Source organism: Lygodium microphyllum, chromosome 5 (assembly GCF_053477565.2).
Source record: "Lygodium microphyllum isolate KBCC chromosome 5, Lygodium_microphyllum_v1.1.10, whole genome shotgun sequence".
Lineage (NCBI taxonomy): Eukaryota > Viridiplantae > Streptophyta > Polypodiopsida > Schizaeales > Lygodiaceae > Lygodium > Lygodium microphyllum.
The window spans coordinates 132,448,468-132,520,556 of NC_141139.1; the positions used below are offsets into that span (position 1 = coordinate 132,448,468).

The 72,089-nt window shown below is 41.9% G+C and overlaps 2 protein-coding genes and 1 pseudogene across 2 annotated transcripts; all 3 read right to left on the reverse strand.

The window, feature by feature from the left end:
• Nucleotides 1–6,779: 6,779 nt before the first annotated feature.
• On the reverse strand, nt 6,780–11,056 carry LOC148036418 (acid beta-fructofuranosidase 3, vacuolar pseudogene; annotated as a pseudogene).
• A 12,707-nt stretch (nt 11,057–23,763) lies between these two features.
• LOC148036419 (uncharacterized) lies at nt 23,764–25,672 on the reverse strand. Its single transcript, XM_087679146.1, has one exon. It carries the CDS (start codon nt 25,183–25,185, stop codon nt 23,890–23,892), a length of 1,296 nt encoding a protein of 431 aa, XP_087535272.1. The 5' UTR covers nt 25,186–25,672; the 3' UTR covers nt 23,764–23,889.
• Nucleotides 25,673–39,753: 14,081 nt separating this feature from the next.
• LOC148036420 (large ribosomal subunit protein eL14-like) lies at nt 39,754–41,162 on the reverse strand. Its single transcript, XM_087678400.1, has 5 exons — nt 41,015–41,162; nt 40,478–40,579; nt 40,258–40,387; nt 40,073–40,185; nt 39,754–39,969 (listed from the first exon to the last, which is right to left on the reverse strand). The coding sequence occupies exons 1-5, from the start codon at nt 41,015–41,017 to the stop codon at nt 39,916–39,918; spliced, it is 402 nt and encodes a 133-aa protein (XP_087534526.1). The 5' UTR covers nt 41,018–41,162; the 3' UTR covers nt 39,754–39,915.
• Between the last annotated feature and the right edge of the window lie 30,927 nt (nt 41,163–72,089).

Genomic DNA, 72,089 nt, shown 5'->3' on the forward strand with positions numbered 1-72,089 from the left:
GAAATTACTAACAACAAAAATTGCCACCAATTACAAATGTCACCATAACACTATATTAGGGAATTTGGGAATTTCCATGCACTTTGGGAATCCCCAATACCTTTATTATTTGACCACCTTGTTGTCCTACTTAAAGATGGATTCTACCCTAAATACTATATAAGCTACCTTTGCAAATTCCACTTTCAAATATGGATCGAGATTTAGTCATGTGGTTAAATATTTATCACTTATTTAAAAACGGGACTTTGGAAATTCCCAAATTCTCTAATACAGTGTTCCATGCCCAATATAGGAGAAAGAAGATTGAAACATAGCAAATTGATTGTTATATCACACTCAAAGAGGCACCAAGAAAGGAGCAGGACCAAGAAACAAGGACTAAAGAATGCAAACGAGTAGGACCTAGAGCAAGAACAATGGAAACTTGGTTGGGAACAACATCTCAAATACCAATGGGAGGTAGCCTAGAATGCAAACGAGTAGGACCTGGAGCAAGAACAATGGAAACTTGGTTGGGAACAACATCTCAAATACCAATGGGAGGTAGCCTAGAAGGATGAGGTGGAAGCGATGGAATAGATGATAATTCAAATGTCAATGTTGTATCCACAAAGAAATCTGATTCCATAGAGATGGCTCATGGATATCTTAGGAGACCAACTCCGATGCCAAAGTCTCTATAAATCGCACCACTTCCCACACCTCCATCTGTAGCAAGTGATCTCTATCAACATGAATGAGTTCTGTCAAACAATCTGTATGATGTGTGTGTTTAAGAAGCTTATATTGTTGTTGCTCCAAAGCATTAATATGCAAGAGATGTTGGGTGGTGATTATCTCTACTCTAGTCAGTTTGCCACTCTTGTCTCGCCTACTTCACTATTGCTTGATGTCCGATTGATCATCATTGGCAGACTTCTCTTAAGCATCATGTTATGTATCTTCCTGCTGCTTAGCCTTCTTCTTTCCTTTGCTAGACCCCTTATTAGATGATTTATCTTGCTGAGACAAATAGCCTTTTGACCCCTTTGGAACTAGGACTAGGTTAGAAGAAGTAGAGGATGAAAGGGCCAAGGGAGCATTTTACATTTTAGTGTCAAGTGTATCCTTCACGAGCTTCAAGATATGCTCTAGCAAATACTTCGCCTCCATGTCAAAGTTTGTGTGCTAGTAGAGGGCATCTTGCTCCAGTACATGCATCCACTCATGCACATGTTCATTCCAGCACTTTGCATTTAGATTTAGCATCCACACAAAATCTTCAATGGTTAGGGCTGATGTAGATGGATGGGGCTATATCCAAAGGGTTCCAAAATGGGGTGTCAAACTTGATAAGGAATGTCCATTCGAACCCTCTAGAATGAAATCCACTTAGATCATGGTAAGAGCAAAACCACGGTAACAAAGCATACTAATTCAGACTTGGTGGAGATAGGAGCAAAACCAAGCATAAGAGTTGGATCCGAAGCCAAAGGAACTATCAAACTCAGCAAAAGAAGTCCTTGACCTTGTGACTGAGCACCAACAACTAGTTTCTCATCCTTGGCAAGGAAGAGGCAATTGAGCACATGACTCCTGCATGGCAACACGAAACTGTCAAACAAAGTTTTGCCTACTCATCCATGATCTCCTGCAAGCAACAACTAGTTGAACTCCTCTAACTACTCTAGGTGCATAACAGTAGAACTTTCATCGTCCTCTTGGCTCACTAGTTGAGCTCGTAACATGGTTGTCTCAAGCTATCCAAAATGTGATTGGTCCCGTATTTGATCTACAAAATCCAATTGTGCAACTTGGAAAGCTAGGAGAGACATTTCCCATGCCATGAAGATCCCCTTGCTAATAGTGCATTTGCTCTTGCATATTAATGGTGTCTCTTTGAGTAATCTGTTCTGCCATGTTTCCTTCAACTCCTATTGCATAGCCGATCATTGCTTGAGACCTTTTGCAATATGTTCCAAGCAATAGAGGTTGTATTCGACGTTGAAGTCCTTGGAAAATGTGTCATAAAGACCAAAGAAAGGAGTCAATTGAGTGAGAATCATTGCAATAGCCATGGTTTTACCTAAAGAGGTACTCACCTACACTTCTGTGACTAGGATGGAAAGATGTCCGGAGACCACTTAGTACCCCAACTAGTGCTCTTCAAGAGCACTAGCTAGGTCTTCATATCCAATTTTTTCCACACAATCAAATTTTTCACGATCACTAGCTCATCTAGGGGAATCCAAGTTGATGGGCTAGAGGTTCGAAGGAGTAAGATCACAAGCAACAAGTTATTCTTTAACTTCGCCCCATAGTTGTTTTACCAAAAATAAGAACTATACCCACTGTAGAAGGAATGGCCTCTATTACAATAGTAGACGCTTCTATGATTACAACATCACCCATAGCTATACTTGTTGTCATTAGAGTTGTTGCTACCCCTTTTTATGCCACGTGCTCCTTTGTAATAGCATCTACATCCTGACTACCAATAAACAAAAGAAGTGACATGCTCCAAGGCATGCAATATTGAAAGGACAAGATCGATATGTGCAAACATTAATGATGGAATGCCTAGTTAGATGGGTCTACACATCTACACTGAGCACATCGATAGTCATTATGATCCTCACATGGCTACATACTTATCGCATATTAATTTTGATTAGTTACACCTACCTACAACTAGCATAATTATAGCGTCAATTAATTCGTATAGTCAGTTATGCGCTGTTTGACTTAGTAAGCCGCTTTCCTTTATATTGTATCTTACATATACTTTGTTTACATTGCATTGTGAGAGGAAGAAGGAAAAAAGACCAATAAGAAAATGTTTTGGCCTCCATCTCTCCTCTTACATTCTTGAGTGAGATTCCTCTTATATGTGTTGTGTCTGTTCAATGTAGTTGCTCAAGCAAGTTCCCCTACCATCTGATTTGTGACATGGTATCAACGTGGCACCACTCAAAGAGGCGGGTTTTGAAGGTTGAAGTGAAGGAGAAGGAGCAAAGATTTAAGCAAGCAACAGTAAAAAGCTCTCCTATTCTTTCTCTCTTTCCTTTAAATGGTGCCTAAGGAGGCACCAAGAGCAAGACAAATCAAAAATCTTATATTATTATGAGATTTTGTGTGTAAACATAATGGTGTATATTCTATAAATAACCCCTTTAAGGCCTTGTCACTATGTTTTTTGCCAACTTGGGTCGTTTTGGGTCCCATTTTAGCTCCATAGAGTTGCAAATAGTAGTTTTCTAAGGTAGACATGCTATATATTTCAAATTGAAAAGTTTTGAGGTGTTTGTCAAGAAGCAAACGCAAAGTCTATCTGCAAAGAAGTTGTACCCAAAATCTCTTGGTAGTAGTAAGTATTTTATTACATTCATTAATGATTACTCTAGAAAACTCTAAGTATATTTCATGAAAGAAAAGAGTGAAGTGGCCCTTCAAAACTTTCAAGACTATTGTTGAAATTAAAAAAATCTATTAAGTGCTTGAGGTCAGATGGAGGGAGAACACCTCTCTAATGAGTTTATTGAATTTTTTAGATTGTTGAGATGGTAAGCTCAGCATGTGCGGACATTACTGATGGACTATTTAGCTAGATGGATCCACACATCTACAGTTAGCACGTCAATAGTCATTATAATCCTCACATGGCCATTGCCTTATCACTTATTATATTTAGTTTGTTGCACCTACCTACAACTAGCATAGTTATAGCATCAATCAATTAGTATTGTCAATTATGCATTGTTTGATTTAATAGGTCACTTTGCTTTATTTTGTATCTTATCTATACTTTCTATACATTGTATTGTGTATGGAAGAATAATAAAAAACCAACAAGAAAATGTTTTAGCCTCCATCTCTCTTATTGTGTTCTTGAGTGAGCTTTCCTCTTGTTTGGATGGTATGTGTTTGGTGCAGCAACTCAAGAAAGTCCCCCTACCATGTGATTCTTGATATGATATCAGAGCAGCGCCACTAAGAGATGTTGATTTTGATGGTTGAAGTGAAGGAGAAGAAGCAAGGATTCGAGCAAGCAAGCAGTAGGTAAGAAGCCCTCCCATTCTTCCACTCTCTCTTGTGGATAGTGCCTGTGGAGGCACTGAAAGCAATGGAAAGTGAAAATCTCAAATTGTTGTGAGATTCAATGTGCGAGCAAAGCATTGCATATTTTGTAAATTTTTCCTTAAGGGTTTTTTCAATGCTTTTTTGGCCATATGAGGTCGTTTTAGGCCCTGTTTTAGAGCCACAAGGTTGCAAAAAACAATAGTTTCAAGGTATACTACGATTTCGGATGTACCAACTGAAAGTGGATGCACATGTTACAAATTTCAAATTTGTAAGTTATGAGGTATTTGCCAAGAAGAAAATACAAGATTTATATACAAACAGGTTGCAGATTACATGTATTGTTGAGCTATCAGTGAAAAAGGTTGCTTGGTGTATTGCTATGCACTTGTTGTGAAAGGTTGCATAAGACTTGCTTGTTATTTTGTATCATTCTTGGGATAATGGCAGAGAACAATGGAAACCCCATCATTAAGAAGCTATGTAGATCACATGTATTATTGATCAGTCATTAAAAAGGACTGCTTAATGTAATGTTATGCACTTGTTGTGAAAGGTTATAGAAGACTTGTTGTTTTGTATCATTCTTGGGATAATGACAGAGAACAGGGAAACCCCATCATTAAGAAGCTGGACAAGAACAACTACCCATCATAGAAGTTTTATGTGACGAACTTCCTTATTGGAAAAGGCCTTTACGAGTTCATCTCATGTGAACAAAATGATTCACATCTGAGTAACCATGCAACTGTAGATGAGTTAAAGGCATGGAAAGAATGGAATGCAAAGGATAAAAAGGTGATTTATTAGTATCTGTAGTCATTGATAATACTATGTTGAGGCATATCAGAAATGCAAAAACTTCACATATAGCTTGGGAAATTTTTGAGAACATGTTTTCATTAAATACAAAGGCACAAAAGATTCAACTCAAGCAAGAGTTGAATACTTTGAAGTAAGAAAAAATGTCTATCAGTGAGTATATTTTGAAGGTGAGGAGCATTGCAAATGCTTTAGCAGCAATTGATGTAATGCCTAATAATAATGATTTAGTTTTATCTACTTTCGGTGGCCTTAATAATGAGAAGGCCTAGAAATCATTTGTCACTTTTATATTTATATAACAGCCATTTCTAGATTTTGATGAGTTAGTCTCTCTCATGATCACTGAAGAGATCAAGATACAGGGTGAATCATCTAAAAGTAGTGAACATGTCCAAGATTTTTACTCAAGTTCAGGAAGGGAACATGGCTGATTCTCTTCAAGACATTGTGGTATGGGACATGCTAATGATGATCAACAAAACACGTTAAATCAACAATTCGATGAAATACAAGTTTCAGGATGCCTTTGAAACTTTAGAGACAGTGAATCTCTAGAGAAAAAGGTGGATGGTACAACAAAGATTCTGAAAATTCTCATATTGTTTGTCATTATTATGGAAAAATAGATCATATTACAACCCATTGCTATGCTAAGAAGGATGATATTCACAATGCTAAATTTCAGTAAGTAAACCATGCATCGTCTTTATGACAGAATGAAGATAAAATTGAGCATTTTTTTGTTATATAGCATATGATGAATGGTATTACAAGAAAGGGGACGCATGATGATGTATGGTATGTTGATTCAGGTATATCTAATCATATGATCAATCATGCTGAATGGTTTGGAGGGATACAAGATTTACAAAATCTACCCAATTTCACACATTGGAAAGTTCCCTTGTCCTTACATGATGGCCAAACAAAGAGTCTGTCATATGTATTTCATGTGCCATCAATCACAAAGAATTTAGTGCCTATTAACCAAATGATAGAGCAAGGGTTGCAAGTTTGCTTTAATTCAAAAGGTTGTTTTGTAGAAGACTTTAATGATAGGTGTAGATTGGTCGCAAAAGGAAGTAGAATTGGTCGCATGTTCACCTTAGATGCTAGAATTTCTACTATGAATGCTACTATTTATGCTTAAAAACAAAGGAGTAGTTGTAGACATTAAAATATGGTACAAATATATTGGACATGTAAATGTACAAAGGTTGAAATTAATACAGTCCAATTGATTAGTTATAGGATTACCTGCTTTTAGAGTTGAAAATTTTCATAAAGTGTATGCTGTCAGCGTGGTAATCATGCAAGGCAGCCTTTTTGCATGACAGACATGTGAGAAGGAGCATACTTGATGTTGTGCATACACATGTTTGGAGGCCTATACAGAACATATCTCTTGGTGGCAGCAAGTATTTTGTTACATTTATTGATTATTATTCAAGGAAGTTATGGGTATATTTCATGAAGGAAAATAGTGATGTATTTGAGCACATCAAAACTTTCAAGGCTGCTGTTGAAACAAAAACATGTTTGGCACTCGCTACGCACGCATATAGCATCCGATATGTGCATCAGTGGTATCAGAGCGAAGCTAAGATCAAGGGCTTCCAATCGCTTACCATCTCGCGCGAAGGCAGAGCTCCTAGAATGATCGAGCTCTACAGTCAGTATCGTGGCAATCCGTCAATACCAGCGTGTTCTTGGCAGTGAAGAACCCCTTGCTACACTATTGGATCACAAAGGACCAGCCTCTATAGGTGAAGGACCACTTGGGAAGTTCCTTTGCAAAACATTTTTTTCTCAGAGAGAAGTATATAAGTCACTTTTATCAAGTTTTATTAGAAAGCTTAATAAGCTTTCTAAAAAGCTTAAATTCCACAAATTCAGACATCCGCTGCAGCATGACGTACTGCCTGTTGTCGATGTCGTTTAGAAGTTGTCGCCATCCTGATTAAAAAAAACGATTAATTAAAGCTTTAACTACCTAAAGCTTAAAGCTTCAACCTTATAAATTTTCAAATCTCCCATAGCGGCAATTCCCACTGGATCAAACACGAATTCGTCTTCAATCTTCTGGCAAGCCCCTGTTCACACCTGTGGACTAAGAGAATTCAATTTCAATAAACATATTGCTACCCGCAGTCTGCATGCACAAATTATCTTCTTGGAAGACGACCGTGATATCAAATTCCGCATCCGCAAAGAAGAAATACTACAAAAAGCCATTTTTTTTTAAAAAAAATAAGCATTGTAAACCCGACTTTGAGCTATGCTCATCCCGCTAACAAGATTTCGAGTGTGTGAGGTCTTTTGGAATTTTGCAGTATGTCCGATCAAACCATGGAAGACTTTATGGCTGAAGGTGATTTACCGGGACCAACGATGGAGCAAAAACTGGATTTGATTATGATGCAGCTTCAAGAGGAACGAAGAGCATGTCAAACTTTGCAAGCTCAATTGGCCAATCTGCAACGATCTACCACCGACTAAGATGGACCGTAATCTGAAGATCTTATACGACGTACGATCGATGCAATACTTGAAGCGCAATCTATTCGGAAAGAAACAAAGATAAGTAAAAGAAATTTCAAATTTCGTACTTTCAATGGGTCACGCGATGGAAAGACTATACTTGCTTTTATCAGCCAATTTGATGATTATTTCCATGAAGAATAGTATGCTGAGAAAGACAAAATTAATTGTGCCACTAATCATCTAGTGGACAGAGCATCCTTATGGTGGACTATTGTCCGCAAAAGCATTGATTGTCCTACTACTTGGGAGACTTTCCAAAAGAATTTTTTGCAGAATTTCCTTCCACCCCAATTCCATGAAAAAGCAATCAAACAATGGGATCTTCTGCAACAAAGGGATCGTGAGCCTATTTCACAATATACCGAGTGTTTTTGGAATGCTTTATTACAACTTCGAATGCTCGAAGATGTACCTGAGGCAACCCATAAACGCAAGTTTATGTCTGGCTTACTTGGACATTTTTATGCGGAGGTGAACATGTTCAAGCCAATGACTCTTGAAGATGCAATTTCATTGGCCCATGACACTAAAGACAAAATTCAAGGATGAGAGAAGTGATCACAACAATTTCAAACTAATGGTAACTTTGGTTCAAAAAAATTCAATTCAAATTTTCAAAGATTCAATCAAAATTGTTTCCTTCCATCTTCATTCCGTAAATCTTGGACACAACCCCCTACTTTACCATCAAACACAAATCCAAACCCTAAGTCAGCCAAATCCCAACATTCCTAAACTTCTCGCTATTACCAATAATGTGTCTAAAGCCAAACCCATAGTCTATTACAAATGTCATCAACCTGGACATCTAGCCGTGAATTGTCAAACCAAAAAGCCAACTGTTCACATCAACTATTTGGGAGTGATTGAAGATGAAGAACATGAAGAAATGCCAGATTTCACGGAAGACGATGATGATATCGATACTACTTCAGATACTTTACCAGGTATGCCAAATCCCCATTCTTTATTAACGATGAAATGTCTTGTGCATGGTAAAGAAAAGACTGCTTTACATGATGATGGGAGCACACACGACTTTATTTCTGCCAAATTGGTCAAAGAATTGAATTTACATATTGTTTCTACACATTATCATATCAAGGCTGCATTCTTAGGTACTAGATACAATGGGACACAAGAAGTGCATGACTTAGAAATTAAAATTGGTGATTATGTTGAACGTAGAAATTTCTTAGTTGTGCCTTTGCAATCTAGTGACATTATCTGAGAAATGCCTTGGCGTCATTAATACAATCCCGATATAGATTATTCCATTCATTCAATGAAGATTCATTCTAATGGAAAATAAATCACATTGCATGGTATGCACACTTTCGATAATTTTTCATTGTTTAGTCATACCCTGTCAGGCTAAACGTTGTCGAAGGGTTTTCGAAAGTAAAGTCGTGACCACAAAGGACCTTGACTAATTTCAGGATAGAAGATCAATCATACAAATAAGCAAGATGAGAGGATTTGTGAGCAGCAATAGATCTGCCAAGCTCCCAACGAGACCTCATCTATGCAGCAATGATAGGACTGAAAGCAAGTTTTCAGCTGAGCATAGAATTCATCCTTCAACATAGGAACCTTCAATATAAATCTGGTTATCAACTATAGACAGAAATTTCAGTGTTGTCCTTTCAGCAGCATCAACCAAAGGATGGATCTATGGATCCACAATCTGGTTATCAACTACAGACAGAAATTTCAGCGTTGTCCATTCAGCAGCATCAACCAAAGGATGGATCTATGGATCCTCAGACTTAACAATAAACCCACAGGGAACTTGATTCCCAATGTTGAGGTGAACAATATCACCCACTACCACATCAAAGATAGACACTACTTTCGTTCTTCCGCCTCTGATAATTTGAATCTGAACATCTCACTTAAAGCCCTGAACTGGAGAGACTCTGAACGAAAGTAGTGTCTCCAGTTCAGGGCCAAAATAGCTGCCTTCCATTTCCCCGAATTTTTGCATTAAGTCTCTCAAACATGGGTGCGTTCTTTAGCATGTCAGGAATTATCATAAATCGAACTTTGCTTCCCCGATAGAGCTTCCCGCTCTTGAGCTTGATGGAGATGATATGGCCTTCGGAATAACCTCAGAGAGTAGTTTCTTCTCTTTTTGAGTCATTGCATAAAGTTCTTTTCCAATCTCAGATTGCCTACGCCCCACCGTTGTGATCAGAAGTCCAACTTGAGCTCTTAATCAGAATCCTTTTTGGAGAGGAAGTGCATGACGTAGGGAACCACACGAATGATTGCGATCCAAGTCCCGATAATGGTGAGATGCTTGTTGAGCTGCTTGTAAGCCTTTGCCTTGTCAGGCCTGCGAGGAAGAGCACCGAGGAACATCTTTGTCAAGCCTAATTCTCTTCTTCTTCCTCCCAAATTCAATCACACCCCCTTTGTGTCTTCTCAATCTTCCCCTCCTTTCCTTTTTAAATCTCCTTTTCTTTTCGATCTTCCCCTTCCCTCCTTGTGTTGCTCAGTTTCTGGAATACTGGCTGCCGCAGGGTGGAGAAGACATTGCAACGTTCATCGAGCAGTATCTCATAAAGCTTTTTCCAAAAGTCAAGGGACCTCGTCTCCCTCTGCTATCGTCGTTTGAGCTCACGAGCTTTTTTTTATCACCTTCGGCTCCCCTATCAAAATTGGATTGTTCTTAGTCCTCCGAGAAAGGATTTGAATGTAACTCCTAATCTCATCATCTCTGCCAATTACAGGATCTAGCTTCCCTTATCTGGCCATCTCTGTTAAGTCCTTCCCATATGCTTGTGGTACATCTCCTTGAGCTATTCGTTGAGCCAGCCCTTCAGAGATTGCTGTCTTTCCTACTCCAGGCTCCCCCTTTCGATCCCCTGATCTCTAGCACGTTGTCCCCAAGACCTGTTGAAGCTAGCTTCCTCCTCCACCATCCGAAGTCGCTTTTTCTTTCCCCCCCAAAAAGCCTCTTTTCAAAATAGCCATCCGTGGCTTTGTTTTTTTTTCTTTCCCCAGGCTAAATTTGCCATAGTCATAGCGCAACCCAAGTCCAAGGTCTTGAGTTAAATCATCAGGAGTAAACGTGTGATTATCGTGATTGTAAGTCCCAATCACATAGAAATCCAACTTGGTATTATCCATGCTGGCCTTAAGGACATGTTTCACAGTGTCCCCATAAATGGAGGTATCAACACCTGCAGAATCACCTGAAACTAGGATAGGATAAAATCCAGGCATTCCCACTGCCAGTGCCTTCTACTTGATGCAGATAATGCTCTTGCAATGACCAATTTATGAAGTCAGAGTTGTGATAGATGATGGCAATGCCAATCTGGTCAACTTTAGATCCAATACCCAACCTCCATAACCCATCAACTCCGACCCAAGCAGTTGTAGTGTCACCGAAATTTATTGGAAGGATGCCTGTGGGAGGCACAAGAACAGGATTCCCAGCATATTTGGTCCAGTTTTGGAGAAGGAAATCTGAAGAATCCTCAGGAAGTGCTACAACCTGCACTTGTACGGATTCATTAGTAGATCCTGTATAGATGATCACTAGAGTACCATCTTCCAGGAAAGTTGCAGAGCGTGTCCAAACACCCCGAATGTCGTACCACTGGTTAGGCTCCATGGCATAATCAAGGTATAGCCAGTGGATGAGATCAACCGAGATTGCATGCCCCAAACTACTGTCATATCCCCCATGTCAACATAGTCAAGGATAAGGGAACTCCAAGAATACTCATTGCATTGTGGCAGGCAGTCAAACGTGTGCTGAACATCAAGCAAGCTCCCACATTTGGCATACATATCCACCAGTGTACTTTGATCTGCATCTCTTTGAAATAGTTTAGTACTTCCTCACAAAGCCCATAATCGGCATATCCTGAAATAAGTGTAGCCCATGAGACTGCATCTCGAGTTACCAATCTATCAAAAACTCCCTGTTCTTCTACAAGCATGTCACATTTAATGTACATGTCAACCAGAACATTACGGATAAGTTCCTCTTGCACCAAACCCCTCTTCACTATATTACCCGCGTAGAATAAAAGAGCAAACATAACGACTAAGTATGTACAAAGTATCAAATCCCACACACACAACTTTTTGGTGGATTCCACACCTCGGATGCGCAGCAGTACGACAACGTGCATTACGAAAAGGTAGCAAATCCTACTTAATATGGGTGAATGAAATTGAAGCTAAAGAAAATCAGATGTATCCTAGGCATGCACGATTTCTTTCACAATTTCAAGATTGTTTTGCTGTCTGCTGACTTACCACCTGGCTTACCACCTATACGTCCCAAAGATCACAAAATAGACCTAATTCCTAAATCACAACCACCATGTAAAGCACCATATAGACATAACCAAATTGAACAGAAAGAAATTCAAGCCCAAATTGAAGAATTGTTAACCCGAGGACTCATTAGACCTAGTAGTTCTCCATTTGGTGCACCTATCCTATTAGTGAAGAAGAAAAACAATACCTATAGAATGAGCATTGATTATCGTGCCATAAATAAGATCACTGTTAAGAATAGATATCCGATTCCTAGGGTAGATGATCTTAAGGACAAACTACAAGTATCTGCAATATTTAGCAAGATAGATCTTAAATCTGGATACCATCAAGTACGATTGGACACATCTGATATTTTCAAAACTACATTTAGAACACAATTTGGACACTATGAATTCCTTGTTATGCTTTTTTGTTTAACTAATGCACCAGCCACATTCAGTCATATGATGAATCGCATATTTTTTATGCATCAGTATTGTGTCATTATTTTCTTTGATGACATATTGGTTTGCAGTAAGAATAAGAACGAGCATTATGACCATTTATCTTTGGTTTTCAAATTATTGAAAGAGAATCAATTATATACTAATCTTGAAAAGAGTAAATTTTTCCAAACACAAATTGAATACCTAGGACATATTGTTTCATTTGAAGTTATTAAAGTTGACCCTAAAAAGATAGAAGCAATTTTGAAGTGGCCAACACTTAAAAATGTGCACAAATTACGTTCTTTCTTAGGTTTTGCTAGCTTTTATAGAAAATTTATGAGAAATTATTCATTGCTTCCATTACCTTTGACAAAATTATTAAAGAAAGGCATTGTGTATCATTGGTCTAACAATCAACAAAAGTCCTTTGATTTACTGAAACATACTTTAACTCATGCTCTTGTATTGCAATTACGTGACTTCAATAGACCATTTTTCCTAGTAGTCATTGATGCTAGTGGATCTGGAATAGGAGCATTCCTTATGCAAGATTCTCATCCCATAGCCTACTCTAGCTGCAAACTTAAACCCTCTGAACTTAAGTATTCTACCTATGATAAGGAATTGCTAGCTGTGGTACAAGCTTTACGTCAATGGAAACAGTATTTAATGGGATCTGAATTCATGATCAAAACTGACCAACAAAGCATTAAACATCTCCTTAGTCAACCACAAATATCTGACCGACACATTAAATGGGCCGCTTTTATTCAAAGTTTTCATCCACTCATACAATATGAATACAAAAAAGAGAATGTTGTTGCCGATGCTTTAAGTAGAAGACCAACTATCCATATCTCTGTGATATCTTTTGACTCTCTTCTCCCTATGAAAGATACATATGACCAAGACCCTAGTTTTCAAGCTGATTGGAATAAATTAGTTGCAAATAACTGGATTCCCATTGATTCATTGTCTTATACTGATGGATTTATGTTCTATGAAAAAAGATTATGTGTAACTATTCCATTTTGATCATTTGTTTTGCATGAAATTCATTGTCCCCCATACTAAGGCCATAGATGAATTACTACTTTGTGTACACTAATTGAAGATTTTTATTGGCCACACATGGAATTTGATATATCTAACTTTGTACCTGAATGTTTAATTTGCTAAAGAGTTAAATGACACCATGGTAAACAATATGGTTTATTAATGCCTTTACCAATTCCAGAACGACCATGGGAACATGTCTCAATGGATTTTATCACTGGTTTGCCTAACGCTAAAGCTAATCATAACATGATTTGGACTATTGTCGATAGGTTTAGCAAACAAGCATATTTCATTCCATGCAAGAAAACGTTAACTGCATCTCAAGCTGCTCAATTGTTCTTGAAAACTGTTTTCACTAATCATGGTTTGCCAAAAGTTATTATTTTTTACCGTGATTCTAGATTCTGCAATAATTTTTAGACTACTTTGTTTGCTAATTTAGGAACAAAGATTGATTTTTCATCTGCATTTCATCTTGAAACAAATGGGCAAACAGAAGCTATTAATAGTACCATTTTAGATATTTTGCATACACAATTTCAAAACCCCAAATATGGGATACACATTTATATTTACTTCAGTTTACATATAATAACACACCACATACAGTTACATAGAAAGCACCATTTGAAATTATTGATGGATATAGATTACCTACACATGTTACATCTTTGTCAAACAAAGTTCAAGCTACTGATGATATTGCTAACATGCATGCTACTATTTTTTATGGAGTTAAAGATATGATTGCGAAAGCCCAGCAATCATATACAAAACAAGCCAACAAGAAAAGAAAAGCTATGAATTTCAAAGTTGATGATTATGTTTGGTTACATATTAAAAAGCAAAGATTACAAAGTGTTGACAAACACCCTATTATAAAGTTAGCTCCTAGATTTTATGGACCTTTCAAGATCATTCACAAAATCAATGGCAATGCATTTAAACTAGAATTACCACAACACTTTTCATATTAGTTTGTTACAACCTTTTAGAGGCCAATTACCTGTACATCCTATTTATGAAAACCCTCCTTTGCTAGAAGAAGAAACTGAAATCCTTGAATCTAAAACTATTCTAGATACTGACTTTATGACCACTAGAACTGGCCGTAGATATTCTAGATATTTGGTTAAGTTTAAAAATCATCCTGTTGAAGAGGTCCAATGGATGCACGCTCGAGACCTAAGTGCTTGCCCCTCACTGTTGACTCCACATTGAGCTAATAGCAATTGAGAACAATTGCTATCCCACCTCGAGGGTATGATGCCAGGAGGCATATTCCACGGTGGATTTTGTGAGGTTTTGTGGTGGATTCCATAAAATTATATTTGTTGCCGGGGCTCATATACAAGGTGGATTCCTTGTGCGAAAAGTCGATGGGGACACTTGTCCTTTTCGAGCATCTTGTTAATTTAATGTACAAGTGGGTGATTCCATAGCGGGTGATTCTGTAAAATACATATTTAAATTAATGGACGTTTATGATTTTAGAGTGCGCACTCGTAATAAATTAAGATTAGGATTGACTTCTAACTAATTTATTTATTTTGTAACTGAAGACTACTAGGTATTCACTTTTGTCGGTTTAATTTTATTATTTTTTAACAATTGTGAATGCTTCAGTTGATGTGTAGAGCAAGCAGCGGTCACTGGGTGATAGCGTGTATTCAAGTTATTTAGAAGAAATTATCATTTTTTATGGGCGCGTATCGTAGGCGTGCTGCCAATATTTATTTTGACACGCTTATTTATTGAAGTGCTTGATATTTATTTATTATTTTGTATGCGCATGGACGCACAATTTAAATATTTATTATTGGACATTGTATTTGGACATATCCCAACTCTTTGGGTGCCCAATAGCTTTAATTCTTTAGTGGGACAAAAGCAAACACAAAAGCTAAAGCGTGCTAATTGTAAATTGGGCTATTTTTTGAGCTTGGAGATGAATAATATATCAAATACATGCTTTGTGGAGCGCTCACACAAGGCATGGGAGGAGATCGTACCCAATTAGTCTTTTGCTTCATATTGTGCAAGTCTTCTCTCTTGTTTTTTGTGCAAAAGTAGAGTTCTTTTATTCTTGGGGACCTTCTGACACTCGCTACGCACGCATACAACATCCGATCTGTGCACCAGATCCAAATGCTGAAAAATGTATTTTTATTATATACTCTCTAGGGCAAAAAGAGTATCGTTGTTATAACCATGTTATAAGTGATTTTCAAGTAAGCAGGGATGTTATTTTTTATGAGATGAGCAGTTAGTATATATCTAGTGCATTGATGTATTGGATGATGATCATGATCATGATAGTTATGTGCAAAAAGAAAAGTAAGAATCATGAGCCTTAGTAGACCAAAAACACCATCTGATACTACATCTACAATAAGTCCTTGGTATGGGAGATGGAGTAGCCCCACATCTTTAGGTGCATCTACAAGTGTTGCAAGTAAAGACAAAGGAAAGAATAAAGTGTCGGATGGTAATGATACATCTACTAGTCATTTGGGATTTAATGGAGATTCCAATGGTTCAAAGAGTTTGGATGATGAGCTTAGTATTCCTTGAAGGACACCAGGTGTATAGAGAGCACATGGTAATGTAAAGGCTCCACTAAGTAATCCAATGGTACACAGGCTTAGAAGGGTAAGATACCATGTTAAAAGATTTGGTTTTGAAGGTTATACAGCTCACCATTATGCTTATATGGTAAAGGTGGTTGAGGATGTTGAGCCCACTTGTTTTGAGGATGTTATTAGTTATACTCATTGGAATGCAATAATGGATGAGGAGCTAACTGCATTAGAAGCCATTAAGACTCAGGATCTAGTACCATTGCCTAAAGGCAAGCTGGATGTAAGTGGACTTACAAAATCAAGCTTAATGTGGATGGTCCTGTTAGCATGTATAAGGATAGGCTAGTTGCAAAAGACTATGCTCAAATATATGGCATCAATTATGAAGAGACATTCAGTCCAAACTAGGGTAAAGGCGCCTCCGCCTAGCCGCCCGTGTATTACTACACTGACACTACCCGCCATTGCACACTACAGGTGGCGGACGCTCGTCACTGTCACTTTATTATTTATTCTTTTAGTGACACATTGAATAAAGGAAGGCCCGATCACACATTGTGACTGTTGGAGTTTTCATTTGGTCTCTCTCTCTTTCTTGCTCTTGCTCTCCTACAATAGCTCTTCGGTCTCAGTGGTAGAGAGAGTCTTATACATCTAAACCTTGGACATCCAAAAGACAGCACCTCTAGCATAGGTGAATACATAGCCAGAAGGGGACTTCCTACTATATGCATGTCCTACATTAATCAAAGTTTGTGTACCCCACAACTCCTGTATCCTAGTTTCCATAGCAAATACACATATCTGATGTGCTCTTCAGGTATCTCATGATACCCCTCTCGACATCCCAATGCTTCTTGGCAAGTATAGCCATATAGCGTGCCACAACACCAACTACAAAGGCAATATCTAGATGAGTGGCTATCATGGCATACATCCAATTGCCCACGGCTGATGCATAAGGGATCTTAACCATCTCAACCCTCTGCTTATCTGTCTGTGGACAATCGACCTATGAGACCTTCACATAAGAAGGTATGGACAGCCAATACGTTTCACATCCTACATGTGAAAACTCTCAAGGACTTTATGAATGTACTTCCTCTGTGAGAGGTAGAGTAGTCCCTGATGCCTGTCACGCTTAATGTGCATACCAAGAATGTGAGAGGCTTGTCCCAAATCCTTCATCTCAAAGCTCTTTTTTAGTTGAGATTTAAGAGCATCCAGCTCATCATGAGCTTTACCTGCTATAAACATATCATCCACATAAAGTACCAAAATAAGCAATGAGCTATTACGGGCTTTCTTTGTTTAAAGACATGAATTCATAGCACTCCTCACTGGAGCAGATTCACCTTTAAGTGGGCAGTTGTTGGGAGTAAAGGTGCCCCGCCTAGCCGCCCGTGTATTACTACACTGACAGTAACTGCCATTGCACACTGCACGTGGCAAGCACCCATTACCATCACTTTATTCTTTATTCTTTTAGTGACAATTTGAATAAAGGAAGGCCCGATCACACCTTGTGACTGTTGGAGTTCCCACTTGGTCTCTCTCTCTTTCTTGCTCTTGCTCTCCCACCATAGCTCTTCCAAGAAAGCTTCGATTCTTCTCACCTTTCAAGAATACCTTCTTACATGGTGAAATTGCAAGAAGATGTGTATATGGAGCAACTAGTAGATTATGAGGATTTAGAACATACCACATATGTATGTGGTTGAAGAAGGCACTCTATGGGTTTAGGCAAGCACCTAAAGCGTGGCCTGACAGTATCAAAGAGTATCTTATCAACATTGGCTTTTATGTTTCTGATCTGTTGACCACTCACTTTATGTGAGAAAGGGAGATACATGCTTGGTCATCATAGTAATCTATGTATATGACTTGATCATTAGAGGTGACAATGACAGTGGAATTGCTGAAGTTAAGGATTTTTTAAAGAAAGTTTGAGATGAAGAATTTTGGTGAGCTAAGGTGCTTTCTTGGTATTGAGATGATTAGATGTAACGATGGTATATGGCTGTCCAACATGCAATATGGTTTGGATATGTTGTCCAAGTATGGTATGACAGCATGTAAGCCTGTTTTAGTGCCTTTAGAGCAAAATGTGAAGTTGAGGGCTAATATTGGGGATGAGACAAAAGACCCTATTATGTTTAGGAGGTTAGTAGGGATTCTGCTTTACATGACTATCACAAGGCCAAGACTATAGTCATGCTATTGGCATTGTCAATCAGTTTATGCAAATGCCTAAAAAGCCTTGCTTGGATATAGTTAGACGCATCTTGAGGTATGTGAAGTCCACTTTGCATTATGGAATTTTTTATGAGGCAAGTGAGGATATACAAGTGTTTGGATACACATATGCAGATTGGGCTAATAGCATGTCTGATAGAAGATCTACCAAAGGATTCATGTTTTTCCTTGGTAGTGCAACAGTTACATGGAATAGCAAAAAGCAAGCTACAATTGCTTTATCAAGTACAGAGGCTGAGTATAGAGGTGTTGCTAACTATGGCAGCATGTGAGGTGGCATGGCTACAAAAGTTATTGGGTGATTTGGATGTGCAGGGTGATGGTCTAGTTGTCATTCACTATGACAACATGAGCAGCATACAACTATCTAGGGACCCAATATTCCATGCAAGAAAACACATTGAGGTGCATTAGCACTTTTGAGAGAGAAGGTACTTGCAGGAGAGATTGACTTTGTATATGTCAGCACATAAGATCATATAGTTGACATTTTCACAAAAGGCATTGGGTGTAGAGAAGCTTTGAAAGTTTCAAAGCTTACTTGGAGTTGCATCCAATTTAGGATAGTCCTTTATGACATTATATTTTTCCTTACAATACCTACAAAACATTTGATCTATTTTTTCTTCTCATTCTTATCAGTCTTCTTTGTCTAAGTAGTATTTATAGATTTATGCTAACTAGCAAAAAAGGGAAGCTTTTCGTTTACGTTTTTGACTAGCCACAAAAGCTTGGTTTGCAATATGCATAATGGACTTGTTTTGTCTAGATTGTTCTTCTTCTAGCAAAATAGAAACCTATTTACCTAGAGGAAATCAAAAATTATGCACAAAGGGGCAAAAAACTATGTGTAGTACTAGTGAAAGTGTGAACAAGGCCAAAATGAACCCCAACCAAAAATCTAATAACATTGCACTTGTATATTTGTTGACATGTGAATGTTCATCAAATGTTGTCCCAATCTAAGGAAATCAGCGGAGAGAGTTGACAAATCTATGCAAGAGGTCAAAGCCTACTTTGATATCAATTGTTGGATTGAGGGTTGCAAAAATGCAAATACACAGCTAAGAGAAGAAGAAGCTAGAGAGAGCACAACTCAAAGTATATTAAGAGGTATTAATAGAGAAGATTTCCAAGACTAAATACTCCCTAAATATACACTGATGGTCCTAAGTGTGTTCAAACACATCACTACCCAAATATAGTAATATATGTTGTGCATCAATGGAGAAGTGGTTAGAATAGACTATGATTACGCTTGGCTTGAGTCCTTAGAGATACTTGGTTTGTGAAAAAATAGAAAAAAGAAAACGAAATGGTGAGAAGCCAAAATAACTAGCAAATTAGTTGCACTACCATAGGCTACTTAACTTCCATGGGCTTAATGTTTTTTGTCAATTGGTTCCACTACCACTAAGTGGCTCCCAAATTGTCCTGGTTTTAAGATGTAGAATCGATGCTATCATTTAGCAAACTTATTATGGATTGTACCATCCCTTCAAAAATGGTATCATAGTCCATGATGAAGAAAAAAATAGTTTCCTAAGGAAATTAAGATAGTTAATGATAATAACTTCATAAAATGAACAATTTTTTTTCTTAACTAATGTGAACAAACAAGGGAAAGAAGAGGCATAATACAAATAGGCAAGACTCAATTAAGTGAACTTAGCAACCTTGTACAAACTAGGAATCAAATCCAAGTTAACATATCAAACCATTCCTTCATAAGAGCTCAGTAGGATATTATTTGCCCCTGGGAAGACCAAATTGGTCTCACCTATAGTGAATAACCTTCCTAATGGCTTGAAACTACTCCCAAACATGCACCTATATAGCCATCACAACCACCTCTTATTAGTCTATCTCAATCTCCCCTAATAGGTCCCTCATATACATTTCCAAATCACCAAAGTTCCTATAACCAAGGGCTAGGAAAGAGAGCCCTTGGACTTGGGAACATCTAACTCTAAAATGGAACCTATGGCATTCACCTTAACCTCCCAAAAATGAAGCTCAAGATAGTGCTTCCACTAAACATTGCTAGACAAGTCATAGAAATAGGTACAACATTGAGAAAGAAGTGGCTTGATTAGAAAAGACAAGACCCAAGGTCACTACTCCATGAGCAAGAAGGATATTGGACCAATAAAGTTTTTGAAGTACCCAAGGTATGTATAGAGGAGGATAGCCTAGTGGTAGAGGAACATTCTAAATCCCACAAAGAGAGAGAGAGAGAGAGAGAGAGAGAGAGAGAGAGAGCTTACTTCGACCCCAATGCCATAGATAGCAGCACCATGACTCGCCTCATGATGTGCGCTACTCTCTTGCCATCCTTCTGTATTGCACTGCTTGAGAATATGAACGATAGTAAATTCACACAATGCAACCACCCTTTCCTTTCCACCACCACTCTCAAAACCCGCCTCAATCTCAAGGGCTACTTGCTGAGTCACAGATTTCTGAACAAAGCCCCCCACCCTCCACAATCCCCTACCCGCCATTTGGATGACGAGGATTAAACTCTCGTCATGCCCTTGTATCACATGCATCTATGTATAGCCTCTTCAAAAAAAAAAACCAAAAAAAAAAGGGAGCTTCCAAGCTCATCGATACTTTACTCTGCTACAACTCAATGAGTCTTGTGCACATCTATCTTCTTTTGTTTGATTCAACCATAGATTAGAATCTCAATTGGGCTAGGCTAATGAAATCAATGTGATAAGGATGCTTTCATGGTCTCAAAGGTAGTGAGAGAGAGTAGTGAGCATTCAAGAGAGAATGACAATATTCTCACATCTAGATCTAGCAATTATGGGTTTGTAACCTATAATTCCATACCTCAATGTTAGTTTTATGCAGCCTGCAATGACCTTATCCCCTATCCACTTGTTAAGGTAGTACCTCTATCTCATCTGCTAGTTGAGGGAATGCCCCTATCTCACTTAGATGTGAACTAGTGTTTTAACCCCACTTCCATTATATTGGCATCACACTCCAGCTTATCTCTTACCCCCTCAAACTCTACAACCAAGTCATCAAAGATAGATGCTACTAATTTTCATGGTTAGTCATAGTAGTAAGCACAGCACACCCTCCCACGGCTCCTCCTTCATAGGATGGATGCACCCAACGGGAACGGGGTAGTCCAACCACAAGGTGCACTCAATACACTCCCATGCAATGAAATCATGGATGCTACTAATTTTCATAGTTAGTCATAGTAGTAAGCACAGCACACCCTCCCATTGCTCCTCCTTCATAGGATGGATGCACCCAACGGGAACGGGGTAGTCCAACCACAAGGGGCACTCAATACACTCCCATGCAATGAAATCATTGTCTTTCCAAAATTCGGGTTACATGCTTTTCAACAACCCAATCTAATATGGGATCATGCATATCAAGATATCCCTCTAACACCTTGGTGCACAACCACCTATATACCCTAATTGTTTAAAATCATATGCGCCATGATATTCTAGAAAAGCAATTTAAATCGAGCAAAGTTCAACTAACTTATAAAGGATCCTCATGAGGACTTTTGGCTACTTTTGAGCCTCCTTGAGTGCATTCATGTCCTTCTATAAGGTGTAGAAGCATTGATCCAAGTGGCATATCCTCATTTTTTCCAAAAATTTGTGAAGGCATGTACCTCATCTCATCAAAAACATCTCACATCTCATCAAAAATACCTTATTTCATCTACTCAAACCTTAGGATAGGAAAACCCTCTATGTATGCAAAGTCAACAATCATAAGCATTTTGCAAGCATGGTTGCTAAAGAAGGTTTCAACCTACTTGAAGGCCTTCTCATATATAGCATTATACCCAACATCACAAATCTTGGTCATGTCAAGATTAGCCATTGTTGCTTTGACAACCTCCGCAAACTATTCATTCTAGTGTTTAGGAAAGCAAGACACATATATCCGAGTACAACATTCAAGATTCTAGATATCCTCACCAAAGAGGGCAAGAACTAATATATTGTCATCACACACTAAATATCTAAAAATAGAATATCTTGTGTGAATGATGTAGAAGTAATGTGTGTATATGAGATCCTTGAAAATAAAGTAGAAATGAGGAGGTGGCCATTGTTGTGCATTGTAAACACTTAAATTATTTTGTTATAACTGAGCTATCAATAGATCTACCTCTCTCCGTATCTCCACTTGTAGGAACTGGCATTGAACAAGGGCATGGTAGCTTCCCATGTGAGACCATGTTGTAGACACACATATCATCAATGAGACACATTCTATCTATGTGCATGCACATCCTACAATACATTCAAGCTCTCATGCTTACATTGTCCAATTAGAATTGGCCTTCTAGAGGGGGTTGCAAGCAACCCCTCTCTAAAAGGTTGACCTAGTTTGTGCTAATGTAGTCCAAAGTGACACAGGAACAAGGTTTTGTTTATTGAGAATTGTTTGCATATCAAGATTGGAATGTGGATCACTTCAAAGAAATGATACATGCATGCTTGCTTTTCTAATCTTTACCTAAAAAGACTCTCACAAAGACCAAGCCTTATGGAGGGAAATGGGCCTAGTGAAATTCACTCATGATAGAAGGCTTGCATCATAATAGAGAATTTAACTCCTCTAGCTCTTTTGGGGCCTAAAATAGTTTGTTATCTAACAACAAAAGAAATTTATAAAGCATATGACGTTCTTACACCGAAGGATATGGTGACAACTTTTCATATGTTCAAAGTATGTCCTAGCTAGAATATAAACATGTATACATTTTCTATGATGCAAAGAATGAACGAACCTTTCAATTAATCCCATGGGAAATGGTAATTCCAAATAGTAAAGATGGTGATCTCCACTTAGAGAGCCTAGCTGAGAAAGCAAGGACTCTAAGCTTCTCTCCTTCTTAAAAGGCTAATTATAAATCAAGATCAGCCTCGGATGATCATTATCTGACATCGATATCTGCGGCACATATGAGGGACAGAGTATGGCTCGGCATGCATCCCTTGGGAAGATGTTCTATGCAATGTTCAGCCGCTGCAAAATTCTAACGTCAGCTACCAAGTCTGCCCATGTGTTGATTAAGGCATGGAGATCAGCACTAAGACCTTAAGTTGGGGAGTGATAAGGCTAGGATTGAGATCCCTCACTTCTTCAAAGCATTTGGTCCATATGCCCCTTTGCATTTGAGGAGCCTTTTGTTCCCATTCTGGAGAAAGCTATACTATCTAAAGCACTACACCTCTTAGATGCTAGCACTGTTAGCATCCCCAGGTGCTCATTCATCTTATATATCCCTATGACTGAAGACCAGGTACATCTCTAGATCTGAAGAACAGCCAGTTCTGATAGACCTTTGCACTAGTGCCTTTTCTATATATCAGTCATTACACTTGAATAGTTTTCCCATGTGAGAGAGAGACCCTGTGTGTGTGTGTGTGTGTGTGTCACAGCTTATTGCTAAGTATCACCTTGTAATGAGCGGGGATCACGGGAACATGGCATGGGAACATACCAGTCACACTGACGGTATATAAGGTGTCTCTTTCATTACACACCTAAAAGAAATTCTCTCAAACACCTGATTGCAAGACGATTCAATAACCAAACCCTTGTCAAGCTATAACAAATAAACCCTTCAGTTTTGAGCAACAAAAGTAATTAATTTGATAGATAATGTTAAGATATAAGAGAATTGAATATGGATTTAAATATTGAGATTTCATTATTAAGAATATTGTTGGGATACACATTTTAAGTCATTTGCTTTTGGGTATATATTGCATGTATGTTATGTATAGTGTTTGTGGGGTACTGTTCTAGTCTTCTGTTTATGATTATTATAGTTTTTGGGCAACAGTCTTGACAGCATCTGCAAGAGCAACAAGGACCTGCACAAGGGTCGCAGTGCTCTCCTTGAATGGATACTTGTCACAAGCAGCAGCCTCTCCTTTGTTGTTGCTGTGATTCATGTGAAGAGAAGGGCCACCAGGAGCACCTCTGCTCCCTCCATTGATCTGCATCTCTTGATCTCCCATTACTGCTGGCTCATAAGTATCCTCCTTCACCCCATGATTAGTTGGTAACACAAGGCTTATCCCTTCATTGGCATTGTCATGACTAGCAATAAGCAAAGACAGATTAGGCTCAATCGGCTTTGTCAGGCCCTTCTGACCCTGGTGGGCTCTCCTCCTTTGCTCTTCTTTCTCATTCTGGACTGTGTGGAGGCTGTAAAAGATTATCTCATCCATTTGTGGTGGCAACCTGGCCTCCTTCCTTTCTTTGTTGGTCATGTCCTTGAAGTAGTTCCTGTGGTCAGATCTTGCAGAAGCTCCATTGATGTTGCATTGCCAATCCCTCACTGCCTTGTAGTCCTTCATCATGTTCTCCCATTTGTCCTGGCATTGACTGCCACTCCTCTCAATGTCCTTTGACTCCAGATACCGCGACACAAGCTTCCATTTCTCTGCTCCTGGCAGCTTCAGGCCCCTTGTCTTGAATGAGAGAGACCGCTGCCGCTCTGACCTCTTTGCATCAATGAGCGTAAGCATCTCAGGCACTGTCCAAGGGGCACTTCTGCTCCTTTTCCTGCTTCCAGTGCTGCAATTGTTGTTATTGTTGTTGTTGTTGAGGTTGTTGTTGCCACTCCCATTGCCATTGTAGCTGTTGTCATTGCTTGCATTGTTGTTGTTGTTGCCATTGCTCGCATGGTTATTGTTGACATTGCAAGCATTGTTGCTGCTGCTGTTAGTAATGCTGGCATGGCTCTTGGCCATGTTTGACTCCTCATTCATGTATGAAACTCCCCTGTTTCCATTGATTGCAATCGAATTACTGCTGTCATCCATCATTGTGGGCGGTGCGATGCCAGCCATGGATGACAAGGGGCTGACCACATGATGATGATGATTGTGATGGTAGCGACCAGGAGCAAGGCCAATGGAGATGGCAGAATTGATGCTGGCATTCTGTGAGACATCCTCTGTTGCCAAGATATGGATCCCATTGCCCCCAAAGTGATTGGCGGTGAAAGAGCCACCTTGCACGAGCAGATTTGCAGCTAATGGTGGTGGAGCAGGAGCTTCAGCAATGGCCCCCAAATGAACAGGCAAGAGGTTCTGCTCCTCCATGACCATTATGGGGGCTCCTTTTTCACATCAAACTGCATGTAACCAATTCAGAAGTCCCAAATTTCTGCAATGCTCATAGTCATGATTAGGGGTAGTGATGGGGGGGTGTGGCAAAACATTGAATATAATTATGAATCGGCCAATTCCCAGGTCCAAAACCGGAGGTTATGGATCGAGATGCTGATCGAGGGATGCAATTGATCAAGAAAGGGAGGCCAGGAGTGGCACTGATTGGACAAGAAGGGGGCAATATGATGGAAAAGCATGGTGAGGGATGGGATCCTTCCTTCTTCTCTGTTCTTCCTCCTATAATTGCAGACCTACTCCTGGCTGCCCCTTTCTTCGAAGGAATGAAACGGGAGACACAATGGGTTCTTTTTCCCGAGAGCACTGATTAGGCAGTTATTAAACCCGTTATCGATGGTTACAGAATCGCACAAAAAATTTGAATCACCCTTAGTCACCACAACTGTTTAATGGGTTGTCTTATAACCCTCGACTCATCTAATAAGAATCTCTCTCTCACAACCAATCAATCTGCAACATAATGGGCTTAGATGAGATTCAAGTTCAAAGTGAACTCCTCTCAATCATAAACAAGTTATGGCGCATAATTCTACACCACATAGGTGGTACCTTGTGAAGAATAGTTAAATTGAACTAGCCAAACCCCCCATATACTTCTCTTATCCATGTCATGCAAACATAACCCCATTTTCGCCTTACTAAACTTCTCGTCTTCATTTGTCTCACAAATGCTATCACTTACAACTGTCATCGACTCAAAAGTTGTTTGCATGCCCTCTCTTGCAGCAACCAATGAGACCATGTTTGTGTATTTTATGATGCCCAATGCCAATCAACATCCATTCATAATACACCATCCACTTATGCACATGCACACACATGCATTGTCTTGTTTAGTTGGATTTTTAGTATTCCACACACTAGAGAACCCTATTGATACTCCTTATTTTCTTTATGCAAAAAGATATTCGATTACTTCCATAAATATTTGCTTTGCATCATCCCCATAAGTAATCAATGTTGTAAGGAGCCTAATAAAAGGCTTGAAGGACTTAAGCCTCAAGCCAACAAAATTAAAAAAAGAGCTTGAGCCTCTCATATCACTTAAGAGCTTAACTGAGCTACAATGGGTTGAGGATTGACAACATGGACAACAATTAGACCATGTGTAAATCTTCGTGAAAGCTATCATTCCTTTCGCAACATGTACAAGTCTTGTCTTCGACAAGAAACTCGTTCCTACATGGCATTCTTTCAAAAATGATGTTAGATGTAGCTTTATAAGAAATAAAGTTTAAAATATCATGTGTTTCTTTTCTTCCCAACCTTGTCAGCATGGAAAATGAGGTACTCCTATACTAGTGCAAGAATACATGAAAACCCTCACTTCGTTGGAATAGTAGTATAAGTAACATTATAATTGACATGTTCATGATGGGGAAAAAGGAATAGAATGTATTTTTAGAGTTTGCATCCAACAATTCCTTGGCAAGAGCCAAAGACAACCTTAAAGTAAAGTTTTCAAGAGTATGTCCTTCTTTTAAGTGATTTACATACGATACACTTAGTTGGTGATAGTTTTGATGGTTCTAGGATAGGAGTTGTGCCCCTTTCCTTTTCCTCTTTGAATTAGACATCAACAATTGAATTGGCATCCTTTGTTATTTGCACGTGTCCCATTAAATCAAATCAAGCATCTCCATGTTTCACCATGAAGGTGCAAAATGATCTCAATCACCACCGATTTGAGACATATATATCTACTACTACTAATAGCATGGTGGGTGTATCCTTGAAGAATCTCAACCTAGCGAAAAAGATCTTGCAACATTTCATAGTTGGTGTATATACCCTCAAGTGTATGATTTGCAACCACACCCAAACTTTACAAAGTCTGCTCAAATTTACTAGAAATTTGACAAATACTTGATGAAAAAAGAGAAATATTGACCCTTAGCCCCATTTATTAGACCATGTTTACAGCTGTTTATTTGCTTTACTAATCATGCACTAAATGAAAGAGGACCTTTGACTTTAATAACATCAAAGAACATTAGTTTCCATACCTCCACCATCAATCAAAATTTCTTGAATTTTACCCTTTAAAGTGCTTGGATAGGAGGGATCTCTCCCAATAGAAATTTCCTCACTTCATAAGCTAATAAACAGAGCCTTTAGAAAATTAAATCTATTATTCCAAGGTTTCTTCACCCAATCAATTTGGGCTCTCTTCATCTCTATCAAAGCATGTACTGCACATCTACTAGTTTTGGTGAGTTTATGGTGAAAAGATGCAAAGCAATTTAAAAGCTTGTCTTCTCTCCATATACTAAAGAGAGTTGTACAGCTTTGGCAAACTAGCTCTCTTCATAAGGTTCGAGATATTGTTTCACTTTTCTATCCTCAAAAGAATAGGAGTGTAAGGGAGAAGACTATCCTTAGGAGGACTGGAGTGTGAGCGAGAAGGCTCGCTCATTCAACAATTTCCTTATGTCATCAACCTCAATTTAGCATCAAGTTTCAAAGGTTCTTTTGATGCATAGATTTTAGATAGTTTGCAATGGCCAAAAAGAATATTGTGCAAGGACATCCTTGTACAAAAATTCAAGTCATTGTTGCTAGAAAGCACTACATTTCCTTTCTCAACAATGGATGTCTTTGAATACTAGTCTCCTCTTGGCATGAATCACCAAAAAGGCAATATGGAATTGAAGGAAAACACCAAATTAACCCCTTCCTTCACTAAGCCACAACAACATTGTATGGGAACACTAAATTTTGGGTAAGAGGGACCCCTTCCTCATATCCACATGAGTGCGCTAGGAGACTAGGTCCTCTCTCCATTCTCTCGTAGGAGGGTTGCAAAGATTTAGGAAGCCACGCCGCTTCATACCAGTGTGTTGGGGGTAAAGGCGCCTCTGCCTAGGCACCCGTCACTGTCACTTTATTGTTTATTCTTTTACTAGTAGTTTGAATAAAGGAAGGCCCGGTCACACATTGTGACTGTTGGAATTTCCATTTGATCTCTCTCTCTTTCTTACTCTTGGTCTCCCGCCATAGCTCTTCCAAACAGCTTCGATCATTCTCTCCTTTCAACTGGTATCAGAGCATGGTTGCTCGAGCATTCCGACTTGGTTCGTGACCCCTTCAACTCCCTATCGATTACCTACACTCATTGGGTCTCCTTCCCGACAGCCATAGCTGACTCTCCTGAGCTCCGGTCACTCCTTGGCTTCGGCCCATTTGGGCACCCTCAAGGCATTATTTCAAAGGTATTGGAGCTCTCTTTTGTTACTTTATTTCAGTTCACAGGTTTTGTGTAGCAGGGCAGCCATGTCCTCTTGCTTCTCGTGATACCTATTCTCTACCGATGACTTTGCCCTTCAAGAGGCAGCTCCTGGGGGTCCTTGACTAATCCCCCAACCTTGCCTTGACCTTGCCCAGCCCTTCCACAGGCCCCAAATCAGTTTGGGCTAGCTTGAGGACCTGCAAAAAATTCATTTTTTTACTTCAGCTCTCCCTTGGCACTCATTGGCAGCTTGAAAACACTTCATTGCACTTGGGAACACCCCCTTGATGCTCAACATTGGTGGTTATCATTGGCATTGATTTGTGGACTAATTTACCTCAATCCAGGACTGTTTTCCATAGTCCACAAGCAGCCACAAACAATGTTACATCAGCACTTTATATTTATGCTTGGTTGGTCCCGAATAGGCCCCGAATGCTAAGGGAATGTATACCTATGATGTGAGATGCTTTTGGGGCTAAATTTACTTAGTCATTGACTGTTTTATACAATCCATAGGAAGCCCAAAATAGGGCAGCCTTCTGTCATTACACTTTATGCTCATGCTACATAGTCATTTGATACCCAATTATACCCGGTTTGTGCCTATACAAATGGACAAGTATACCTATGGTTTATCTATGGTTTTGAACTTGGATTGAGTCATTTTTTGCTCAGTTTTGGACATTTATTTACTGCTGGAATATTTAGGGATGAAGCTATTTCGCTTATATTTGGATATGCCTATTGCGTTCAGGCTATGTCTTGGATGTATACATTGATGTAGTGACTCTCGTGGATCGACATAGAGCTTGGATTTGCTCTCAAATGATTGGTTGAGCTTGAGCTTGCTTCACATAGCATTTGGATCTTCATCTTTGATGTACTTAGCTTATGTCTGACCAGTCTTGACATACTTGGCCTATGCCACTACTACATGCTAATTACATTGTTTGGAGTTGGATGCTACTGAATCTTGCTTTGGCTTGATATTTGAATGCCCGGAGCTTTACTTTGGCTATTTCTCGGCTTGCTAGAGTTACAGTTTGGATGTGCTTGATGTCTATGGATGCTATGTATGGATGCTACACAGCCTATATGCTCATGAGGTCTTATTGATGCTTGATCTTGGATCTTCTGGCACTGGTGCTATCATATGTTCTTGTTGAGCTTCTTTGCTTGATATTTACGGCTTTTGTGCCAGTAGGAGTGTCTTGATATGCTTGACAGACATTGAGCAAGCGGTTTATGCTACTTGAGCATTCGGATACTTGAGACTAGGATCTTCACTTGGATGTTGCATGGTTGGTATGCGGTGCTCCTCACAGATGTTCTTGGGCTGATTTGGGCTTTACACTCCCTGAGCATACATCTCTTTATGTCAAGTATTGCCAGTGTTATGTACACTTTGCCCTATTACACAGGGGGTGTGCCGGCTTACTGACGAATTCTTTTGATATACTTGGGTGTTTGCTCAATGTACGTATGGCTATCACATGTTGATTTATGGCCCGCTTGATGTTGGTTATGCTTTGACAGTCAGTCGTTGACTTAGTGCATTCATTTTGCCTACAGTTTGCTCTCATTGTACCTCGCTATATTTTATTACAGTAAGCAGTTATGCATGGACTGACGTGGAATTTTCATACTGAATCATTCTGATTTTATGTACTTTTGATGGTGGGTAGCATCATTAGCTATCAGTTCGTGGTCATTTTGCCTTGGTTTTGGTGGTATTGTGGCTATTTACAACAAAAAACAAAAAGCAGTTTTGAGCTGTCTGCACCATTTTGCACTGCAATATGGCATCTTCTTCCGCTAACTGTGTTATTGTCAACATCATTAAGCTTGATGGTACGAACTATGCCTATCGAAAGAGCCAAGTTTGGCAAGTATTAGTGTAGAAATCTCAGATCGAGCCACTAAGGATGCATAGCGAGCAACCTGAAACTATGACTGATGATGAATGGAATGAGCTTGATGAGTTATACGAGTCCACCCTCATCTTGTCTCTCATTGAACAAGTGCATTATAATGTGGTTAAGGAAGCACAGAGTGCTTGGCAACTTTGGGATAAAATTAAGAACCTCTATGATAAGAAAAGTCCAGCAAGTCAGATGTATTGGCTAAAGCAACTTATGGACCTACGCATGAAGGAGAATATGACAATGTCTCTGCTCATTTGAGCCAGTTTCATGCTATTCTCGTGAACTTGACTTTGCAGGGCATTAATGACCTTTAATGATGAGTTACTCCATTGTTTTTGCTTAGGACTCTGAGTGAGTCATGGGATGTATCCCGCACTGCCTTATGTGCTCCTCCTACTATTTTGAACTTGCCTGATGTAGAGTGCTCTTCTACAAGAAGAGATCAACCATAAGAACTTGGATGCCTCTCGTGTGTCACATACTTTGACTATTAGAGGCAAAGATGGTAATGAAAAGAATGATTGTGGGAATGGCAATGGCAGAGACTCGCAGAAGTCTAGGTCTAAGTCACGTGGTAAGTCACGCAACAAGTCTTGTAGGAGAAATGCTAATGTGGTATGTCATCGTTGCAACAAGAAGGGTCATATATACCCACAGTGTCATGAGTTGCGTAATGAGAAGCACAAAGAGAAGGAAAAAGCCAAAGTACAATAAAAGTCCTCTAATCACAGCATTATGCCTATGAAATCCAGTATGAAAATCGAGGAGATAAATGTCATGCAGACTGATGACTCCGATGGGGAGTACATACTTACAGCTAGTTCTTGTGATGCTACGTCGTTGACTGAGGTTCACTCTGTATGCGCACTGCTAGATTTTGGATTCTAGTGCTTCATTTCATATTACACCATGCCATGAGTGGTTCCATTCCTACCACACTGTCTCTGGTTCAGTTTGCTTGGGTGATGACAGGTCACTTGCTATTATTGGCATTGAGGATGTATGGCTGCAGTTCTCTACTGGCATTACTTTTCTATTACAAAATGTACGTCATATACCTATGCTTACACACAGTCTTATGTTTGCAAGATGACAGCTTGATAATATTGGATTTCATGTTTTATTTGGAGCTTTTGCTTGGAAGATCATACGTGGCAAACTTGTGCTTGCTAGATGTGCCAAGGTTGGCAACCTCTATTATCTTGTAGTTGATGGGATCTCTATTGACCATGTTTTGTCAATCAATTCCATTCCACATGTATCTCTTTGGCATGCCCATTTGGGCCATATGTGTATTTGCTATGGCAACCAAGATACAGAAGTTGGATACATGACTCCGATTATGCAGGACATGCACATAGTAGAAAGTCCACTTCTAGCTATGTATTCACCTATGCTGGAGGTATTATCTCTTAAATGTCCAGGGTTCAAAAGTATACATCTCTCTCTACCACTAAGGCCAAGTATGTTGCAACCACTAAGGCTTGTAAGGAGGCCATATGGTTGGGCCGTTTGGTTCATGACATTGGGGTTGACTCTATACTTATACTGCATTTGGATTCTATGAGTGCTATTCAGCTTGCCAAGAATCCGATCTTCCATGCGAAGACGAAACACATTGAGGTGATATATCATTTCATACATGGGGTCGTGGAGAACAAGTCGGTTGAACTTGTCAAGATCTCCACTAACAAAAATCTTGTCAATCTACTCACGAAAAGCCTAACTACTAAGCGCTTTGCCTTCCTCAAGAGATTGATGGGCATTGGATGAGATGACGTTTTTCCTCATCCTATTGTACATGTGTACATTTTACTGTCTTTTCTTTTTCTTTTTCACTCCTCACTAGAGCAAATTCGCCTTTAAGTGGGAGGTTGTTGGGGGTAAAGGCCTCTGCCTAGCCGCCTGTGTATTACTACACTGACAGTACCTGCCACTGCACACTGCAAGTAGCGGACGCCCACATCACCGTTACTTTATTCTTTATTCTTTTAATGATAGTATGAATAAAGGAAGGCCTGGTCACACATTGTGACTATTGGAGTTCCCATTTGGTCTCTCTCTTTCTTGCACTTGCTCTCCCGCCATAGCTCTTCCAAGTAAGCTTCGATTCTTCTCTTCTTTCACAGTGTTTACAAAAAATCAAGGTTAAATGTAAAATAAATTACAAATTTATAAAAATCACCTTTTAAAAAAAAGAGAAGGTTTAGTGAATTTCATAAAAAAGAAAAAAATTTACATATAAAATAATATTTAAAATAATAAGTGAAAAAAATATTGAATATAAATTTTAACTTAATACTATATCCACAAAACTTATTTAAATGATATATATTATAAATATAATTTAAAATTATTAAAAACTCTGGACTCATGAGTTACGAGGCATAACTCATGAGTCATGACTTGGGAGTCAAGAGTCAATACTCAAGACTCAGATCACATGTGAGAAAATTTAGTGTGGCTCCGTATAATTTAATTTATTTAATGTTATTAAATGAGCCATGCCTTGAAAATTGACACAGAATGCACAAATTTTAACTATTAAATTAGTAACTTGGCGCTGAGCAACCTGGCGACACGCTTCTCCATCTTTGACTCCAATGACTCTCCATCCATCTAGTCCTCCATCTTCTTCTTCATCGTGACTCCCCCTCCTCCTTCAACTCAAAGGCAAACATCACTCTTAACTATACCAAGCATTACATCAATGAAAGTAGAAAACTCTAATCACTCGAATGTTGAAAGCAATGGTAGTACCTCGAAGGTAGATGCATGTATGTGGGTGAGGAAGAGGCAATTCACATTAAAAAGGCAAGGCATACATGAAACAAATCTTGGGCAACTCTCTAAGTGGGCATGTTTTGATAAATCATTAGAAAGAGTGTTTTGTAACACATGCAAAAATCATGTATAAAAAGTATGGCACTATTGGATCAGTTACCATTCAACTTAGTGCGATAAAGTAACATGCAAAATCCAAGGCACATAAGTTTGCAGCTTATGTGCAAGGACACAATCAAAAGGCATTCAAAAATGGGTTACAAAGACGACAAGATAATATAGTTGATTCTATGCTATGTCTATTTAGAGTAGCTTATTTCATTGCAAAGCATAATGTATTTTTTGAAATTTGCTCGACAATTGGAACTATTGCATTGTTGTGTTGAAAATGTTCCAAAATACATATATGACAAGGCCGCAAAGATATTTGTAACTTTTATTGTTGATGCTATGAAAAACGATAATACTACGATAAAGCAATCTTCTTTCTTTGGGCTATATGTAGATGAGTCTACAAGTATCTCAACTACTTCACGTATAATTGTGTATGTCAACTACATGTGGAGACATGAGTCCCCCTGTTTTTTTTCTGTGGTTTGCTATTAGTATACAACATGTCAACAAAAAGATTGTATGCATTGCTTTCAAAACTTTTTGTAAAACATGGAGTTGATGTGTCAAAGATTGTTAGTTTTGGATCAAATGGTACATCAATAATGGTGGGAAAAGAAAATGGCCTTGCTTCTATGTTAATGAAAGATAGTCCATTTCTTACTGCAATCCATTGTGTTACACGAGTGTAACAATGTGCAAGTGATGCGATGAGGAAAAGTGATTATGCAAACATAGTAGATATAATTCTTAATGAAATTGGTACCTTCATAAAACGAAGTCTTTCGACTTTAAAATTGTTTAAAAAATCGATGTGTCAAAGATTGTTAGTTTTGGATCAAATGGTACATCAATAATGGTGGGAAAAGAAAATGGCCTTGCTTCTATGTTAATGAAAGATAGTCCATTTCTTACTGCAATCCATTGTCTTAGACGAGTGTAACAATGTGCAAGTGATGCGATGAGGAAAAGTGATTGTGCAAACATGGTAGAAATAATTCTTAATGAAATTGGTACTTTCATAAAACGAAGTCCTTCAACTTTAAAATTGTTTAAAAAAATTACAACAGTTTAATTGTTCTACATTTCATGTAAAGAACGTTCATAAGATCAAATGGCTTGGCCTACACAAAGTTCTTGGAGTTAGTTGCGAGGTTTTAGAGCCACACTAGAAATTTCAATGTTCAAAATCCCTCTCTTTATGATCAAGTATCATGCTTTGAGTTTGTTTACATACATTTTCTTGTTGATTTTTTTAGAACATGGATCACATTTGAGGTACACATTTCAAAGTAATTTTGTGCATGCCACAAACCATTCCTAATATAATTAATTCTACCATTGGGGCCATTGAGTCAAAGTTTATTATTGGCTCATTTGTGCATGTTAATGCTTGGAATCATGATAGCAAAGGATATCCTATTATTCCTAATTCTAGCTGTAAGACCAATCATTTGGCATCGTTGAGGTCCTCTTCAAACCGTAATTGTTTTAGTGGTGTGAAGCTACAAAGAAATGCAATAGAGATTGGTTTGCATATTGCTATTACTTTTCAAAAGGAGTATTGCTCTTGATTGTTGGATGCTTTGAGAGATTTAAAAACTCCATCTTGAAAAGCATAAACAAATTATGTCTCTTTTCCTTCCCAATGGACAATTTTTTATGATGTATGGGATTGTATTAGTGAATACCTTGATTGACTTTTATGCATCTCCTATAACAATTGATAGTTATGTATTCGAAGGAGTGATTGATGGTATGAGCTTGAGGAGAGAATTTCAAATTTTCAAAGTTCAAGTTTTCTTGGATTGAAAAACCCTACCTTCAAAAGATACCTGGACTCAAATTTGCTTCAATCTAGAGCTATGCAAAAAGCATCAAAAACTTAGCCAAATTCCATTATTGTAGTATTCAAGAATTGACATTTGTAAAAGAGATTTTCCCATTCAAACCCTAATCAGGACATGAAATAGAAATCAACTAGTCAACTAGATACAACACATGGAAGCTTTACTAATGATTTGTATTAGGGACTATACTCTCCTCAAAAATGGACTTTACCAAATTGACTTAGATTATAAAAAATTTGCAAAACATCAAGGCACATTCATGGAGCCTCTCGACATTTATGTAACATTTTTAATGCTCTATATCTTGATTTTTACATTTGTTATTTTAAAATATACTAATGATACAACAATTGCTCAAGTTTAAGCATTCAAATTATGTACTCTTGCAAGAATGGATTTGCTCACCGATTGGCTTCTTCATCTCCTGCTTAAGAAGTTGAGTCTTACCATTCTCTATATACATGTTTGAGATATTTAACAAGGAAGTTTTGAAGCTCATATAGCCTTCACTCTTTTAATGCAAGTAATGCTTTTTTGCTCGAAGATGACTCCTCACATGCAAGTTTATGGACATTTACATATCTTACTTTGTTTGAGAAAATTTGCATGGGAACTGTGACTCATTCAATGTCTAAAGACAATAGTTAAACTCCCAACATGCACTCGATATGACTTCGAGATAACTTCTTTTGTAGCGTGAACAAAGCTATCTTGTATGATTTATTCTTTCTCTATTATCTTGGAACCCTGTTTGTCATTGAGATTGCCAACTATAATATCAAACCTCCTCCTTTTGTGATAAGCTCTATCTTGCAAATCAAATTTCTTAGAATGCAAGATAATTTGGTACAAGGTGGTTGATAGTTAGATAATTAAATAGAATATAGAATACCTTAAACTTTCAAGCAAAAATTTTGTGAATTATACATATTAAGAATAAGAATTATCTACATTTCCACATCTAAAGTTTTGTGTTGCCTATAAAAAATGTTTCTAGTTAACACTTCATACATTTTTTTGTTAGCTTCTAAAGGCCAATCTTAATCCTAATAGAAAGAGTAGACTATCCACACTTAATTTAACTGTAATTGGAAGGCTCACAATGTTCCAAATGTTCCCACGTTTATCAATCTAAAATAGCTTTCATTACATAAAACACATCCATTATAATGTGGCAGCACTGAAACTAACATTCAGACATCTCCATCTATTTTTAGGAGAGTTTGCAAAGTATAGGGATGCCAGTTTTCCTAACCTAACTGCACTTATTCAATCAAAATTACAGAATTGTTCATGTAAGTAATGTCCTCAGGTTTCGTTAAGTTAATATTTTATTAGTTACATTGTGTTCCAAGATGCTACTACCACCTTAACCTTATCCAAAAGTCAGAATTAAGACGCACTATTGATTCCTTCCATCTCTATACCTACACTTAAGCCCCAAAGACAGAATGAAGTTTCACTCTAATAAGCATCAGTACTATGGCTGTGAAATTTGAAGGAGTAATATTAATGGTTATTGATCTAATATAAGTTCAAATAAACATTATTCTTCAATTTTGTTTACTGACAATCCTTGCAAAATGTATGGGTAGCTTGGATTACAAAGACAATACTTTCGGGATACATGATGGGCAAACGCTTTTGAGGTTCAAGATGGTGGATGATACAATAGGCTCTTTAGTAGGTTATATGTCAGTGGATGCCCACCACACCTTGGATAGCGAAACTGAGTAAAAAATGTCTGCAATTTAACACGGAAAAAAACCCTAACCAGAACCTGTCATGCAGAATGAGACCTGCCTGCCAAGAAAAACCCTAACCAGAAGTACACAATAGAGATGATATGCAGTTTTGACACAGTAAAAAAACCCTAACCAGAAAAACCCTTACCAGAAGTACACGATAGAGATGTTATGCAGAATGACAACTGCCTGCCAAGAACAAATATAAGGCCTGACATCCTAACAGAAGTTTGAAGCCAACGAATACCTCACATTCACATTAGTTCACCATAAAGAGCTGGCATCCTAACAGCACTGAAGCTCATAAAAACCTTACGTTTACATAATAAAGAGCTGCAAGGTCATTCAGCTCACATTAACATTGGTTTGGCACAAAGGGCTGGCATCCTAACAGAACTGAAACTAACAAATTCCATGTGTTCACATCATAAAGAGCTCAGCATGGTCATTAAGCTCACCTAGGATTGATGAACAGCAGAATCATATTACCTACTTGACAAAGGTTCTTGAGCCAATAACACAACTCCCCGCTTAACTCATGTCAATTACCATACAAGTGCACATTGTTTGCTAATCATACAAATGCAGGACCTAGCTAGTAAATGCACAATGAGAAGGTTCGTTTTTGTTCAAGCATAAGTACACTAGATTTATGCCCTGACATCCTCTCAAACAGCTTTCTAGAGCTCTAGTTTAGGCCAAGAACATCTAACAGTTCTTGTTAACGCTATACCCAGACCAGTAAGGAGACGGACTCCATGAGAGTAGGCTTTATCCCTATTCTAGCATCAAAATCAGATATTAGGGCAAGCAAGAGAGATTCAGTAAACCACAAGTTCCAACAAGACAAATATTTAAGCCATTGATTGTGGAGGATAGACAGTAGAAGCATATCTCAGTAGATCTACAACATACAAGAGCACAGGTGTACGTTGTACGTTGTAGGAAAGCACAGGTGTACGTTGTAGAAAAGCCATTGATTGTGGAGGATAGATAGTAGAAAAGAACATGGACAAACACCTGTGCTTTTCTACAACGTACAAGAGCACTCAAAGTTCTGGCACTGCAAATTTAATTAATTAAGGATTATTAAGAATTATTCACCTGAGTAAAAACTTCAACAAAAGTTCATGCCTTTCTAGTGCAAGCATGTGATAAAGCACAAGAGCTGTGCATTAGTAAGGACAGGTAGACAAAATTAAGAACCTTCACAAAAATTTCAGAAAAAAAATGGTAAGACAAACCAGTAAGAGCTTCATTGATACAGCCATTTACTAAATGCACAATGTACGTCAGCTATCATCAAAAAGCTTCAGTTCATAAAGCTACATATGCGCATCGGCAGCAAAGCAAAACACTAAATTACATTTGAAGCTCCATCTTGGTGACATAACAAAAAGACAGCTGTGATCATTCTGAGACCGAGTCAATAACACAGCTTGGGATAGTGATAGGGCTTGAATTGCCAAAGCAATGGCCACTGCCCAAAACAACAGCACAAAAATCACCTGAGTGTCTTAACACTTGAAAAGTTTTTAATTTATCATACTCTTGCAAAGTTAGCTAGTAAGTGCAGACATACAAGACCAAATATCCTGAATTCCCAGGCAACCTCACTTTCCCCCTTGAGCCACCACCATGACACCCTAAAACAAGTAATAGCAATAGTAGCCAGTGACCACTCACCCACACACCACCCCTCGCACACATTAGTACCATTGAGTATCAGTAAGCACAGAAATGTATGGAGATACGCAAGATAAGTTGGAAGCTCTCTCTCTCTCTCTCTCTCTCTCTCTCTCTCTCTCTCTCTCTCTCTCTCTCTCTCTCTCTCTCTCTCTCTCTCTCTCTCTCTCTCTCTCTCTCTCTCTCTCTCTCTCTCTCTCTCTCTGTGTGGGTGTGTATCATGATGTGTAAGCAAACAAGAAAATGTCCAAAGTTATACAAGATCAAATTGGAAGCTTTTAAGCAGTCCAGATGTCCTAACAAAACCAAAATGTGCATCACAACTGAACTTGAGCGACAACTTAAAGTACAACCGGCTGAAATCACCAAGACGCAGGCAGCCAGGTGAGATTAAACATTATAGAGGAGTTTAGAAAGCCAAAATACTAAGTTGCTTGGGAGTTGCTTGGGAGTAGCTTGGGATCATCATATACTAGAGAGAGTTTTGCAGTTGGGCTTTTCTTTCATCAATGCCATGGTCACCCTACAGTGAATTACAGTTAAAAACTTGGTGCAGTAGTTTTATCCTATGCACCAGAGGCATCCTGAGAGAGATTGATGCATCTCTCTCTCTCTCTCTCTCTCTCTCTCTCTCTCTCTCTCTCTCTCTCTCTCTCTCTCTCTCTCTCTCTCTCTCTCTCTCTCTCTCTCTCTCTCTCTCTCTCTCTCTCTCTCTCTCATCCAATCTACACCCAGAACCCTCCATAAACGAGTTTATAGTATGTACAAGATGTAGTGGGATTTGGAGACAACAGCTTCACCAACAAGAAGCATTGTACTATGACTCCACTATTGTATTTTGAACCAAAATGACAGGGCACTGCACAGAGAACCTGTGCAATATTCAGGGTCATAAAAAAGCACATCACCAGAATGTGAAAACCATCCAGGCGAATTTTGTGCAAACGACCCCACCCAGTGCATTCAGTTCAGAGTACTGACGAATCAATCCGTGAAGATGTACAGTCCACCCAACTGAATAAAATTAGTCATTTCAGTGCAATGAGACATCCCAGCTTGCAGTGATTGGAAGTGTTACTGATTTAGTTCAAAGCAGTCTTGTCCAATTTTCTCACAGAACAACCAAGAATCAGATAACAAGACAACAATCCAAGGAATCAGAAAACCTTTGCCCATTAAATCTCTAGTATCTCCTAAAAACCAAGTACATAATGACACAAGAACAAATGAAGATAGCCTTGATTTGGTTTGCTCATTATAGGGGATAAATCTGAACAAAAATGTTTCCCTCCAAACAAAGTAATTCTCAAGAGCTTCTAGGCTTTCTCTTTTCTCAGCTTGGCCAGCTCCCGCTTTACCAAGGCACTTCTCTGCAGAAAACAATCACCACCAAAGTAACAAACAAAAGTCAAATCAAAAAATTTCCAGCATGTTCTTCATCCGAATCAACTCCAAGAACTAGCATCAAGGTACCTTGACTCTGGCTACCATAACCTTGAAACGCTCAAAATCATTCAAAGATGCTCGCTTCTTTTGAACAATAAGCTTCCTTCCCCATGAGCAATTCTCCCACTTATTTTGGACATCTGAAAAATGAAGGACTTGTTACAGTTTGTTGAAGGACTGTTAACAACAAACATTAAAAACTAGTGACTGACCAGCAGCCTCAATCGCTTCTGTCAACTGCTTTTTCTTTGGCATCCTCGGAATGTCAATCTTTAAATCGGTGAGTGAAAGCCGCTTGAAGTTCATGGCTCCACGCACCATGTCTGGGGCGTCAACTAGAGCCTGCACAGAATCCGATACCACACAATATATTAAAAATGTATATAATGGAAGACACCACCACAGGAAAGGCCTGAGAGACTCGGTCAATACCCTGTTCTGGTCGATGACATCGACAATGACCACAAGCTTGCCATAGCTTGGTCCATAATTCACCATAGCAATGCGCCCAATCTCAACATAGCGTCGGAAAGGCTAATACACAAGAAATGAAGAATAAACCAATCAGTAAGCAAGTTATCAATCTAGACAACCTGTAGCAACTTTCCTCAGAGGCATCCAGCTACAGCAACCATATAATACGGAGCCACAAAGCACTATCATTCTACGTAACATTGTATCGACGTTACATCTTTATCGTTCCCTTCCCTTCCCCCGGAGAAAAACAGTCAGATTATCATCAAGTAAGCCAGTAACGAGATATGGCAAGTTAGTCAGTGCAAAAAGACTAAACTGAAAAAGTAGGACGACGGGCTCTGAATACCACTTGATCACAACCATTACCAATGACAAAACGACTGAACTCACGGATCGGAGAAAACGAAGCACTAGCTCGAAGCAGATTGCAGTTTACAGATAGGGAAAGAACAGAAGGGAGAGCACACACACGGAAAGATTAGGTCCGCTTACCATTGTTATCCCGACGCAGGCGCCCCTTCACGGTAGTAGAACGAGCGAGAAAGAGAGAGAGATGGAGAGAGCGCAGAACTTATTAGGGTTTTCGGAAGCACAATAAGTACCTATTATGGGCAGTCTCTCTGGCTCGTGCCCTCGGGCGGTGGTCTCGTGCTTTAAGTTTGTATTATGGCTACCCTAAAATCACAAATTAAGCTTACTTGATTTTGAAATTGATCATATAACTTTGTTGTACGTGTATAATGAATTTTACTAATCTACTACATCTATTACACAAAGGTTTTGGGGCGCACAGAGGGATAGGGGGCCACGTATCGTGCACAGCCCCTTATAAAACGCGACATGCACATTGTGCGTGCCTGCCCACACACCTCACACATCACACCCGCCTGCCCACACACATCGTTCCTGGCATGAAGCGCCTAGTTTTACCTATATAAGTTTAGATTACTAAAATACTTAAGTGAATATATGTTTATGCAACCATAGGGAAAGTCCAAGACTGTGTAAACATTGCTCAAAACAAGTTAGGGCAACCATGCCAATATTAAGACGCCCAAAAATTTTAACAAAAATACGAATGAAGGTTAGGATCAAAATCAAAATTTTCTAGCAGCAACAAAAAGAATTCTTTGCTTCATCGTTGCGCACATCTACTAAATGGTTTTCATCTTATAAACAATATCAATATATGCTAGAACAAAGCCACAAGAGGAGAAGTGCAATGTATTATCCAATCAGATCACATGGTCCATGCTATCAATTGGTTGAAACCTTACTTTTGTGATCTTTATTTGTTGCAAAGCAATAATCAAGGTGCAAGTTGCTTTCGTTATGGGGAGACCCAACCTACTACAAGCAAAAGTAGATAACCCTAGTTCAAGTTTCATCTCACCTAGCTTTTTCCCCCAAAAGAAAAGAACTCTAGCAACTTGAAGCACATTAGACTTAACCTTCCACACAAGTCTCAATGGAAAATTTCCTAAATCCGGTATGATATTGGCATCCCTATTCAAGCACATGTGATTTCTACATCACAAGGGACACCATGTCCAAAAGCATGTTTGTACCTTTGTGATTGATGGTTAAAACTTTGTGGTGGCATTTTTTCTATTTATAGGGCTTGAAGCTATTGGGGGTAAAGGTTCCTATGCCTAGCAACCCATGTATTAGTTACGCTAATTGTACCTACACACATGTACATTGCAGGTGGCAGGCGCCCATCACTGTCACTTCATTCTTTATTCTTTCAATGATATTGGGATAACGGACTATTACAGTTCCCACATCCTCTCTCTCTCTCTCTCTCTCTCTCTCTCTCTCTCTCTCTCTCTCTCTCTCTCTCTCTCTCTCTCTCTCTCTCTCTCTCTCCACCATAGCTCTTGCTTTTGCTCACATGCTTCCACTCCAGGCTCGTTCCCTTCAATTAAACCCATTGCATCGACATTGAGGAGCTCTTCCCTTTAAGCTTTACTTCAGTCCAAACTTAAAAGCTTCAGCTATTCTTCAATGTGGCAGCCATGGCTTCTTTCATTCAAGGTGAGATTTGATCTTTAGCTTCTCCCAACTTGTGTGGACTTCTTCCAAGTATCTTGAGTAGGCTTGATTGAGCACTCTGAAGTGCTTCCCTATCCCCATTGACATCAACAAACACACTAGCACGAGTAGTAGCAACAACGTGAATTGCACCTACTGCTACTACCCACTCCCTTGCCCCTATTTGGGATCTCCTTCAACTCCTGTGAGCTCCAAGTCACTTTGGTCTTCTTCCCTCAGCTTCTTGAGCACCCTTGGCATTGGTATTGAGCATTGGACATTCTATTTGAGCTCAAACACTTCAATTCACGCTTATATACAGTAATGGACTTACTACTTGCATGTTTGTGAAGGCTTTACTTCATTGTTTAAAGCTTGTAGATGCTTCTCAGGATGCTTATATGCACATGTATTGATGTTGGATACTTGGTGAATGATATGGCATTGATGTGAGATGCTATTGAGTTGATTCGAGCACACTTTTTAGCTTAGTTTTCTTAGAGATGTCCTCACTATAACAATAGGGATGAAAATAATTTATCTAGGAAAAGTATATGCCTATTGTCATTTGATGTTCCTAAGGCTTGGTATTGATGTCCTATTAACTTGACACTTCAAGATGCTTGATACATGTCTTGGAATGCTTTTGGGCTTTGATTGAGCTTGCCATGGCTCAACTTTGACTATCATTTTTATGATGTCATACAGCATATAGCAAGCACTTATTTGTGACAGTTTATGCCTATTGTGGGTTCATACCATCTAGATGCAACACTAGATGTATTTACCTCGAATGTCATGTACTTAGTGTATTGAGCTTTGTATTGCTCATTTGGCATTTGACTTCTATTTTAATGGGAGCTATTTGGCTTCATGTATTGAGCCACATTTGACACTTATTTGTTCTACGTAGCATTTGGTTTATGAAATTGAGCTTGAGCTTGTCATGATGAGACAATGGGACTTGGTGTGACATGTATATGCTCTCTTCACGCTATATGTATGCAATTGATGCCTAGCGGGCTGATTTGACCTTTGTTTTGGGCTAGCACCTATCTCAGTCATGCTATTATCAATTATGTATTCATCTTATATAGCTATGTATTGAGCTTCTGTTGTCATTACTTAGTCAGTGTTGTGCCTTTGGTAGGTCTCTTCCATTATTTGTGAGACCTATTATATGCATGATGGTTACGCATATGGGATGTATCTTAGTTTGACACATTGACCTTTGATAGTTTTTAATATTGGTTGCATATTCACTCGCTACTAGTTGTAGTTCTACCATGGCTATTGCAATTTGGCTTTATCAATGATGGCTCATACTTGGCTTTGATTTCTTATTGTCGTGCTCTATTTTCAACATGCTATAATTGCAATTTAATGCACTATTTATGAGATTAGTCGCCTCCTCTTGACAATCTTTTGCTTATAGTTTTTTGTGGACAGCTCATTATTTTGACAATATCTCTTGTCTTCTGCTTGATTTGGTAGTGATTTTAGGGCTAATTTGCATGAAATTATAGTGACTTGTTTTGCCACTCTATGCACTTCCTTGTTCTCATTATGGCTAGTGGTTCTCACAAGAGTGCTATCTTCAATATTAAGAAATTGGATGGGACCAACTATAGCTATTGGAATACCCAATATGACAAGTTTTAGTTCAGAAATTACCGATTAAACCACTCAAAAATGAGGGTGTCCAACCCTAAAACATTGCGACGAGGATTGGGATGAATTGGATGAGCTATGCAACTCAAAAATGAGGGTGTCCAACCCAAAAACATTGTGGTCAAGAAATTGGGATGAATTGTATGGGCTATGCAAGTCCAATATCATTTTATCACTCTTTAAGCTGGTTCACTACAATATTGTAATTGAAAATTAGACTACATATGAGCTTTGGATACAGATTAAGAATCTTTATGACAAGTAGAATCCTACATTTTAAATGTATTGGTTGAAACAGTTCATGGACCTTCACATGAAGGAAGGGACTTTTATGTCTGCACATTTGAATGAGTTTCACTCCATCATCGACTATCTAGCTTTGTAGGAGATTGAGTTCAAGGATCCTTTGCATCCTTTATTTTTGCTTGATACTCTACCTAAGTCGTGGGACACTTTCCATTCAGCTTTATGTGCTAATACCTCAAAGGATGGGCTAAAATTGCAAGATGTTGAGAGTGTCCTCTTAATAAAAGAGGTGAACAAAAAGAATATAGGTGCTTCCCATATGTTGTACGCATTGATTGTGAGAGGCCGGCAAGATGGAAATAGCCATGGTAGAGACTCTCAAAGGTCTCTGTCTAAGACACGTGGACAGTCTCACAATAAGTCTTGTGGTTATAAGTCCAGTCTTACTTGTCATTATTGTGAAAAAACAAATCATATTCAACCATAATACCATAAAATGCACGAAGACATGCACAAGGAAAAGAGAAAGGGTAAAGTGTAAGACAAGAATGATGATCGCAACATTGTGCTTAGCAAGTCTAGCATCAAGATTGAGGAGATTAATGTGGTGTAGCATGATATGTCTGATGATCTCATCTTAGCAACCTCTTCCTTGGATGTTTCATAGCTGACTGATGCTTTGTTAAGATATACTCAATATTGGCTGATAGATTCATGGGCTTCCTTTCATATGACCCCTTATAGAGAGTGGTTTCACTCCTATCTCAGGATGACTTGGATCTATTTGTTTGGGTAATGACCTAGCAATGGAGATAGTTGGTCTTGGTGATGCCCACTAGCTATAGTTTGGTTCAAGCAACATGTTCACTCTTCATGATGTACGTCATGTATTGGCTCTTACGAAGAGACTTATCTCAACTAGCACCTTGGATGATGCATGTTATATTGTCTCTTTTGGTGATTCCTCATGGAAGATTACCTATGGGAATTTTGTTATTGCACATGGTGCTAAGTCTAGTATCCTCTATCCCTTACTTATGTCTAGGTTAGTTAACCATGTTTTGACTGTAGCTGCAGTTCCATATGTATCTCTCTGGCATTGTTACCTTGGACACATGTCTTTGAAAGGAATGAAAGTGCTTACAAGTTTTTGCAGTATCTTTCGTCCCTAAACTATAAGTATTTCAAGTCTTGTGATCATTCTTTATATGGCGCATGCAAATACGTAGTACACATAGGAAGTCTGGCATGAAGCATATGAGTGAGTCTTTACCTCTTGTTCATTCAAATATATAAGGTCCCATGCCCTATCAATCGATAGGTGGTTTGAAGTAGTTTGTCACCTTCATTGATGATTACTCACTTAAGGTCTGGGCTTATCCTATTAGGCAAAAATTGGATGTCTTGTCTACCTTTCACCGTTGGCTTGCTCTTGTTGAGAACCAGTCTAGGTATTAGCTAAACTGCCTAAGGTCAAATGATGTGGGTATGTCTCAAAAGCTTTTGAGTAATTTTGCAATGAGTGGGATATTAAGCATTAGTTGACCACCCCTTACACCCCTAACCAAAATGGTATTACCGAATGCATGAACATGACAATTCAAGAGAGAGTTTGTAGTAGTACCCTTAGCCAATTAGGCTTATCACAACACTTTTGGGTTGAGATAGTTACTACTATTGTACACTTGAGATTAACACGTCCCATTGCATTGCTATTGATTGCATGTTACAACGGAGGAATGGATTGGAAAACCTCTATCATATGCTCATTTGTGTATCTTTGATTGTGAGGCATTCTACCATGTTCCCAGGTGTTAACCCCAGTGCAAAGAAAGCAAAAAGAAAATTTAAAAGACATAGGGCAAAGCGGAAAAAGGCAGCCTTGGGGCTAAAGAAATAAGAGAAAAAAATCTCAAAAGCGTAAGGACAACCTTAAAAGTTGAGGGCAAGCACAAAAAAGGAAAGACATATTTTGAATATAAAAGCACATCCTAAATGTTTGTAAAAGAGTGCCAGGCTCCTTCCTATGCAATTTATAAAGAGTAGATGGGCATGGGTGAAGCCACAATGTAAATAGAAGGGAATAGAAAAAGAGGACCTAGGCTAAAATGACTGGTTATGTAAAAAAGGGGTGGGTACCCAAAAGGGATTAGGGCATGTATAAGAGCCAAAAAGTTAATAGAGAATCTCATTCTTGTGTGTGGCCAAAAGTAGCTCTCCTCTTCTTCTTCTTCTTCTTGCTTGCTTGAGCTTGTGCTTGGGAGAGGGAGTGTGTGTGGGAGCTTTCGCTCAACCGCCAAGACCCACGGACCGCTTATTGTTTCAAGCGTTCCAAGTGAGCTCTAATGGCTATCTCTCACCTAGCCGACGCGCCGTCGATCCTATGAGTGTAATGAGCTTACCTTGATGCCGATATGAGTTGCCTCCTCTCACACACACACCGGTAGCTCCACAATCCTAGATACAAGCTCAAGCCTCCTCCACCTCCAAGTTCCATCCTCCATAGCCGCACGTGCAAGAAGAGAGAAGAGAAGAGAATAAGAGAATAGGAGATAGTGAAGAGCTTCACCCTCTTGATCCCTCACTCTCACACACTCACTCCCTCACACTCACACTCCCTCTCTCAAGAGTACACACAAGTAAGAAGATGAGAAGGAGAGAAGAAGAAGAAGACTCTTGTTGCCACACACCAAAAGAATGAGCTCTCATTCACTTTTGAACTTTATGTATACAAACCCTAAAATCCCATGGGCACCCATCCCTTTTTTACATGACCGGCCCTTGAGGCAAGGTCTTTTTTTCCATGTCCCTCTTCTAGCCTTATGTCTCTAGCCTACACCCATCTAGTATTTTACAATTGGCACAGGAGGGAGCCTGGAGCTCTTTTACAAGAGTTTTTCAAGTTTTTTGAGGCGCCCTTCATTTAAAATTGCGCTTTTTTGCCCTGGCTTGGTTTTGGAGGTCGCATGCGTGTCTTTGCTTTTTTTCCATGTTTATCTGGTTTTTTTTTCTTCCTTTTTCCACCATCTCGACCTGGGGCCATCTCGATTTGGGGTTAATATTACCCCCTCCTATATGGGTGCCAGTCCCATGGCACTTCTATGTTGTTGTAGGTTGGCAGGTAATTGGCCAAGTGGTGCAATGGTGAGGGCCACTTGGAGACTTAGGTGCTTGTAAGAGCTGTGACATTGTTTGTTGCAGGAGCCACACGAGCATTGTGTGGTTGACGGGGCCTCCGAAGTCGGTGGTTTGTTACTCTCTGATGTTTGGAAGGAGAAGGTGCAGTGCTGTTCCTAAGGGGAGTGTTTATCTCAGCGTATTAGTGCATTGTGCTCGTGCTAGTGGAATGGGGAGGTGGGTCTAGCCTAGGTGATGTCCCACACTTGAGGACCCCATTTGTGCCAAGGGGGGTGCGGTGCCAGTGGCTTAGGGTGATAGGTCTAACCATATGTGAGTGTTACCTCCCTAGGTGTGTCTTGCCCTTGATGTGCCCTAAGCGTGAAGTGGGGGAGCAAAAAGGGCTAGGGGGTTGGGAGTGGGAGTGGAGCCGGCGGACCAAAGCCACCGGACATGCCTAACTTAAGAACCCCTAGTTGCAATGATCATGCTTTATGTGGTGGGAAGTACTTCTACAAGTGGGTGATGTTGACCAATCAAATTTTTTTTTTTGGGTAGTGGAATGAATGACATCTAGGCCTAATCCTCTTCATCTGAATGAGGGGGGGAAGGAGGGCGGATGGATTTGCTCAAAAATTGGTGGCTTTGCATGTACCCTTTTAGGTTCATGCGGACGTGGAGAGAGGTGGTGGAGAGGAAGGGGTGATTACACCTAGTAAATTGGCTGTCACTCATGTCCTCTAGGAGAGCTAGGCAAAAGGAGGGGAGTAGGCTAGCTCTCATCATCAAGCATGCCATAGCGCAGCTATCAATAGCATTGGGATCAAAAAAGAGGGGGGGGCAAGCCATTCTCCTGTGGTGCCGGATCTTGCTTGAGTAATAGCTTAAGAAGCCTAAGGTAATTACATGTAGTTATAAAAGCGGGATCGGGACAGGAGGAGAATTCTGTGAGAAAGTGCGTCATGGAGTCAGTTAGGCTTCCTAAATAAAAAATGAGGGCATTCTCGAAGGAGGTGGCGTTGGAATTGTAAATGATGAGGAAGTCATGCCGCCCATGGAGGGTGGCGACAAAATCCATGCCTATCCTATGAGGATACGCCATGAATGTGGGGTCGTTCCTCTCGTAGGGTAGGATGTTGCAAAATGCCATCCAGGCGAGCATGTTAATATCACATATTCGCCTTCTCCAAAGGGGTTGGTAGTTGTAGCCTCTTACAGTGTGTGGCACCTCGAACACTTTGTCTTGCCAAAACTCTGCTTTCTCCGTGCCCCACAGAGTGGGGGTCTTTGCCTTGTCGTCCAGCCATTTTTGGCCTAGTCGGCTGCCAGCCGCGATCACCTCCTCCATTACTTTGATCGGCAGAACCCTTCTCAGGCTATTAGGCATAAGGAAACTGAAAGAAAAAGGGTCCTTTTCGATTTTCTGCCGTTCCCAGATCACCAACTCCGCGTGGAATTGCGTTGGGAGGTCATTGGGGCATGGTGGGAGGGATGCAGATGGCCGCACGACTGGCTTGGCCTGCAGCTGCCTTCTGGCTTCTTCCACCAAATTTTTCCATCGCTCCTTGAGCATGGTTTGTATGTCCAGGGGTGGGTCGAGTTGTTGTTGTTCCTGATCGTGCGGCGAGGGAGGTTGTGGGATTATTTCTTCGCTGGTTCTTCTTATGACGAATTCAATGTCAGTGTCCTCCCCCTGCCAGTCGTCTAGCTGGACCCCTTCCTCAAAGCCGAGTGCATCTACCTCCTGGGGGGTTAGGCCGTCTAATAGTAGATACTTTCGTTGTTTTTCTAAGCCCAGCCTAACCTCCGCAGGTTGGGGCGACATCTGTAGCCCCGCATGTAGAGCTCTGCATGCGATGCTCAGTTTCTTCTGCACCACCTCCAACGGCTCCTTTCCCTCCGGTTGGGTTGTGTCCAGTAGTGTGTTGAGGAAGGCCTGTTGCTGGGCAGTGAAGGCTATATTGGCAGCGTCCGCTTTGCTTTCTGCCAAGATTTTTTCTTTCTCCACCAAGGCGAGGCACCGCGCCAGTGCCTTCACCCGTTTCTTGTCCTGCGTGGCCCTTTTGCTCATTCCTTCCATGCTCTCCCCCTGCTTTTGTGCTAGGGTTACGAGCTTCTGCTCCTGGGCTCTGAGTTCTTTGCTCATGTTGTCTTGCTCTTTTTTCTCGAAGTGTAGTTGATCGGTCATGGACTCGATCTCTTTTCATTGTTGCTCCCTCTCTTGTCTTCTGTCCTCTTCTTTGGCGTTTAGTTCCTCCATCATCTGCTCAATGGTTGCGGTTTCTACCTCCAGTTCCTTATATTGCATCAGGAGGAGCTTGTATTCCCGCTAAATCTATACAAGTTCTTGATTCTCGTCCTCCAGCTGTAGCTTTCTTTCCTATTCTCTTTTGCTTTCAATTCTTGCTTGAGTTCAAATATTTGGCGTTGCTGCATGGCGATGATGCCGGTTTTCTCCAATTGGAAGGCCGCCATTGACTCTTTCTTTGTCACCAACTTAGCCCGCCATTCTTTTTTCCTCATTCGCCCTCTCTAGTTGGGAGAGCAGCTCATCGACGTATTCGTCGTAACTGGCTGGTGGCGTCATTGTTGCGTGGGTGGGGGTGGTTGAGGCCTCCATATGCGGACGCTTCTAGTCCTACCTCGATTCTGCATCTGTGCGACTGGTCTTTTTGGCCCCGTGGTCATGGTTTCCATGCTCTTCCCTTGGACCATTTCTTTACTGATGAAGTATTGCATCCAGGCCACCAGGTTGGACTCTTCCAAGTTAGCGGGGATGCTAGGGGTGAGCGTAGTGGGTTCAGCGGGGGGTGCCATGAGGGTGGGGATATGATGGAGGGGTGCTTTGCCTTTTCCTTCTGGAACTGCGGGTGGCATGGGTTTTGGTGCCTGCGTGCTGGAGCCCTTTTCCCTCGGCTAGTTCCAGGCTTCTAGATCATTCGCCCTGCATTGCTGCTCGATGGACCAGTGTGTATCCTCGGCCAAGTCCTCCTCTTCCTTTCTTCTTAACTCCTCTTCCTCCTCCGCGACTCTTCTTTTCCTTTCCTTTTCGGCCTTTTTGTATTCTTCCTCTACTTTCTCTTTTTCCTCCTGCTCTTCTCTTCTTCTCCTTTCAACCTCTTGCTTTGATGTCTTTTTAGCCTGCCTGACTTGCTCTATTGTTTCTTCCTCTTCCTGCTTCCTCTTCCTTACTCTCTCCTTGGCCTCCCTGAGGGATTGTCTTTTCGCTTTCTCCAAGTCTTCCTTCTCCTTCCTGCGGCCTTCATCCTGTTTCTTTTTCTTTTGCGCTGCCTTTTTCTTGGTCTCCTTGACCTGCTTTTTGCTATTCTGTTATTCCCCTTCTTCCTTGGTCTCAGTCCTATCACTGGACCCCTCCTGGTGTTGGTGAGGCGGTGACCTGCCAGGTGTTTTCCCCCCTCTTCTGCTTCCTGTGTCTCTTTCACGGCCTCCTAGATGAGCGCCGTTAAGATGCTTCCGTAGGTTGGAGGAGGCCTTCTTTCTTTCTGCGGCCTTAGACGCTGGGGATTTCCCTCTTGCAGGCATGCTTCCTAAGGCTAGCGCTCTAGCTGCCTGGTCGATGGTTTTGTGCATGTAGCCGTTCCAGTCGACTTCATGCAAGGTATGGGCTAGCACATTCTCCAGTATCGGCACACTAATCCGGTGCATCAACTCGTTGTAGCGTTGGTTGGAGAAGAGCATATGTATGAGTTTCGCCTGCAACCTGGTCTCTACATCGGGGATGTCTTGGATGCTGATGCCGTCGTTTGTCAGCATTTCCTCATTTCTCATCCCCAGCATGGCGTATACATCCCTCTTCTGCTTCTTTTCCACCTTTGGTTCCAGTCCCAGTGCCTTCTCCACTAAGGTCAAGGTTAGGTGAACCAATACTTGCTTGGCATTCTGTCCTCTTCCCATTGTGACGGTGCCGCATTCGTTGTCGGGGTTGTAGGACATGAGAAATTCCACACAGCTCGTGTGGTCAGGTTCTTGTGCGAATCTTTCCAGGTACTTCTTGAAGTTGCAGCTTTCCACGACTCTCTTGGCCGCCTCTTCCTTGGCCACTAATCCTTCTACATTATGAATAGTTCGGATTTTCAATTGGTTGTAGGCACGGCTCTCCAAGGTGATGCTGTACTGCGTTCTCTCCTCTTCTGTGAATGGGAGCCGGTGGGCTCGGTCTTGCTGCGACATTTTTCATTCATGTCATAACCGAAATTTTCATTAGTGCTTTCCACATAGTAATTTGTTGACTGCTAAAAAAGAGAAACTCTATGATTTTTTAATGAATTCATTAAGAACTATTGTAGATTTTCCTTTTCAGCCTTTAACTTTTTGCCTATTTTTCATAATATATATTTATGTGTTTCACTAATTCCCCCTCCCCTTCAAGCTTAAGAAGAATCCTTCCTAGGATTTAGAGTCAGAAAGGCGAGGGCGTTTGGCATGGCGACGTAGGATTTACTTGTGAAGGAGCCAATCATAGAATTGGGGGTTGTACTCTAAGTGAGCGTCGAGGTCCAGATCAGAGGGTTTAATCCCCACTTGTGTGATGTATGTGAGAACATCTCTTAGGAAGTCATCAGAGTTGACTCGGCTAGCAATGTGTAACTCTTCCTCGGTCAACAAGCGATCAAGGTAGGGGTGTCCTTTGATGTGTTCTTCTATGGGACAGCCCTTGGATATCTCGTTTTTGTTGAGTAATTCAGCAGCAGAGCGGGAAGTGTTTGTGAATGCTAATTCAAAGGTTTCCCAGGAGCAGGGCATGGTTTGAACTTCAATTGCAAAGGGTTCCTCAAATAATCCTAAGTCCAAGCGGTCGTAGCTTAGTGCTAACGACATGAAGGTGGCATCTAGTCGTTTAATGCATTTCACCACGTCATCCCCAGTGTCCTCCGTGAGGTCGACGGCCAGTGCTAAAAAGGATTTACGTTCATAAGAGGACGTAAGGCCGACGGGCGGTCGCGGTTTGCTAGAACTAGTGCTAGTGGCAATGACGAGTTGCGGTTGGGTGTGTGTTTGAGTCTTGGGTTGAGCTGCTCGGATTATGGGTAGATTAGGGGCAAGCACGACAGACGGGGCTGCTGCATTCAGGGTGGATTGGAGGAGTCGGGTTGACTTGGTTGGGTGATGACTCACGTGACGGAGTTTGTTGTTTGGGCCGATAGGCTTATGTGACTTCATTGGGTTTAGGCGTGGATGGATTGGATGGCTGTGGTTTTGGAGGGCGCTGCGGCGAATGATTTGGAGGGCTTATGGGACTTGGGTTGATCAAGCTTGAGGGTGGCGTATGAGTAGCGCCTTTGGCTGTGTAGGCCTTAGGGATCCATAGCCAGGTGTTGCCCATGTAGTAGCCTTGCGCATGTAAGAGGGTTTTAGGAACCCATCTTTGCTTGATCATGCGGCGCTTTCTGTGACTGCATCTTGGCCTCCTAGGTTTAGAGTTTTTGGTTTCATGAGGATAGGAGCATCGACTCCTAGGCGGCGATTGCAATCTAGGCGGTTGGGCCGTAGGCTTTGCTGTTGTGGGTTGTGATTCATGGAATCTGGGAGGTGGCAGCCGCGCACTACCCCTCTCCTTGGACTTAGTTACAGATATTTCTACCAGTGGCATTGCGGACAGTGATGAGGTCATGCAGCCCTTGCTGAAAGCTGTGACAATGCGAACGTTGCCTATTGCGAGGTGGATGCGCTGCGACTCATAATCAACATTGCAATGAGTCTATTTTTTGAAAGTTCGCCCTAGCATGACTCCATGCCTACGTTTTTAGCATTTGGCAACATGTGAAAAATCATTGGAACGGTCTCAGACTCGATAGCAGTGGCGGCTCTGCACTTGCCGAGAAATGCGTAGGAATGGGCCCCATATGGGCTTAATTTTGCATTAGTGGGTTGAAGTTGTGGTCTGCCAAGTTGCGTCCAATGATCGTGAGTTAAGACATTGAAGTCTGCTCCCTTGTCGATCAAGGCGTTAAAAGCGCATGTTTGTTTTGCCGTGATCGTAATATGGAGGTATGCGGGTTCTACAGCTTCCTCATCCTCATCATCAACCTCCGTGATTGTGGCCACTCGTATCTTGACAGGCGGTTCTAGCATGGGGGGCTCATACAAAGGATGGGTGGGGGGGTAGTACTTCTTGATACGACTGCCGTTGAAGAAGCCTATGCCCTCACCATCTAAGGTCTCGAGCTCGTCGTTGCCTGTGCGACTGATCGCACGAACCTTGAAAGGTCCAAGACCTCTAAAATTCATTTTCTACTTGTGCCCCTTAACTGAGTAGAGGAGCACTAAGTCGCCCTGTTTGAAGTCCTGCTGCTTGACATGCTTGTCAAACCAAATTTTGCGTTGGGCCTTCCACATATAAGCGCATGGGTGGCTAGAAGGCGAGTCTCTGAGAGGTGCTCAAGCTCGACCAGGCGTTTCGTCCATGCCTCCTTCCCTTTCCATCATTCTTGAAGTGCTATTCTCAGGCTAGGAACGAAGAATTCTAATGGTAGAATCGCTTCAGTTCCATAGGTTAGCCTGAAGGGGGTTTGACCAACAGCCATTTTATAAGATGTGCGGTAAGCCCACAGGGCTGCCATTAGCTTGTTGTCCCAGTCGCTGCGTGAGACTGAGACCACCTTAGTCATGACATTGATAAGAATCTTATTCATGGATTCTGCCTGGCTGTCTGCTTGGGGGTAGTATGGCGAGGATTTGCGATGGATGATGAGAAAGGTGGATAAGAGATGTGCTATCACTTCGTTGATGAAGTGCATGCCTTGATATCACTGACCAGTTCAATGGGGCAGTCGAATCGTAAGATCACCTGCTCCCATAAGAACTTGGCGGTCGTCCTAGCGTTGTTTTTCCATATCGCTCTTGCCTCTGCCCATTTTGTGAGGTAGTCCGTGGCCACAATGATGTACTTGGCCTGTGAATACTGGGCAGCATGACTAATGGATCCGATGAAGTCAATTTTCCATTTTTCGAAGGGTTGTCATGCGATAACAGGGGTCAATTCCATTTGGTCCTTGTGAATCGGGACTTTTGTCCATTGGCACTCGTCGCAATGCTTGACGAATCGCGCTGCATCGCGGAAAAGCATGGGCCACCACAGTTGAGATTGCAACACTTTTTGTGCTGTCGTGTCTCTGCTAAAGTACCCTCCAACAATGCCACCATGCGCTTCTAAGAGCACATCGTGCATCTCATATTCGCATACACATCTACACAACAATCCGTCTTGCCCTAGCCTGTAGAGTTGGCCTTCGATCAGCTGATAGGGCTAGATTTTAAGGATTAATCGCCTAAGTCGGGCTTTTTCTATCGGTCGCTCAGGTAGTCCGTGTTCAAGAACTTGGACTATATCATCCGCCCAATATGGCGTTAGATCAGCCTTGAATAAGTCCCTTCCGCTGGACAGGGTAAAGAGATGGGCGTCGGGCAATTTGTCAACAATACCTTGCCCAGCGGCCTCTCCCGTGGGAATGCGCGACATATGGTCAACCATGTAGTGCTGTTTTCCTTTTCGTACAACCACGGAAAATTCGAATTCCAAGAGCAGAAGGAGCCACCGAGCTATGCGTCCTGTAGCGCAAGGTTTGTTTACTAGATAGAGCATGGCTTGATGGTCCACAAAAAAGGTAAAATGTGTGGCCAATAGATAGTGCCAGAATTTCTTCACAGCAAACATCATGGCTAACCCTTCTCTTTCTGTCATCGAGTAGTTCATTTCCATCTCAGTGAGTTGTCTGCTAGCAAAGCTCACTGGATAATCTAGGTTGTGTTCGCTAGGTTGGCACAACACTGCCCCCACGGTAAATTTAGAAGCATCGATATGCACGTGGAACGTAATGGTCCAATCTAGGGCTCGTAGAATTGGTGCAGTGGTTAGAGCCCTTTTCAACTCTTCATATGCTCGTTGGCATGCCTCGGTCCATTCGAAGATGATCAACAGCTTGTACAAGGGTCTTACGATCAATGCATAGTTTAGTACAAACCGTCGATAATACCCTGTATGGCCTAGGAAGCATTGAACTCCCTTGTAGTTAATTGGGGGTGGAAGGTCAACAATAACCCAAACTTTCGAAAAGTTAGTGGCAATGCCATTCTTCAACAGCACGTGCCCTAAGATGCATCCATGCTTTACCCAAAATTGGCACTTTAAGGGGTTCAAGGAGAGGTGATACAAGTGACATCTCTCAAAGACTGCGTAGAGTTTGTCTAAGTGTTCAACCCAAGTTGAGTGAACACAGAGGTCGTCAACAAAGACTTCCAACTCCTTGCGAAGCATATCTTTGAAGATGGTGCACATGAGGTGTTGGAAGGTGGCAGGGGCATTCGTCAACCCGAAGGACATGACTCTGTAAGGAAAGATGCCCCACTCAGTGGTGAAGGCAGTTTGTCCGCAGGATGCACTTGCACCTGGTTGTACCCTGAGAAGCCGTCCAGAAAACTATAGGCTTTCTTGCCTGCCACTCTCTCAAGCATGTGCTCGGTATACGGTAATGAATAGTTGTCTCTCTTAATAGCAGCGTTCACCTTCTTGTAATTGACGCGCACTCGGATCTTTCCATTCTTCTTCATCACAATGACTATGGGTGACACCCAGTCTGTGTGTTCAATTTCGTAAATGAATCCCGCTTTCATCAACTTATCAATCTCCTCTTTGACAGCATGAGCGTGTTTTGGATTCATAGGATACAGTTGCTGCTTGACCGGCGTTGCGTCTGGCGTCATAGATATGTTGTGAGTCACGACACTCGGATCTACCCCCTTAAGCTCATCTAAGGACCAACCGAGCACGTCTATGTACTCTCGCAAGAGAGCAACAAGACTTGCTTCTTCTTCCCTAGTCAAATCATTGGCAATGAATACTGGTCAAGGTGTTTCCCCTTCCTAAGCTAGGTTCATCTCCTTGACCTTGGCTGGTCCCTCAATTGGTTCGCTCGTTTGCCCTTGACACTTGGCACCTAATAGAACTACTACCCGATCCCCTTTTGTAAATTTCGTAAATCATTTTGGGAGGTCTTGCGATTTTTGTTGTTCTTCCGTTTGCATATCCCTAGGTTGGTTTGCCTTTCTCTGCCTCAATCGTCTGTGCCTTAGGTGGATGGGTAGATCCCCCTTGGTGCGTCTAGCCGTAGTCGGCCTAGGGATTTCTGGGTCACTATCCGAACTAATCTCCGACTCAGAGTTGAACTCCCTGCCATCGCTAGAAGAGGTGGTCTCCCCTGGTGGGCGCAGTTTGGACGGCGACTCTGTCCTAAGTACTGATGTCGTTCTTGGCTGTGCTAGGCCTGCTTGCTCAAGTTCTATGGCCCCTATGTGTTCCAACCAGGCACGATCACATTCCATGTGCAAGGCTCCTTGCCCTATCCTGAAGATACCCTTTTTCTGCGGCTTGGAGTCTGCTCGTATTTGCTCTATTTCTTGCCCCTCAGTGCCGTACTCCACGGTGTCTACCTCGCCCTCACTTTTGTCACTGAAGGATTGGCAGTCTTCATATTCATCGTGAGAGTCCTCTCTATCAGACTGCTCGTCGTCTCCTAGGGCTTGGTATATCTCTTGTCGTTGGTCAGTATAACTAGGGCCTAGTTATACATGAGGTTTAAGTCATGCACTCCACTTGGGTTCATCCAAGAGATCCTGAAGTGGTTTGAAGGTGGTAGCTGGATTGTCAGCTAATTTGTTTGTTAAGTATTCCAGTATCTCCTAGAGTTCCCTTTTGTTGGTTGGGGCTTGGAAGTTGATAGGTTTAGGTTTCCCCCGAAGGGTTCCTGCCATCATGCAAACTGGTGCGGAGGGTGTGTCGTTAGACTTGCCGATTGTTTTGATAGCTTGCTCATATGCCTCGTGATCGGAGAACGGCAGATCGATTGTAGCGAGAGCGTGCATTCAATCCCTCTCATCCTTTGGGCATGGGATATACTTGGTCAGGGGCCCATAGGACTTCTTAACCCGGGTGTTACCCCTAAGCATAGCAAAGATGGCGTTTAAGTCGATTGGTGAGGTCTCCCAAGTGTCCATCTCTACTCTCATGGCGTCCATTCTATTGCCAAGGAAGATCAGGTCGTTACCCCAATCTTCGATGACTCTAGCGTTGCGCAATTAGGGTCGGCCTAATAGGATATCGTAGTCAACTCCCTTCAAGATGATGAGATTGAGAACCACATCATGAATTCTTCTACCATGTACAAAACCATACTGTCTTTTATGAATCACCTCAATGAAGAGGTGTTTGATGCGCATAGTTAAAGCCTTGGCCAAGATCTTATAAGAAAAATTGTGCATTATTAAAGGTCTCCAGCTTGTAGGCTTATTCATGTCATGTGACTTGGGTATGAGCTTAATTATTTGGGTATGTGACTCAAGGCCATAATGTCTGAAACACACCAACTCAGCCACATCTATCTTCTTTTCCTCCTTAGCCCTCTCCAATTGGGAGAGCAACTCAGCGATGTACTCATCGTAATTGGCTAGTGGCATCATTGTTGTGTGGATTGGGGTGGTCAAGGCTTCCACTCTCTGATGCTTCTGGTCCTGTCACGACTCAACATCTACGGCTGGTCTCTTTTGCCCCGTGGCCGTGGTCTCTATGCTCTTTCCCTGGGCCATTTCATTATTGATAAAATATTGCATCCAGACCACGAAGTTGGAGACCTCCATGCTGGTGGGGATGCTAGGGGTGAGGGTGGTTGGTTCGATGGAGGGCACCATGAGGGTGGGGATAGGATGGAGAAGGGCCTTGCCTTTGCCTTCAAGGACAGCGGGTGGCGTGACTTCTGGTACCTACGTGCTAGAACTAGACCCTTCTTCCCTCAGTGGGCTCCAGGCTCCCAGACCATTAGCCCTACATTGTTGCTCAATGGATCGTCGTGTGGCTTTGGCCAAGTCCTCCTCCTCCTTCCTTCTTAGTTCCTTTTCTTCCTCAGTAGCTCTTCTTTGCCTTTCTTCTTCAATTTTCCTATACTCTTCCTCTAGTTTCTCTTTTTCTTCCTATTCTTCCCTTTTCCTCTTCTCGGCCTCTTGTTTTGACACCTTTTTAGCCTTGTTGACTTCTTTCTTTGCTTTTTCTTCTTCGTGTTTCTTCTTCTTCTCCCTCTCCTCAGCGTCCTTGAGGGATTCTCTTTTTTCCTTTTCCAAATCCTCTTTCTCCTTCTTGTGGCCTTCATCCGGTTTCTTTTTCTTTTGTGCTGTCTTCTTCTTGGGTTTCTTGGCCTGCTTTTTGCCTGATTGTTCTTCTTGTTCCTGCCCTTCCTTATCAGTCTCGGTCCTATTGCCAGACCTCTCTTGGTCCTGGTGAGGGGGTGACTTGTCAAGCGTTTCTCCTTCCCCTTTTTCTGCATCTTGTGTCTCCTTCACTGCCTCTTGGATGAGCACAGTCAAAATGCTTCCGTAGACAATAAACGAGGCCTTCTTTCTTTTCGTGGCCTTGGAAGCTGGGGACTCCCCTCCTGCTGATGTGCTTCCTAACGCTAGTGCTTTGGCCATCTGGTTGATGGTTTTGCGTACATAACCGTTCCAATCGACTTCATGCAAGGTGTGAGCCGCTACGTTCTCCAGGACAGGTATGTTGATTTGACGCATTAAGGCATTATAGCGCTGGCTGGAGAAGAGCATGTGTACTAGCTTCGCTTGCAGTCTGGCTTTTGTATCAGGAATGTCCTGGATGCTGATGCCATCGTTAGTTAGCACATCCTCCTTTTTCATTTTCAGCATGGTGTACACATCCCTCTTCTGCTTCTTCTCTATCTTTGGCTCCAGTCCCAATGCCTCCTCCACCAAGACAGGGGTTAAGTGAACCTGTACCTATTTGGTGTTTTCTCCCCTTCCTACCGTGATGGTACCCCACTCATTGTTAGGGTCGTAAGTCCTGAGAAACTCCACACAGTTCGTGTGGTCAAATTCTTGCACAAATTTCTCAAGATACTTGGTGAAGTTGCATTGTTCGATGACTCTCTTGGCTGCTTCCTCCTTGGCCACCACCCCCTCTACGTTGTGAATGGTTTGGAACTTAAGTTGGTTGTAGGCGCAGCTTTCAAGAGTGATGCGGTATTGCACTCTTTCCTCCTTCGTGAACAAAAGTCGGTGGGCGTGGTCTTGCTGCGACATCTTTTGTTCTTGTCATAATCCCAAGTTTCCATTAGTGCTTCCAAATTAACAATTCACAAGAAAAGTCATAGTTAAAAATAAGAACTCTATATGTTTATTGAATAAAAGCATTAAAATCCCATCCAATGTAGAATCTTCCCTTCCGGCTTTAACTTTTTTTCCTTTATTTCAAAGTTCTCTTGCCATTTTCCTACCTTGCTTGTTGTTTACGTGTTTATGTGTTTTTCTTGATTTTCCTTGGTTTTAATTTGATTCACCTCGGACCCCTTCCCTCCCAGCTTGAGAAGAATCCTTCCTAGGATTGAAGGTTTTGGAGGTCGAGGACATTCTACAATGGGCTTAGGAGTTACCGGCGTAGGAACCAAGTGTAGAAATCGGGGTTGTACTCTAACTAGGCTTCGCGGTCTAGATCAAAAGGTCGAGTGCCCACGTGTGTAATGTAAGTGAAAACATCTGTTTGAAAGTCACAGGAGAGGCAAAGCGGCTAGTAATATGTAGCTCTTCTTCAGTCAGTAGGCGATTGAGGTAAGGGTTTCCCTTGATGTGCTCTTCCAGGGGGCGGCCACGAAGAGTGGTTAACACTTTATACGAGGTTGGTGCGACATAAGTGAGGTCGTACTCCGTTGTTTTGATTGCGTGGCACTGCTCAGCGTTTGTCATGACTCGGCACCCTTCTACTTCCCATTGCAACCTAAGAGTGTACCAATGCCTCAAGAACAAGGATTCAGTCTTAGCAAGTTTGGATAATTCTGCAATTTCTTGGTCCGTGATGGCAGAAGTGGTTCGTTGATCATATGGCGTGACAAGGCACTGTTTGAGGGCTTGCTCTTTAGAGATATTGTTGTTGAGAAAAACAGCAATGGAGTTAGCTGCTTTTGTGAAGGCAAGTTCAAACATCTCCCAAGAACAAGGCATCGTACAAACTTTGGTTGTAAAAGGCTTCAGAATAGATCATTGTAGTCGGATGGGCTCTAGCGGGGGTGATGGCTCATGTGACGATGTTTGTCGTTTGGGCCGATAGGCTTGTTTGACTCTCTTGGGCATGTGCATGGATGAGCTTAATGGATGTGGGCCTGGGGAGCACTATGGTTTATGGTTTTGAGGTTCTATGGGGCTTGGGGTGATCAAGCTTGGGGGCGGCATACGAGTGGTGTCCTTGGTCGTGTGGGCTTTAGGGATCCATATCTAGGCATTCCCCTCATAGTAGCCTTGCGCATGTAGGAGGGCCTCAGGGACCCACCTTTGCCTAATCATGTGCCGATTTCTATAACTGCACCTTGGTTTCCTAGGTTTAGAGCTTCGAGTCTTATGAGGTTGTGTGCGGCGACTCCTAGGCGGTGATTGCAGTTGTTTAGGCTTCCATTGAAAACTAGGCTGTTGGGCCTTAGCTTTTGCTCCCATGAGCAGCAATTCTTAAGAGGTGGTGGGTGATGGCCGAGCACCATCCTTCTCCTTAGATTTGGCTGTTAACAAATCTACCGGTGGCCGTGCAGACTGGGGTGAGGTCGCATAGCCCTTGCTGAAAGCTGTAACAATGCGGATGTTGCTTGGAGAGGTGAATGCGCTGCAACTCATAATCAATGTTGCAATGAGTTTGCTTTTGGAAGGTTTGCCCTAGCAACATCTTCGTGTCTACGTCCTTGGCGTCTGGCAGCATGTAGAAGATCATTGGTACAGTCTCAGACTTGATAGAAATGATAGCCTTGCACTTGCCGAGAAGTGCGTATGAGCGGCCCCCATATGGGCTTGATTTGGCATTAGTGGGTTGTAGTGGTGGTTTGCCAAGTTGGGTCCAATGATCGTGAGTCAAGACATTGAAGTCCGCTCCCTCGTCAATTAAGGCATTGAAGATGCATGTTCGCTTGGCAGTGACCATGATGTGCAGGTATGCAGGCTCCACGGTTTCCTCATCCTCACCATCGATTTCGGTGATGGTGGCTACTTGTACTTTAACAAGCGGTTCCAACATTGGTGGCTCATGCAAAGGATGTGTGGGAGGATAGTATTTCTTGACACGACTGCCATTGAAGAAGCCTATTCCCTCATCGTCTAGAGTCTTGAGCTCAACGTTGCCCATTTGGCTGATTGCATGGACTCTGAAAGGTCCAAGACCCTAAACTTCATTTTTTACTTATGCCCCTTAACTAAGTATAGGAGCACTAAGTCGCCTTGTTCAAAGTTACGCTGCTTGACATGCTTGTCAAACCAGCTCTTGCGTCGTGCCTTCTCATATATGAGTGCATGAGTGACTAGAACGCGAGTCTGTGAGAGGCGTTCGAGCTCAACTAGGTGTTGTGTCCATGCCTCCTTTCCTTTCCATTGCTCCTGAAGTGCAATTCTCAGGCTAGGCACAAAGAATTCTACGGGGAGAATTGTTTCGGTTCCATAGGTCAACCTAAAGGGGGTTTGACCGAAAGCCGTTTTATAAGCTGTGTGGTAAGCCCACAAGGCTGCCATCAGCTTGTTATCCCAGTCGCTGCGTGAGGCAGAGACCACCTTGGTTAGGACGTTGAAAAGAATCTTATTCGTGGATTCTGCCTAGTCATTTGCTTGAGGGTAGTATGGAGAGTATTTTCGATGGATAATTAGGAAGGTGGATAGGAGATGCGCTATCACTTCATTGATGAAGTGTGTCCCCTGGTCCTCACTGACCAGTTCGATGGGGCAGCCAAATCATGAGATCACCTGCTCCCACAAGAACTTGGCAGTCTTTCAAGCATCATTCTTTCATGTTGCTCTCGCCTCTGCCCACTTCGTTAGGTAGTCTATGGTCACAATGATGTATTTGGCCTGCGAATACTGTGCAGTGGGGCTGATGGGTCCTATGAAGTCAATTCCACATTTTTCGAAGGGTTGTGGTGCAATGATTGGGGTCAACTCCATTTGATCCTTGCGAATTGGGACCTTCGTCCACTAACACTCGTCACAATGCTTAACAAATCGTGTGGCATCACGGAACAGCATTGGCCACCATAGTTGAGACTGCAACACCTTGTGGGCCGTCGTGTCTCCACTAAAGTGTCCAGCAACAATTCCGTTGTGTGCCTCTAAGAGCACGTCGTGCATCTCATGGTCGCACACGCATCTGCGCAACAATCCATCTTGCCCTAAGCAATACAACTGGTCTGCTATCAACTGGTGGGGTTGGATTTTGAGAATGAGTCGTCTCAACCTTGCCTTCTCTATCGGTCGTTCAAGCAGTCCGTGCGCAAGCACTTCGATTATGTCATCTGCCCAATATGGCATTAGAACGGCCTTGAATAAATCTCTCTCACATTGGAGAGGTTAAAGAGGTGGACGTCTAGCAATTCATCAATAATGCCTTCTCCAGCGGCTTCTCCTATGGGGATGCATGACATATGATCAACCATGTAGTGCTATTTTTCCTTTCGTACAACAACGGAGAAGTCAAACTCCAAAAATAGAAGGAGCCATCGAGCTATGCATCTTGTAGCGCAAGGTTTATTCACTAGATATAGGAAGGCTTGATGGTCCACAAAAAAGGTAAAGGGTGTAGCCAATAGATAATGCCGGAACTTCTTTACAGCAAACACCATGGCCAATCCCTCTCTTTTTGTTGTCAAGTAGTTCATTTCTGTCTCATTGAGTTGTCTGCTAGCAAAGCTCACTGGATAGTCTAGGTTGTGCTTTCCAGGTTGGCACAACACTGCCCCCACAGCAAATTTAGAAGCGTCGGTATGCACATGGAAGGTAATGGTCCAATCTGGGGCTCGTAGAATTGGTGCTGTGGTTAGAGCCTTCTTCAACTCTTCATATGCTTGTTGGCATGCTTCAGTCCATTCAAAGACAATCAGTAGCTTTTATAAAGGTTTGGCTATCAACGTGTAATTCAGCACAAACCACCGATAGTATCTCGTATGGCCTAAGAATCATTGAACTCCCTTGTAGTTGGTTGGGGGTGGAAGGTCGACAATAACCCTGACTTTTGAGAAGTCAGTGGAAATGCCGTTCTTCGACACCACGTGGCTGAGGATGCATCCATGCTTCACCCAAATCTGGCATTTCAAGGGTTCAAGGAGAGACAATATAGGCGACACCGCTCAAAGACTACTTGGAGTTTATCTAAGTGTTCCATCCAGGTCGAGTGAACACAGAGGTCATCGACAAAGACTTCCAACTTCTTGCAAAACATGTCTTTAAATATGGTGCACATGAGACGTTGGAAGGTGGCAGGTAATTAGTCAACCCGAAAGGCATGACTATGTAAGTAAAGACGCCCCACTCGGTGGCAAAGGCAGTCTTATGCCCATCGGTAGGATGCACTTGCACCTGATTGTATCCTGAGAAGCCATCCAGAAAACTATAGGTCTCCTTGCCCGCCACTCTTTCAAGCATGTGCTCGATGTATGGCAATGGATAGTTGTCCCTTTTAGTAGCAGTGTTCACCTTCTTGTAATTGACACACACTTTAATTTTTCCATTTTTCTTCATCACGATGACTATGGGTGATACCCAATCCATGTGCTCAATTTTGTAAATGAATCCTACTCTCATCAACTTATCAATCTCTTCCTTGACAGCATGAGCATGCTCTGGATTCATTGGGTATGGTCGCTGCTTCACCGGCACTGCGTCTGGTGTCATGGGTATATAATGAGTCACTACACTCAGGTCTACCCCTTTAAGCTCTTCCAAGGACCAAGTGAATACATCTACGTACTCTCGCAAGAGAGTGACAAGTCTCGTTTCTTCTTCCTCAGTCAAGTAAGTGGCAATGAAGGGTGGTCGGGGTGTCTCCCCTTCCTGGGCTAAGTTCACCTCCTTGACCCTGGCTGATCCCTCGATTAGTTCGCTCATTTGCCCTTGCCGTTTGGCACCCAACAGGATCACTACCCTATCTCCTTTCTTGAATTTTGTAAATCTTTTAGGGAGGTCCCGCGGTTTTTGTTGTTCGTCTGTTCGTGTGTCCTTAGGTTGTTTCACCCTTTTCTGCTTCAATCATTTGCGTCTCAAGTGGATGGGTAGATCCCCGTTGGTGCGTCAGGTCTTGGGCAGCCTAGGCATTTCTGGGTCGCTATCCAATCTTACCTTCGACTGAGAGTCGAACTCGCAGTCTTTGCTAGAAGAGGGGGTCTCCCCTGGTGGTCACAGATTTGTCCTAAGCACCGATGTCGCTCCTAGTTGGGCTAGGCCTGCTTGCTCAAGGTCTATGGCTCCTACATGTTCTAACCAAGCATGATCACAATCCATGCACATGATTCCTCGTTCTGTCCTGTAGACACTCCTTTTCTAAAGCTTGGAGTCCGCTCATATTTGTTCTATTTCATGTCCCTCAGTGACCTATTCTACTGTGTCTATCTCTCCCTTACTTTTGTCACTGAAGGATTGGCAGACTTTGTACTTGTTTATCAGAGGCCTCTGCGTCAGACTGCTCATTGTCTCCTAGGGCGTGGTATATCTCTTGTCGTTGATCAGGGACTAGGGCCCAGTTGTACATAAGGTTCAAGTCATGCACCCTGGTCCATTGCCACTTGGATTTACCTAAGAGATCCTAGAGTGGTTTGAAGTTTGTTGCTGAATCGTCAGCTAGCTTGTCCGTTAAGTATTCCAGAGCCTCCTGGAGTTCTCTTTTATTGCTTGGCACTTGCAAGGTGACGGGCTTAGGTCTCCCAAAAAGGGTTCCTTCCATCATGAAAACTAGTACGGAGGGCGTGCTGTCAGACGTGCCCATCATCTTGATGGCTTGCTCATACACTTCTTGATCCGAGAACGGTAGGTCGACTGTAGCAAGGACATGCATCCAATCTCGCTGATCCTCTGGGCATGGGATATACTTGGTCAAGGGCCCATAAGACTTCTTGACTTGAGCGTTACCCTTGAGCATTGCGGAGATGGCATCCAAGTTGACTGGTGAGGTCTTCAAGTGTCCATCTCTACCCTCACAGCTTCTGTTCTATTGCCTAGGAAGTTCGAGCCGTTACCCCAATCTTCAATAGCTCTGGCATTGCACATCCAAGGTCGGCCTAACAGGATATCATAGTCCACACCCTTCATGACTATAAAATTGACAGAGAACTGGACACCACCCGTGATTTTCACCGGCTAGTTTTTAAGTACCCCAAATGGCTTCACTCTCATGCGGTTTGCTAACATGACATTAAACCAAGTGGTCTCGACAGGAGGGTTTCCCCAGGTTTGTAGTATTGCATGGCTTAACACACTAACCCTGGCTCCCATGTCTACGATCCCCTTTCTCATTGTTCACCTAAGGCTAGGATTGGTAACACTGCATGCATCTCGATGCCTTCCCAGAAGGCATTAACATGCAAGCATTTTGGCACAGAGTGCAGTGTCAAACTCGGTATTTGTATTTCTGCATCGTGATGGTGTAGATCCGCATCTTGTTCTCGTGACCCCTCAACCCACTGCTTGAGGTCTTTCCATAGGGTGGGATGCTGCTTAAGCATGTCTCCCAGGCTTAATGTCATAGGGGTGGTCACTAGCGTGGTAAGGAGGCTATCGGTTGCTCATCTCTCTCCTAAACCGGATTGTCCTAGCCAACGGCCATGATTGATTTGTGGGCCTGCAACATCAAGGCTTGGCCTAAGCGGTGCTGCCTGCGGTGCGGTTGCATCTCCTGACTTTGGTCAAGGGGGTGAGACCGTCGTGCTTATGCTAAGGAGATCATCGATCTCATCCTCTAGGATGGGCTCAGTATCCCTTAAGTGCTCTTGAGCCTCTTTCACCTAGTCCTTCACTTTCTCTATGGCCTTGAGTTGGCGCTTCGGATGCGGGTATTCCCCTACCTTGGCACTTCCCTTTTCGGCCGTCTTTGGGGCTGAAGTTTCTGCCTCTGCATCCGTGACCTTCTTTCCAACAGGCTGAGTTGTAGCACTCTCAGTTTTCAGTGCGATCTTAGCCTCCGACCTCTTCTTCCTTCACTGTGGCTCTTCTTCCCTATCGAGGATGTATCGAGGTTGCTGGGTCCTGGTAGTGATATGCCAGTCTACTTTGTCTAGGCACGGATCATGACCCGCAAGAGGATGGGTGTGGCCTCCCCATCAAGGTTCTCGACACCAAACAGCCCCAATGGAACTGATGGTACATTGGCTCAACTTGTAGAAGGTTTCTGCTTTGGGCAATTGACAAAGAGATGGGTGATTTTGCATTCAACACACCTTAGGTTAGCTTTGTCTTTGTTTTGTTGCTCCCTCTCATGGCAATGTGATGAGACATAACATGGGTGACCACAAGTCCAACAAATGATTGGATCCTGCGTTTGCCCTCCTAGGCCTCTACCTCGTTCTCTCCCCAACACCATCATCGGTATTGGTAAATAATCCATAAGGACTGCATTGACCTCATTGTCGTGAGAGACATAAGGATATAAGTAAGTCTCTTCCTCATTTGGTTCTTCCACATAGTGGACTGGAGCGTCACTCGGTGGATGGGTTACATAGGGACCAGGCAGTCTAGGTATACCTGTAGGGTTTATGTCCACCCTAGGGACAGCCGGCTTAATGTCGTTAGGTGCAGGAAGGGCCAATGGGACTCCCCTTCCAAAGAGTGGCTGTGGCATGTTCGCTAGGTACGGCTGGCAGTATGGTTGGGAGTATGGAAATCTTCTGGGTAATCTGCAATGCACGATGTTGTGACCGAACCTGTCGCAGTTAGTGCAAGGTCTCAATCGAGGGTCTTGACACTCAGCTGACAAATGGTTTCCACCACAATACACATATTGGATGTGTGGGCATGTTGGTCATCTCCACATGTCTTGCAGTTTGGCTATCTCCATCTTGACATCCGCCGGTTCGTCTCGGTGGCCTTCCCCTTATCTTGGGATGATGGGGCTGGTCGTTCACTAGAGGTTGACACTCTTTCTGAACTTCCGAGTTGGCTTCTTCTGAGTTGGAGCTCCTGGAGCTCCGCTCTTTCAATTGATCATCAACTCTGATGGCTTCCTCAAAAACCCTAGCTAGTACATCTTGCTGCAAAGCTTGAGTTGGCTGCCAAAGCCTTATACAGTTCTTCATTTTGAATTCCGCTGATGAACACAGTTGAAATTGCTCTTTCAGTTGGTCATTCGCTTGTAGGGATTCTCTTGAAGAGGCTCCTCACATGGGTTACGTAATCGCCAATGTCCTCCTCTTTCTGCTTGACATTCATCAGTCGTACTAGCAGATTGTCAAAGTATCCAGGCTCGGCAAATCTCTTGATGAAGAGATTCTTGAGGCCATTGAAATTTGCTCGCTCTGTGGCATCTAAGCTTGTATACCAAGTCCTGCCCTTGTCACCTAAGCAGAGCCCAAATGCTTGAGAGCGCTGAGTTAGGTCGTTGAGGCCGTTGGCTTCGCAGAATTGCTCAAACTACTCTACAAAGCTGTATGGATCGTCATGGGGTTGATACTTGTCGAGCTGCTTTGCGACTATTGGGATTTTAGACTGGCACTTAGAGCCTTGGGTTACTCCTAATCCTGCCAGCAGTGAGGTTGCCAATGCTGCAGTACTTTGCTTTGCTACGGTTTTGTCTACCTAGCAATCGCTTCATAAGAAGCTCACTCAGTGTTAAGTCTCCTTCTAGGGCTCTCTTGTGATCCGTTCGGCTAGGTTCAGCACTCGTTGTACCTCACGCAACTCCGTGCTTTGCCTTTGACTCCTGACCTGCTGGTCTCTATTGTATGTGGCTATGCTTTGCAACACCTTGTGGGCTAGCTTTCTCTCTTCTTCTAAGTCTACGATGATAGCATCTGCTGTCCGATCGCGATGCTTATACTAGGCGTGCGCATCGTAGCTGCTGACCAGTTTGCTGAATAGCCTTTGGGAAGACGCCTAAGTCAAGTTCCTCATTAGACCTGCGGTTTGAGCTTTCTTATGCCATAGTTGAGGTCTCATGCTCCACCAAGCTATCGATCATGTTGAGTAGGTTTGTCAAATCCACTTTGTTTGCGCCGCTTGCTTGGTCCTACTTCGCGTGGTGATGGTTTGTCTCTGTCTGTGGATTCTCTCCTATTCGTGGGTTCCTTGAGTGGCTTATCTGAGTGAATTCCTTGACATATTCAAATACATTTCTCAATTCTTCTCCACTCAATGCATGTGTTCTTTCTAGTGCACTTGTGCTCAATCAGGCTTTCAGTTTTCCTTAAGTGCACTTCAAGTGTGGAAATTCCAAGTGAGTGCGGCAAATAGTCTCTAAGTGTCTTATGCACCCTCGCTTTGTTTTGGGCCTGATAGGCTTTGTCGATCAATTCTCTGGCCGTCTTGACGGGTTTTAGGGCTTTTCAGTCATGTTGCCTTGCCCGTTTTTGGGTCCAATCGGGGTTTTATGGCTCAGCGGGTTGCCTCTAGGTCTCTAGGTTTCTAGGTATCGCGACAGCCCACTCAAACTGCTAAGCGGCTGCGCCTTACAATTTTGTCTATTCCGTGTGCCAAAATCAAATTCTGAGCATCAAGAGGGCTTGCGACAGTTTGTGATGCTGAGCTCCAACTGGATCATGTCAAATTTCAGAAAAGTTGAGGCAAATACACACTCGACCCAACTGGTCTAAATTGCAGGGGCCTAGTGGGTGACTCGGACCAGCCAAATCGCACTGGTCTGAGTACAAAAATTTTTCGGGGGTCGAGGTCTGAGTGACGTCACTCGAATGGGCCGAGTCAAGTGTTGGACTGAGGGCCGAGTCAAGTGTTAGTGAGTGCAGCAAATAGTCGAGTCCTGGGCTGAGGGTCGAATTGGTAAATGGGGCTGAGTGGACTTCGGGCCGAGTGTCGAGTTGAGGTCAAAGGGCCGAGTACCGTCACTCGGACGGGCTGATGGACTATGAGCTGAGGGCCGATTACGATTTTTGGGTCGAGTTGACCAAATGGCAGGGTCCGAAGACCAAGTCTAGGACTCGGCCTAACAATGGTTGCTCGAACAGGCCGAACGCGGCGCGACGGACGAATGCCGTGCGACGACAATTTAGGTAATCACTCCAAGCACAAACTTCCAGATCCCAACTAAGGCACCAAGGGAAGTGATTGGTATACCTGGGGTGAGCAGTATGCTCTCTGATGAGACGAGATCGAATCGAATCTTTACGAGGGCTCTCTCTCTTTCTCTCTCTCTCTCTCTCACTGCAATGGTTGCAAATGAGCTCTCCCTTAGCCTCTTGGCTCTTAAACCCCTTCCTAGGTAAGGTTTTGATGCTCCCAATCACTCACATCCCAAGCAAGCTTTTTGCCATTTTTTGCAAGTTTTATGCCCTGTTTTGCCTTATTTTGCAACAATAAACCCTACCCTTTCCCAATTCAATTCCCTAATCCTATCCTATACTAAATGCAACAAGAATCGAAAGCAACAAACTGAAATGATTTCTCCATGTCTTCCAATCATCAAACAAACCAATTAACCCAAAATACTTACTTGTTTTGAAGATCAAAACACCCAAACTTCCTACCTATCTCAAGCTTTGTTTCGGGGATGAATCCCTTACTTCGATGCTCGATATGAGGCGCACAAGCGCTCAAGCTTGCATTTGTTGGTCCTGGCAAACGAAACCAAAATGTGGGAGCTTTCGCTCAACTGCCAAGACCCACGGCCCGCCTATTGTTTCAAGCGTTCCAAGCAATCTCTCACCTAGCCGAAGCACCGTCGATCCTACGAGTGTAGTGAGCTTACCTTGATACGGATATGAGTTGCCTTTCTCTCGCACACACCAGTAGCTCCATGATCCTAGATGCTAGCTCAAGCATCCTCAAGCCTCCTCCATCTCCAAGCTCCATCCACCATAGCCGCACGCACAAGAGAAGAGAAGAGAAGAGAAGAGAAGAGAAGAGAAGAGAAGAAGAGAAGAGGAGATGGTGAAGAGCTTCACCCTCTTGATCCCTCACTCTCACATACTCACTCTCTCACACTCTCACACTCCCTCTCTCAAGAGCATACACAAGCAAGAAGAGGAGAAGAAGAGAAGAGCTCTTGTTAGCCACACACCAAAGAATGAGCTTCTATTCACTTTTTGAACTTTATATATACAAACCCTAAAAACCCTACGGGCACCCATCCCTTTTTACATGACCGGCCATTGTGGCAAGGTCCTTTGTTTATTTCCCCCTTCTAGCCTTGTGCCTCTAATCTACACCCATTTAATACTTTACCATTGGCACAGGAGGGAGCCTGGTGCTCTTTTACACAAACTTTTGGAGTTTTTTGAGGTGCCTTTCATTTAAAATTATGCTTTTGGTCCCATCTTAGCTTTAGAGGCTGCCTGCATGTCTTTGCTCTTTTTCCATCTTCTTTCCACTTTTTCATTCATTCTTCCACCTTCTTGACTTAGGGTTAACAGATGAGCGACATTTGATTACTCTAAGGAAATGTTTTGAGCATTGTAGATAGTTCTGCATCGCTCTTAACCCTAGAAAGTACGCATTTCGAGTGCCCTATGGGTTGTTACTTAGCCATGCGGTTAGTTCAGCTAGTATTGTGACTGACCTTGAAAAGATGAAGTTTATAGTCTCTATGAGCCCACTGCATACTTCAAAAGAGGTGCATAGCTTTCTATCATCTATGGGACATTATCGAAGATTTATCAATGCACTCGCAGAAAGAGCATTGTCATTGATGAACCTTCTATCTTTTAACTATCTGTTTGAGTGGAACGAAGCCTATCAAGTATCTTTTGAGGATGTGAAATAGGAATTTGCAAAAGTGCCAATTCTAAAAGCACCCAGAAGAGGTGAATTTTTCTATATATTTTCAATAGGCACGAAACATAGTATCAGCTGTGCTGTTTAGCTCAAATTTGGGAGGAGAAATGGTATCATCCAATTGCCTCTGCTAGTAGGAAATTGGGGATATTTGAAGTTAATTATACATACATGTAGAAATTATGCCTTGGAATGGTCTTTGCGATGAAGAAATTTAGGCATTATATTCTCTATGAGAAGGTAGTATTCTTTATGAAGGCGGAAGGACTCAGATTGTTGCTGAACAAATTGCAGCTGTCTGATCATTTAGCAAAGTGCTTAATCACTTTGCAGGAGTTCAATTATGAGATTAAGAGCAAGCCACCAAAGCTACAGGATATTGTGGAATGTTTTGTGGATTTCGGGGAGCCAAAGGAAATTTTGGTTGAGGAAAGTGATATTGAAGGACTATTTAAAATCGATACAGCTTCCATCCCTTCCTGGTATGCAAGTATAATGCATTATTTATCTATAGGAGGATTTGGGGCTGCTTTGTCAAGGTCTAAAGAGAGGAAGATCAAGCAACAAGCATTACGCTTTTTGATTATAGTGGGTATCTTGTATCAAAGAGGAGTAGATGATATCTATCGTCATTGTGTAGTACCCGATGAGGTACCATTTTTTCTTAAGCAATGCCATGATTTAGCATGTGAAGGACATTTTGCTAGCCAGCTTAACGCCCAAAAAGCTCTTCGTGCTGGATATTGGTGGCCATCGATTTTCC

What these genes read in the sequence shown, in the direction of transcription:
- LOC148036420 (XM_087678400.1), bottom strand. An exon ending in ATGTCATCGACCAGAACAGG is followed by an intron (nt 40,388 to 40,477) that starts GTATTGACCGAG and finishes GATTCTGTGCAG; the next exon opens with GCTCTAGTTGACGCCCCAGA. An exon ending in AGAAGCGATTGAGGCTGCTG is followed by an intron (nt 40,186 to 40,257) that starts GTCAGTCACTAG and finishes TTCATTTTTCAG; the next exon opens with ATGTCCAAAATAAGTGGGAG.
- LOC148036419 (XM_087679146.1), bottom strand. Translation starts at nt 25,185, where the DNA reads ATGGTCATGGAGGAGCAGAACCTCTTGCCTGTTCATTTGGGGGCCATT.